Raw genomic sequence first — 72,089 nt, 5'->3', positions numbered from 1 at the left:
TCGGACCGACCATGAGTCCTTAAAGCATCTTAAGGCCCAAGGTAAGTTGAACAAAAGGCATGCCAAATGGGTTGAATTCCTTGAAACCTTCCCTTATGTAATCCAATACAAAAAGGGAAAGGAGAATGTAGTGGCGGATGCCCTATCAAGGAAACATGTTTTGATTAATACCTTGTCTTCCAAATTGATGGGTTTTGAAAGCTTGAAGACATTGTATCCCGAGGACCCCGTCTTTGCCAAAATCTTTCTAGATTGCGAAGAATGGGAAAGGGAGAGGTGGATTAGGGATAGGTCTTCTACTTCCTATTCCAAGTTTGATGGTTTCTTGTTCAAGAACAAGCGACTATGTGTGCCCATGAGCTCTTGGAGGGAGTTATTTGTGAGACAGGCACATAATGGGGGATTGATGGGACATTTTGGGATTGATAAGACTTTGGGGATTCTTGAGGAACAATTTTATTGGCCTCATATGCGGAGGGATGTGGCTAAGATTTGTGGCCAATGCATTGAATGTCGCGGCGCCAAGTCTAGACTCCTTCCCCATGGTTTGTATACCCCTCTCCCCACCCCTCAACAACCTTGGGTTGATATTTCAATGGATTTTGTGTTGGGTTTTCCTAGAACCAAAAGGGGTAAAGATAGCATCTTTGTTGTGGTTGATCGATTTTCTAAAATGGCTCATTTCATTGCTTGTCATAAAGTTGATGATGCTCCTCATGTTGCCTCTTTGTTTGTTGAACATGTGGTAAAGTTGCATGGTATTCCCAAAACCATTGTGAGCGATAGGGATCCAAAATTCCTTAGCCACTTTTGGAAAGAATTGTGGGGACGACTTGGTACTAAATTGTTGTTTTCTACCTCTTGTCACCCACAAACCGATGGCCAAACCGAAGTTGTCAATAGGACCTTGGGTTCTATGCTTAGGGCCATGGTTAAAGGAAAATTAACATCTTGGGAAGATCAATTGCCTTTGGTTGAATTTGCTTACAATAGAGTCATTCATAGCACTATTGGCATGTCACCTTTTGAAGTCGTTTATGGTTTTAACCCCCTAACCCCTTTAGATCTAACCCCTTTAGCTCAAGATGTTGTGTTGAGTTTAGATGGACACAAACGAGCCGAGGCCATGAAGAAGTTGCATGAGAAGGTGAGGCTTCACCTTGAGAAAAAGAATCAAGAAACGGCCAAGAGAGCAAACAAGGGCCGCAAACGAGTTGTGCTTGAACCGGGTGATTGGGTTTGGGTACATTTCCGAAAGGAGAGGTTTCCCAACAAAAGAAAGACCAAGTTGATGCCTAGAGGAGATGGTCCATTTGAAGTACTTGAACGACTCAATGATAATGCATACAAAATTGATCTTCCACCCGAATACCAAGTTCATAACACCTTCAATGTGTGTGATCTCTCTCCTATGGTGGTGCAAGATGTTGATCCCTTAAATTTGAGGACAAATTCTCTTCAAGAAGGGGAGAATGATACAACTCAAATGGCATCAAGACCTTTTACAAGGATCCAAGCGAGGGAACTTCAAGCTATGCAAGCATTGTTCATGAGGAGGGACATACTTGAATACACTCTAACACCTTTCCGGGGATTGCAAGTGTTCATGATAGCATGGGAGGATGGTTTGGAGAAGAGGTTGGAACATGGTCATACTTTCAATGTGACTATTACTTGAAGATTTGCAAATTCAAGTTTTGTTCCCAAAAGAAGACACCCAAACAAGGCCCTTACTTCATTAAGGGTAAAAGTGTAATAGTGTAGTTGTCTTCTTTTGAACCTTAGTATAAGTAGTAGTCTATTTCATTTGGAAGAGTTAGTCTATGTTGAATATTGATGTCTTGAAATTGTGAACTCTTTTGAGTGTTGAGAGCTTGCTAAGCTAGAGATTGTGAATCTTGTGAGAGGATTGGTTATTAGGGTATCAAATCCCTATTGGTCATCCTAAGAGTTTGGTGCTCTTTAGTTCCTAAATTAGAGGTCAAGTTAATTCAAGAACTTTGGTTGCTAATTTGGGTCTTTAGTTGTGTCAAATTATCTATCCTTTATGTTTCTTGTCCTTTTTTCTTCATTTTCGTATGGAATATTGTATCATAGGGGGTGTTGAGTCTACAACATAGTTGGCTATGTGATTAATTAATGGTCTCTATATATAAATTATCATACAATTTTCTATTTTATTAAAATCTCAGCGTACTAAATTTATTTTTGTTTCTCAGAGGACCTTCTAAAAAATAATTACTGGTAATTGTAGTTAAAGAAATAAATCAAATAAGGAACAGAGCCTAAGAAATCAATACAAATACTGCCAAAAATTATTAATACACTTTGCAAGAAAAGCATGAAGTAATTTAAAACATAGTTACTAAAGGGTAGTGCGTCGAGCAGTCGACAGTGGTATAAAGCGACCATATAGGTCGATGTGTTTTCAAGCTTTATTTTTTAAGGATTTTATAGTTACTAAAGGTTTTCTTGAATTAACGATAAGGGAGAAGTCCCTGATTTGACAAAAGAGTTTTATTGAAAAGTTTTTTTTTTACCTGACGGAAGCGTCATTTCGTAGATTAAAGATTCACAAGAAGTTGTGACTCATGGATGGAATGGTAGTATGACACTCAGCCGAGTAGGATCGTGGGTGTCAATCGCGGCCCTCCGGTTTGGGTCGTGACAAACATACCCAGCTGTAATAATCCGGTCGGTCGTTTTGAGAACCGATGCCTTGTTTTGCATGTCATCTATTCCAGAAGCTCTGTAATGATTATTTTGACTTGCTTGCTGTCATGTCCCAAGTAAGCGTGAGTGACATAACACGGACGTTGTCAAATATAGTAACCCAACAAGGTTGGGGTTGAATCACATAGAGAACAATATGTAGACGTTTAAGCAGATTAAGAATTATCACCAACAACAGCTAGACCGAACGCATCAATGGTGGTTTTTAAATATGGTTTTGATAAAATACAAAAATACAAAATCAAACCTAGAAAGCAAGTAAATTGATCAATGGCCACAAGAATGGAATAAAGGAAACTACTTCTCAAGTAACGATCCAATATATTTCACGAATTAAAGATAATGGTAATATTATGTTAATTAGCCTCGGATAATGACTCTAAATTTACTTCTCCCAAAGATTAACTAGACTACCTAATTGAATATCCCTAAAGCAATTAGGAGAATTAAGAACACCCGACTATGGCTACAAGTGGTATCGCCTATTCCTAGGCAATTTCCATGAGATAAGTGTTAACGCCCTAAATTCATGTTAATTATTATATCCCAACCCCGTTCTTCCTCTTTCGAGTTTCACACAAAGTAAATGGGCAAGTCCTAGGGTTAGCTACTCCCTTGAGAAACGTTGAAGAACAAGAATAATTAAAATAACAAAAACTTACTTGATTAAAAATAATGTCGATCAATAAATAAGCACAACAATAGTTTCAATCTCAATTGTCACCAAGAAATTCTCATAAACAAGGTTCAAATAAAAGAAAGAAAATATACATAGGAACCCTAGCCTCCAAACTTGTGTTTTCTGCCAAAGATGTCTAAGAATTGTGGCTTATGAAATATTTATAGGTGTAGGAAAAAGCCCAAACGAAATAACTGATTCCAAACAAAATAAGGAAAAGTTGGAGTCCGAAACTATTCCTCTCCGCGTCGGTTTGAATGGGCAGCACCAGGGACGATTCTTTAGCTTTCTTCACTTCTTATTTTCCTCCTTTATTTTTGTCTTTCACTTGGGGAGACAAAAACTTGGTAGCGTCTCCCCTTTGTCCCCTTTTATTTTAATATTTGTCTTCCTTCCTTTTTCTTCCATTCTTTATTTAATTTTGCTCCAAATCTCTTTATCTTCACATCGCATATTACTCCAAACCACTATAATTAATACTCAAAAGACGATTAAAAGTACTAGAACGTAAGGCAACAACGACTAAATATATGCAGTTTTGGCCGAACATCAGTGACACTCACACAAATCCCCTAGTGGGCGAACCATCCCCTTACCCAATTATCAAACCATTTTAAACAATTATAGATCGACAACCAAAATTAAATCATAAAACTGTCTAGTCATGCCATCAATAGATAAAAGGTGGAAATCTAACTATTACAACCCCAAAGATCTGAAAGTCATCGTACAAGGACTCTGAAACATAATTGTCTAAAGAATAGATAACTGTCTATAAGCGTAAACAATGTCTGGAATGAAGGTAGACATCAACAAAGAGAGATCTTCAGGCGGCATGGCATGGATAGGCGCTCACCCTTGGATCTAATTGGGAACTGGCCTTACATTAGAGATGAGGTCTGAAAGATGTCTCTGGAACATAATCTGCACTCAAATAAAAAGTGCAGCAAAGTAGTATCAGTACAAACACTACGTACCGATAGATATCATAGGTCGACTAAGATTAGTATCATGCATACATTCATAAAATCAATAAGATAGGCACAAAAACACACAACCAAATAATGTCATCAACAGAAATCAGCCAACACAGGAATAAGATAAGTTCAGCTATCAATCAATCATCGAGTTGATATAAGTTCAGTCATCAGCCAACAACATAAATAACATGAGTGCGATTGCAATGCAGTAAAATAATGAAGGTATCTCAACCGTGTACACACATCCTAAATGGTATTGTTTCCTTAAATAGTCATGACATGCAAGGGACCCATGGTGTCCATATACCACTCGCTCCGGAACTGACCTTGGATCACGAGCCCATAACTAGGACACATCCTCACCGCCTGTCAAAGTGCCTTTATATATATATATCTGATCACAATATGAATCTCAACGTATTTCCGGTCCAACATTCAAGATGGAACATGATCAATTAATAATATCAATGTCAAGTAATACAAGGCACCATGCCACAAGTCATAACAAGACTCAGATAATTCAATTCAACAACAACTAGAATATACAATTATCTCAATCAACAAGAAGAGTATATATTGACTCCTTCCTTCTCAAAACACAACAATTTCCTCTTACGTTTCAGTGTATGAAGAAATGGCAACAAACCCACATAATTAGAATTCGTACCAACCAATTCATACTTCCTCCTATCAACTTTACTACACATGCAATCAACTAACCAAAGTCTAACTCAAGTAAACTGTAACCTACCTCAAAGTCAAATTGGAACAATGCAATTATTCGACAACAACTTTCTCCTTTCGCAAAGCTTCGGAACGTTCAAAGTCTAGAAATCATAATGCTAAGTGAGTATTAGATTATCTACTCAACAAAATAACAATTGGAAAAACAGAGCTCAACTACTTCTACCCTTTTCAAATGGGTGAACTATCACTAAGTGGAATTCATCATAAGATCAACTCCAACCATCATACTATTCCAATTCATGGGTTTTCTAATCCATTCATCCTCTGTCAAACAGTTTTTAGGCTAAAGTTCCCATTTTTATTAGAACCCTAAGTCTCAATATGCAATTTCCTCCATAAGTAATCTATTCTCATCCTAGAAAGTGATACTCTACCCTTCTAGATGAATAAACAATAAATAAATCACCAACCCGTTCATTATCCAAGAGTTTACTATTTCTAGGGTTCCAATTCATTCACCATTAAAGGACCTTAAGCTAGTCATGGAACTTGAGGAAGAATAGGGAATGAACTACGTAGAGATTAGAAATTACCTCCAATGAAGAGTAACTCCCTAGCCTTAGAAAACCACCACTTACTATTCTTGGGAACTGTTTTGGTGTTATGTGGGGAATGGGTTCGAAATATGAAATATAAAACACAGTTTCAGCCTCCCACAGCGGTCGAAGTTTTGCTACGGCAGCCCTGCTATAGCAGTAAAGGTCCCGCTATGGCGGACCTAATTAAATTCCCCGACTTCCGCGGTGGCTTTTCCACCAGTCTTTCACCCAAAATCTCAACACCAATCCGAGGCCCTACAGACGCAAACCAAACATGCACATATACATAAAAACATGCTATGGACTCACCCATGGCCTCGGAATTTCCATCGGAGGTCTAATTTACTAAGTCAACCCCCAACAAAAATGAAGACAATTCCAGGCAATGCACAACACAACCAACACAAATTTCAGTTTTTTTAGTTTTCTAACTTTTTGAGCTCCCATTAAGTTCATTTCTATTCTCGGGAAGGTACTAGCAAGGATAAAATGGTCAAAGCCCTCATAACGACCTAGCGGGTCGTTACATCAGATACTAATTAAACAACTGTTCGTCCCCGAACGGACAAGGAAGAGAAACATGGGGAAAGGTACCTGACTTAATGAAAAGTTGGGGATAGTTATTGCGCAAATCAGATTCGGTCTCCCAAGTAGCTTCCTCAACAGGAAGATTCTTCCACTGAACCTTCACTGACGCTATCTATTTCACCTCAGCTTACGAACCTCTCTATCTAGAATAGCAATAGGCTTTTCCTCATAAGACAAATTCTCATCCAACAAGATAGAATCCCAATGAATGATAAATGAACCATCACCACGGTATCTCTTCAACATAGAGATATGAAACACCAGATGAATGCCTGATAAACTTGGAGGGAAAGCTAACTCATAGACTACATCCCCTACACGACTAAGAATCTCAAGCGGACCAATGAATCTAGGACTAAGCTTACCCTTCTTCCCAAACCTCATCACACCCTTCATGGGTGAGACTTTTAACAAAACTTATTCTTCAACCATGAACTCAAGATCTCGGACCTTTCGATCTGCATATTTCTTCTGTCTACTGTGTGCCGCCAAGAGCTTTTCTTGAATCACCTTAACCTTATCTAATGACTCTCTCAAAAGATCAGTAACCCATGGCCCTACCTCAAATGCATCAAACCACCCGATAGGAGACCTACATCTCATCCCATAAAGTGCCTCAAACGGGGCCATATCAATGCTTGAATGGTAACTATTATTATACGCAAACTCTGCCAACGGTAAGAACTATCCCAATGGCCACCGAAGTCAATCACACAAGCTCGGAGAATATCCTCTAGGACTTCAATAGTCCACTCAGACTGGCCATCTGTCTGATGACGGAAAGTTATACTAAGATCCAATCTAGTGCCCAAATTAGACTGCAACGCCTTCCAAAATCAACATGTAAATGTCGTGCCTCTATCGGATATAATGGAGATAGAAACCTCATGCAAACGAAAAATCTCACGGATATAAATCTGGGCCAACTTTTGAGCAATATGCATGATTTGAACCAGTATGAAATGGGCAGACTTGGTTAGTCTATCAACAATGACCCAAATCGAATCAAACTTACCCAAGGTCTTCGGAAGACCAACCACAAAATCCATCGCTATCCTCTCGCACTTCTACAATGGAATGGGCATCCTCCGAAGCATATCACCGAGTCTCTGGGGCTCATATTTAACCTGCTGACAGTTTAAGCACTGTAAAACAAACTCAATAATATCCCGCTTCATCTTAGCCCACCAATAATGTTACCTCAAATCCCGATACATTTTGGTAACACCAGGATGAATAGAATATCTAGATTTGTTAGCCTCCTCTAAAATCGTCCTAATCAAGTCATTATCAATCATGGCCTCCTTGGCCTCACCACTCAAAACTTTGTCATGAATCTTGCACAAGCTCACGTCCTCGAACTTTCTTGCCTTAATCTGCTCCAAAAAAGATGATCTCGCCTCAACACAAGCCAACACTCTACCTGAATCAGACACATCAAGCCTCATGAAACTGTTAGCCAGAGTCTGAACCTCCCTGGCCAACGGTCGCTTTGACGCAATCAGCCGAGCCAAACTACCCATGCTAGCTGACTTCCTGTTCAAGGCATCTGCCACCACATTTGCCTTACCACGATGATACAAGATAGTACTATCATAATCCTTAAGCAACTCCATCAATCTCCGCTGCCTAGAATTAAGATCCCTCTGAGTAAACATATGCTGAAGACTGCGATGATCAATAAATACCTCGCAACGTGCACCATAGAGATAGTGCCTTCAAATCTTCAATGCAAAAACCAAGCTGCCAACTCCAAGTAGTGAGTAGGATAGTTCTTTTTCAGCTATCTGGAAGCATAGGCAATCACCTTCTTTACCTGCATCAAAACAACACCTAACCAAAATGAGAAGCGTCACGATAAACCATAAAGTCCTTGCCCTCCACGGGGAAAGATAGAATAGGAATTGTAGTCAATAGAGTCTTGAGCTTTTGGAAGCTCTCCTCACACTCGTCGGACCACTGAAAAGGTACCTCTTTCTGAGTCAAACGGGTCAAATGCGAGGCAATAGAAGCAAACTCCTTCATGAACCGACGGTAGTAACTGGCCAACCTCACAAAGCTGCGAATCTCTATCATTGATGTAAGTGATGTGCCGTGAATTTCGACACATTTTATACCTTTGTAAATAAAAGTGTTGTTTGTTTTTAAGTGTTTTTATATTGTTTCTTATGTTATTTTTATGTTTTATAGGGTTAGTTGACTAAGGATCGGAAATGATAAAGAATGCTGAAAAACGGACAACTTGGAGCTAAAAGACGGTCCGTAACGTAATCCGTACTAGAGAGGATACGTGCCGCTACGAAGGATGGTCCGTAACCCATGTTACGGGCCGTAACGTGTACCGTAAGCTGAGGAAAATTTCCAGAAAGTTGCCAAGTAGTGTCACAGGTTACGCCCCAGAAGGACGGTCCGTAACTTAGGTTACGGGACGTAACGTCGTGGCGTAACGCATTGGCCACTGAAGACTGAGGCCATGATCCGCTGGGAGATACGGACCGTAACCTGTGTTACGGTCCATCGCATAGTGGCCGTGACATCATGCTGACAAAAGGGCGGACCGAAGGATGGACCGTAACCTGTGTTACGGTCCGTAACGATGCCGCGTAAGGGTGTTTTTGTCCAGAAACTTGGTGCGATTTTTGGCCCTATAAATACTTAAAGTAGGGTTTTAATTTCAGAATTCAGATTTCTCTTGGGAGCATTAACTTTAGAGCTTTAATATTAGAAGTGGTTGGAGCATTTAAAGCAACAACTTCACTTCCATTCCATATTGTATTCGCATCGTAAGTATATTATGTTAACTTGTAAGCTTTCTTTGTTAGCCAAAATTATGAGTAGCTAATTTTAACGCTAAGGTTGTGGTTCCCATGATGGATATTATGTGAATGGGTTTCTACTATTGATATATGCATAATGGTTGTTATTATTTATTCTATCTTTGTGCGTTAGCGTTGGGTAATGATTGCAAGCATTAGCCTAAGCCATTATATTAACTTTTCTTGGGAAAGAGAGTCAATATTGGTAAGATTGAATAACAATGACTCGAGGCGTTAACCCTCGTTTAATTGACTAACTTAGGAATAAGAACAAGCCTAAATTGGTATTATTGGTCGCTCTTCGATTGCAACTCTTTTATATTAGGAAGAATCATAAAGAGGAAATACGGCTTAACTATTGGGAAACATTAGGAAGTCCTTAAGAGATCAAGTGCATATTCATAGAACAACCATTAGAAATATATCACATTGAAACCTGAAGCATAATATCTAATCAAGTTGGGGAACACAACCTTAGTCTCTATCTCGCATTAAGTACAATTCAAGTCAAAGCATTCAATTACATTATTCAACAAATATTTCAAACTATTAGGAATAGAATTAAAGCCTTTAAAGAATAGTATCACATACGATTAATATCCTTTTCTCTCCATATTCCCTGTGGGATTTGACCCCAACCTTGTTTGGGTTACTATATTTGACAACGTCCGCTTTACGCCATTAATAGGTGTAATTTGAGCGTATCAAATTTTTGCGCCGTTGCCGGGGAATACGGTTTAGAAATTACTAATTGTGGTATACTCTTCTTTAAAACTTTTTCTATTCCATCACACCTTGTTTGCTGTTTTGGTGAACCAGGTAAACATGGCAGGAAGACCAAATCTGAATCAAGGAAACCAAGCTGCACTCCAAGTGAACCAACCTGCACCAGAAGAGGATGGAATGAAAATATATTTGCGGAATTCATCAATGAAGCTGCTTATGCTTCTGCTGTGGTTCCTCCTAGAACTGGAAATACTACTTTCAAAATTGATAGTTCTATCTATCAACTTCTGAAACTTGAAGGTTATTTCCGAAATTCTTCGGAGGATTGTCCACTTCGACATTTGAAGAACTTCCTGCACGTGTGTACTCAACAATCCCAAGGTGTTGTTTCTGCCGATGCACTGCGATTAAGGGTTTTCAAATATTCCTTGGCTGGCCAAGGAAGGGAATGGTATGAAAAGCTTCCTAAAAATTCTATCCATACCTAGAGCGAGCTGGCCAACACATTTCTGAAGAAGTGATTCCCACCGAGCAAAAAGGCTAAACTTGGGGATAAAATCTTTGAGTTCAAACTGCTCCCGGGGGAACAATTATACTCGGCATGGGAGCGGTTCAAGTATTATCTAGCTCAATCTCCAACTCACGATTTTCCGGATGCTATTCTCACAGAGAAATTCTACAAGGGCTTAGACACAATGAATCAGATTGCTATCAATACTGTCGCGGGAGGATGCTTCATGGACAAGTCATTTATCGCCATCACCCGCTTTCTTGATAAACTCACCACCCATAATCAAGCTTGTCATTCAACTGATAGTGAGAGCATCTCCTATGGTAGTCCATCACTAGCTGCCGTTGCAAAAGAAAACCATGAGAGAGATCATGCCTTTGATCAATTGCAAACCACGGTGGATCTATTATCAAAGAAGTTGGCAGAAAAGGATGCACAAGGAGTAAATGTTGTTGAGGAGTTACCACCTCTTCCACAGGGCATGTATCAAGTCCCTGAATGAATGTGCCAAGATGGGCAGCCACAATATGAAGATGCTAATTATGTCAACAACTCGCAAGGGGGTTATCAACGGCAAAATTATCAAGGTTCAGGCCATCACCCATGGAAAAAGCCTCAACAACAATTTCAAGGGAACAATTATAGCAGAAATGATCAGGGCAATCCAAATCAAGGGAATTACAACAACAATAATTGTGGCAACAAGAGCTCGAACCCTACATTCCACCTAGAGGGAAAGCATCAAATTCCCAACAATGGAGGGACAATTCAGCAAGCAACACTTCTAATGATTCTGCAGAACTGAAATGTATGATGTAGAAAATGCTAATGAATCAGGACAGAACCGAGAGCACAATCAAGGGAATGTTTCAGGTTCAACTATCTCATTCAGCTTCCATTTAGAAGGTTGAATCTCAATTCAGAGACCTTTCCAGAGAAGTGCATACTCCTCAACGTGGACAACTACCAAGTGATACAGTTCCAAATCCAAAAGGTAGTGGAGTAAACTCTGTGGAGCATGTAGATGCTATTAGCACCAGAAGTGGAAAAATACTTCAAGGTGCTAATAAAAAGGAGATTGATCTTGAGCCAATTGTTGAAGAAGAAGTGCAGCCTGATGTATCTGATGATATTGTGGAGGAAGAAACAGAGGAGGAAGTCCCTATTATAGCTGAAGAGGAGCAGAATCTTGATAATCTCAAGGCACAAGGAGAAAAACAGGAAAAAGGGAGGGCAAAACTTTCTGGCGCTCTTCGCCCTTTGAGCCAATTGTTCAAATCTTCGTTGCCTTTTCCTCAAAGGCTAGTGAGAAAAACAAAAGATGACAAGTGCTTGCGATTTTATGATCAACTCAAGCAGTTGACGATGAACATTCCTTTCATGGACGCTATCCAAGAAATGCCTGGCTTTGCTAAGTATTTGAAGGATCTCTTAACAAAGAAGAAGAAGCCATTGAAACACGACATTGTGGGTATCACTCATCGCGTTAGTCCTATTCTTTCCAAGATCACAGTGCAAAAAAGGGAAGATCCTGGAGCATTCACAATTCCATGCACCATAGGGCAGCAGGATTTTGCCAGGGCTTTGTGTGATAACGGGGCTAGCATAAATCCTATGCCCCTGGAAATTTTCAAGAGATCGGTATTAGGGATGCCAAGGCCAACTACCATGAGGTTGCAGATGGCTGACAGATCGATAAAAAGGACAGTGGGGGTAGTTGATGATGTGCTTGTTCAAATTGGGGAATTTCTACTGCCGGCAGATTTCGTGATTCTTGATTGTGCTATTGATCAAGAGATTCCTATTATTCTAGGAAGACCTTTCCTTGCAACGGGGAGGGCTCTTATGGATTCCGAGACGAACGAGATCAAGTTCCGGGTGAACGATGAGGAAGTGACTTTTCACGCCAGCAAAGGCATGAAATTACCTAGTCCTTATCAAAGTATTTCAGTCATTAATTCTGTTGATGAGGTAGATGAAGCGGTAGAATTCAAAATGGAGGAAGAATGCTTGGGTGAAGCATTATCTGCCATCTTGATGAATTTTGATGCAGAACAAATGGAGGGATATATTGAGATAGTGAATTCATTCACCGGTCTGGAGTCTTACTCTTATGAGCCCAAGAAACTGTCTCTTGATTTAGAGAAACGAATAACTCCTCCAGCAAAACCATAAATTATTGAGCCACCGAAGTTGGAACTCAAGAAACTTCCATCCCATCTTAAATATGTGTTTCTTGGAGAAAATGATACCCTCCCAGTTATTGTGTCATCACTTCTGAATGAGGGCCAAATTCAAAGACTCATCGCAGTCTTGAGGAAGCATTTGAGAGCTTTGGGGTGGACTATTGCAAACTTCCGGGGGGTTCCCTCCAGAATTTGTGAGCACCGAATACAGTTGGAGGATGAAAGTTCGCCCAGTGTTGAGCATCAGAGAAGATTAAATCCACCGATACAAGAGGTGGTGAAGAAGGAGATTATTAAGTGGCTAGATGCTGGGGTGGTTTACCCGATTGCCAACAGTCCATGGGTAAGTCCAGTCCAGTGTGTGCCAAAGAAAGGGGGCATCACTGTTATCCCTAACTCTAAAAATGAGTTGATTCCAACAAGAACTGTCACCGGTTGGAGAGTGTGTATGGACTACCGGAAGCTGAATACTGCATCTTTCAAGGATCACTTCCCTATGCCTTTTATTGATCAAATGCTTGATCGGCTAGCTGGAAGGTCCTATTATTTTTTCATGGATGGGTACTCTGGGTACAATCAAATCAACATTGCATTGGAAGACCAAGAAAAGACTACTTTCACTTGCCCCTATAGGACATTCGCTTTCAGCCGGATGCCATTTGGTCTTTGCAATACCCCAGCTACTTTACAACGATGCATGATGTCCATATTCTCTGACATGGTTGAAAATTTTCTTGAAGTCTTCATGGATGACTTCTCTGTGGTGGGAAATTCATTCGATGAATGTTTGGTCTATCTTGATAGGGTGCTACAAAGATGTGAGGAGACAAACCTCGTTCTTAACTAGGAAAAGTGTCATTTTATGGTAAAGGAGAGAATTGTCCTTGGCCATAAGATTTTCGAAAGAGGGATTGAGGTTGATCAAGCCAAAATCGATGAGATTTCACAACTCCCTCCACCCATTTCAGTAAAAGGAGTTCGGAGTTTCTTGGGACACGCCGGATGCTATAGAAGATTTATCAAAGACTTCTCTAAAATTGCAAACCCAATGTGCAAACTCTTGGAAAAAGAGTCCAAATTCAATTTTGATGAGAAGTTCATCAAGGCTTTCGACGAGTTGAAGCTGAAGTTAACCTCCGCACCTATTGTTGTGTCCCCGGATTGGTCACTGCCCTTTGAATTAATGTGTGACGCCAGTGGTCTTGCAATTGGCGCTGTGCTTGGTCAGTGGCTCAACAAAGTCTTGCACCCAATTTATTATGTCAGCAAAACACTGAATGGAGCTCAATTGAACTATACAGTAACGGAGCAGGAATTACTTGCTATTGTTTATGCCTTTGAAAAGTTTCGGGCTTATTTGTTGGGTGCCAAGGTAGTGGTTCACACTGACCACGCTACTTGATGGCTAAGAAGGATGCTAAGCGTCGGTTAATAAGATGGGTGTTATTGCTACAGGAATTTGACTTTGAAGTCAAAGATCGAAAAGGGTCAGAAAATCAAGTAGCTGACCATCTATCCAGACTGGAAGCACTGGGGAGACCGATTGATGTGCTGGATATTGATGACACTTTTCCGGATGAAAGAGTCTTGGTAATCTCCAATGATGTCGCACCATGGTATGCCGATATTGCCAATTATTTGGTAACTGACATTATTCCTGAAGATTTGAAGACATATCAAAAGAAGAAATTCTTGAGAGATTGCCGACAATATTATTGGGATGAGCCTTACTTATTCAGGAATTGTGCTGACAATATGATCAGAAGATGTGTGGCTGCATCCGAGGTGATGGAGATTTTGAAGGCGTGTCATGATTCTCCTGTTGGTGGGCATCACAGTGGAAATAGAACTGCAGCCAAGGTGCTAGAGTGTGGCTACTACTGGCCAGCCATTTATCGTGATGCAAATATGTTGGCACGTTCTTGTGATAAATGCCAACGCCAGGGCACAATAGGTCGGAGGCATGAAACTCCGATGAATTTTGTTCTTGAGGTGGAGCTCTTTGATGTATGGGGGCTTGATTTTATGAGGCCCTTCGTGAGCTCCTACGGACTGAAATACATTCTTGTTGCGGTGGATTATGTCTCCAAATGGGTGGAAGCGGTGGCCTTGCCTAACAATGATGGTAGGAGAGTCAATGCCTTTCTAAAAAAGAACATCTTTACTAGATTTGGCACTCCTAGAGCTATTATTAGTGATGGTGGCTCTCATTTCTGCAACAAACCATTTGCTGATCTTCTTGAAAAATATAGCGTGCATCACAGGGTTGCCACTCCATATCATCCTTAGACGAGTGGTCAGGTTGAGGTCTCAAACAGAGAGATAAAAAGCATCTTGGCGAAGACGGTCAATGTGAATCGCACTGACTGGTCCAAAAAGTTGGATGATGCTTTATGGGTATATCGCACGGCGTTCAAAACGCCTATTGGGACTTCACCGTATAAGTTGATATTTGGGAAGGCATGTCATTTTCCTATTGAGCTTGAGCATAAAGCCCTTTGGGCATTGAAAAAGCTGAATATGGATTGGCATGAAGCAACAAAGCTGAGGTTGTTTCCAATTAACGAGATGGATGAATTTAGGTACAATGTCTATGAAAGTGCAACACTGTACAAGGAAAAGATGAAATACTATTATGACTCGAAGATCCTAAAAAGGGATTTTCAGCCAAAGGACTTGGTCTTGTTGTACAATTCACGCCTAAAGTTCTTTCTGGGCAAGTTAAAGTCTCGGTGGTCTGGTCCTTTTGAAATCGCAAATGTTTCCCCAAATGGAAGCGTCATTGTGGTGAAATCCGAGGATGGCACTCGGACTTTTAAGGTGAATGCACAAAGAGTGAAGCATTACCATTGGTGTATTAATGATGGTAAGGTCGTTGATAGGTATCGTTTGAAATACGGTTCCTGAACTCAAAAATGAGGTATCACATCGAGCTGTGACGTTAAACCAAGCGCTGTGTGGGAGGCAACCCACATTTTCCGCTTTGTAAGTAGTTTAAATTTTTTATTTCCTTTGTTTTCTTTTGTGTTTTTGATGTGCTAATGTGGTAGGATTTTGAGAACTGAAGAGGCCAAATAACTGCTGAGTTTTCCCAGACGAGACGGTCCACGTTACGGCCCGTAACTCTGGTTACGGTTCATTTCATGGAGCGTAACAAGAGAAAAGGAAAACCCAAATATCACTGAAGGATGAGGAAAAGTGTTACGGTTTGAGTTACGGACCGTAACACATGATCGTAACTTTGACAAAAATCTGGGCACTCACTGGAAATTTTGCACCCGTTACGCCAGGTAATACGGACCGTAACACAAGTTACGGTCCGTCGACTGTACTGCCAGGTCATTAATGAAAAGGGAAAACAGTGTCGTTTGGTTGACCGTAACACGAGATACGTCTCGTATCTCATGTTACGGTCCGTAACATGGAACGTAACGGTTGGGCATGTTTAAATACATTACCTGACGGTTACAAATTTTAAAAATCAACCGGTGCTTTCAAACGTTTTAACTCCCCCTCCCTCATAACTTCCCTCTTCTTTTCTTTATCTCCCCCTCTCTTCAACTCCCACTCTCCCTCATATTTCTTACACCATAGTTGATGTTGTCTTGTTCAAAATCCCTGCTTTACATTTCGAGTTTCATCAAATCATCTCCAACGATCAGGTATCACCATGTCTTGACTCTCTTTCTTCTTTTATCGACACGATTTCTATGATCTTTCATGAGTAAATTCGTATACTATGCTTTGAAATTAGTGTGTTGATTGTGTTGAATGAGTTTAAATCCCCATTGAATAATTGCGCGGGATTTAACAATGGTTGGGGGGTTGGGATTGGTATGTTTGCTGTTTGAGAGACTCGTGGGCACAATCATATTGTTTCCCACTGAGTCGGAGGGCATTCCGATTGAAGGTTTCATTCGTGAAATTTCTAAATTGGTTTGCCCACCAACTGTTCGATAAAAGGTTCCAATGAAAACTTTGATAAAATCGGGTGAAGTCTGAATAACCCGAGGTATATGAGGGGATAAAATGATGTTTTACACCATACCCATGGAGTATAAAGTCAAAAATCTTAGCCTCGTGCTAAGATGAGAAAATTTGGTCGAGTATTGCATCTGTTGAATGATTGCCCGTCATGCAATGTTCCGGGCCGTAACGTGTGTTACGGACCGTAACATCCATCGTAACACCGATGATTTCTATGAAAACTTTCTGAAAATTTGGGTGATGTTACGGTGAGGTGTTACGGACCGTAACACCACATCGTAACATCGAGGATTTTCATGAAAACTTTCTGGAAATTTAAGTGACGTTACTGTGAGGTGTTACGGACCGTAACACGTGTGACGGTCCGTAACCTCGTACCGTAACTCCTATGATTTCCAGAAAACTTTCTGTAAATTGTGGTTACGTTACGGTTCAATGTTACGGACCGTAACGAGTTTGACGGCCCGTCGAATGTGTTACGTTTCCTGTGTTAGAAATAATAAAACTGAGTTACGGTTGGAGATACGGCCCGTAACACCATCGACGGTCCGTCGACTGTGTTACGAAGCCTGAGCTAATTGAAGTCCTTAACTTGAACCAATAAAGTGTATAATTGAACAGCTTCTCGTATATCATATCTAACTTTGCCTTCTACAGGTATGGGTAACCCAAGGCAAGAAAAAAAGGTTTCACCCAAGGTTGCAGGCAAAGGAAAGGGTCGTGCTACAAGCAAAGTCACCTCCTGGTTGCGCGATGAAGATCAAAGCAAGGCCACAAGAGCTACAAAGAAGCCTGCTGTATCTACCAGGACAACCATACCATCCGAAAGTTCCTTCTAGTCTGATGCAGATAGTTCATCTAGTTCGTCAAGCCATAGTGAACCCAGGCGGGCTGTCACACCAACTCACCGACCTCAACCACCCATTAGACAGCCTACTGCGGAGGAGCGCGAACAAGAGCGTGAGCAGGAAAGGGGAGAAACTGACATTCGGATGAGGTCTATGTATGAGCAGGACCTCCGGTTTTCTATGGAAGGATCTGAAGACTTGTACAACAAAGGGTGTGAGCTGGCAAAGAATGAGGGGCAGGACCCAAAGCGGAGTATTTTCGAGGATAGGAACGTTAGCTTCGATGGTCTCGATGGATATCCAGGCATTCGTGACACTATCCGTTTCCATAAGTTAGAGTTTTTGAAGAACTCTGTGGGGTCCTACATCCCGGCTCTTGTTCGGGAATTCTACGCTTCTTATGGAGCTGCTATATTCAAAGCACAGAAAAAGGGGCAGCGAGCAACTCAAGTGCCGGCCATGAATGAGGTCGTCGTGCGGAAGAAGAAGATTGATGTTTCTCCGACGGCCACCAATAAAATACTATTTTGGGAGGATTATATTGAACCTACAGCGGTGGAAGAAGGTTGTCTACAAAATTTAAATGAAAGATACAATCTCCGTTAGAAAATGGGTGACCTCAGTGATTGCACGGTCGGCAGATCCCGAATGGGCAATAGTGCCAAAGTTGACAGCCGCTACACGGATTTAGAAAAACACCCTCACCCCAGAGGCAAAGTTTTGGTGGCAGATTGTTCTGTTTCGCATCCGTCCTACCCAGGTAGATAATTATTTGACTCCGGACAGAGTTGTTCTTGTGGCTGCCCTTATGTCGAGGTATAAGATCAACTTTGGAAGACTGGTAGCAGCAGATCTCCGGGAGAGAGCTACCCAACCAGCCACTTCCCTCATTCATCCATGTCTGCTGACTCTCTTATGCTTGCGCGAGGCACCAGAACCCCTCCCCCTTATCGATTATAGTGTGATTTCCAGGAGTATCTACGACATCACAAAGGGGAGAGATGATATGTTGAGCCAGGGTTCAATGCCATCTGCCTCGTCTTCTGATGTGCCGGAGGGGCCAACGGGATCAGATGTTTTACCCTTGGCTATCATGGGTGCTGAGGAAACTGTCGTGGGTCAGCCCACAGATTCTGAGGCTTCACCTGCTGATGATGCTACACAGCCCATGCCAGCTCCAGCCGCACCTACTTCGGGTGGTCCTACCTCTTCCACTGGAGCGAGCCCAGCACTAGCTCAGCCCATACCGGGAGTCCCACCCGAGCTTGCAAGAAAAATGATGTTTAACCGGGATAATTTTGGGGCAGTGGTCCTGCAACCAGATCGAATAGATAGGCAGGTCAAGCAGCTCATGACTGAGCTGAAATTGTACACTAAAAGAGCTATAGATTAGAAGAGGATACACACTCTTTGGCCAAAGGGAAGCGCAGGAGAGCCACGTCAGGTGATGAAAACCTCGAGCCCATTCTCCAGAGTCTTGATCCATTTGCTGCTTTGCGCCCATAGAATGAGGAGGAGGAGCGGCGAACTTTGAAGAAGCTCCGACATGAGTCTCGACTGGGTTCTGACACCACTTGAGCTACTTCTAGCTCAGCCCATCCCATTGAGCCGGCTCACCATATTTCTCTGCCACCCATTGCGACGGGGACTTCTAGTGTTGGCCAGCCTGACACCACCATTGATCCACCTCATGATGCTGCTGCAGATCCGAGCGCCTAGTGCGCTCCAGGGAGGCCCTCCGTTCTTTTGATAAATTATATAGATGCCTCGAGGGCAATGCATGTTTCTAAGTTGGGGGTGTGGGTAAATTGCGATTTTTATTGGTAATTGTTGGTATTGCTTTGGTATACTGGATATTATTTGTTATGGTTTTTGTTTTTGTGGGTATTTTATCCCAAATTGTGATAGTAAGTATGTGTTTAGGACAATTGTTATTGTTTTTGTTTTTGTTGGTATTGTTTTTATTATTAAGTATGTGTTAGGACCCTCTTCGGCTGTTCTTTGCCATGTGTTCTTTTCCCGAAAAATGTTATTTTTATATTGAACCTGGCATGTTTAGGATGTTTAGTTAAGAATAAAGTAATGATGACTTAAGTGGTGGTAGTTCGTGTTCTAGCATATATAAAAGTGGTATTTACAAGTCAATGATATCCCTCCGAAAAATAATTTGTGGTGTACATCAAGAATGAGTTGTTGATATTGACATGTATGGTTCTTTTAATGACATTGCAAATAAAGGGTGTCCATGTATGTGAAATCTTCAAGCGGAAGTGAAGTCAGAGTATTTAAACAATCCTTATGCCATTGTGTTGTGATTTCTTAGTTTCTATTTGTGTATGATGCATGTAATCTAGAACTTGCCCGGTTGGTCGTGCGTGAATTCTAAGGAAAGTTTGATTGTGAAGTGATCTTAGGCTTTCTTTGTATTGACTCCAAAGCCTGTTTATCTTAAATGAGCCTAGCCCATACAGAAAATGATCCCTAGTCTCCCATTTTGAGCCTATAGACTTTTTCTTTGATTAGCCGTGAACTAACCTCCTTCCCTTCTGTGAATAAACCCATTTGGCACCAAGTCCCTCCTTGACACTGAAGAATGACAAATGAGGCTAAAAGCCTAAGTTGGGGGTGATAAGTAAAAAATACAGAAAATGAGGCTAAAAGCCTAAGTTGGGGGTGATAAGTGAAAGATGCGGAAAATAAGGCCAAAGGCCTGTTTGGGGTGATCATGAGTAATGCGGGGCATGATTCAGTGTGGATATATATATATATATATATGAAAAAAAAAATAGATATATAGATATATAAGTTCTAAATAAATCCACGCTGAAGCTGTAGGGTCAGAAATAATAGGAAGAATGGTGAATGAAGTCAAAAAGAAGTGTCAAGAAGGGTGAGTCACCACTATCCAAATATTCATCCTACCCGTCCCTAAGCCAATGTTACAAGCCTAAAAAGTCTTAATGTGATCACAATCAAACTGTTCAAAGTTGAAGGTATGGAAAATAAAGGCAAGCCTATGGTATGTGCACGCATGGTATGCAAATTTCTTTGTGAGTGTGAGTGTTCTTCTGTCTCTTTAGTCTTCTGTCCCTTTTATGTTTTAAATGTGTGTTGGGACATTCTTTGGTCTATGTGAGGGCGTAAGGATTGTAGATTGCAAAGTAACTAGCTTTCCGGAAGTTAAAATTCATGTGCATAGAGACTCTCATACTATGATTGTGTCATTAATTGAGGTTGCATAGTGAATTGCAATTTTTTCTGAAATGTGCATCTTGTGTCACAAATAGGAGATGGATAAGAGCCAAAATATTTTTCTTGTATTGAAGAGTCTGTGCTAGAAACACATGCCAAAACCACCGTAGTCATTCTTATTTTGCTAGATGTCGTGTGTTAGTAGTGGGTCTTATTATAGTTCCTTGAGGACAAGCAAAAGCTTAAGTTGGGGTGTTGATGTGCCGTGAATTTCGACACATTTTATACCTTTGTAACTAAAAGTGTTTCTTGTTTTTAAGTGTTTTTATATTGTTTCTTATGTTATTTTTGTGTTTTATAGGGTTAGTTGACTAAGGATCGGAAATGATAAAGAATGCTGAAAAACGGATAACTTGGAGCTAAAAGATGGTCCGTAACTCATGTTACGGGCCGTAACATGATCCGTACCAGAGAGGATATATTCCGCTACGAAGGACGGTCCGTAACTCATGTTACGGGCCATAACGTGTACCGTAAGCTGAGGAAAATTTCCAGAAAGTTGCCAAGTAGTGCCACAGGTTACGCCCCAGAAGGACGGTCCGTAACTTAGGTTACGGGGCGTAACGTCATGGTGTAACGCATTGACCACTGAAGACTGAGGCCATGATCCGCTGGGAGATACGGACCGTAACCTGTGTTACGGTCCGTCGCATAGTGGTCGTGATATCATGCTAACAAAAAGGCGGACCGAAGGACGGACCGTAACCTGTCTTACGGTCCGTAACGATGCCGCGTAAGGGTGTTTTTGTCCAGAAACTTGGCGCGATTTTTGGCCCTATAAATACTTAAAGTAGGGTTTTAATTTCAGAATTCAGATTTCTCTTGGGAGCATTAACTTTAGGGCTTTAATATTAGAAGTGGTTGGAGCATTTAAAGCAACAACTTCACTTCCATTCCATATTGTATTCGCATCGTAAGTATATTATGTTAACTTGTAAGCTTTCTTTGTTAGCCAAAATTATGAGTAGCTAATTTTAAAGCTAAGGTTGTGGGTCCCGTGATGGATATTATGTGAATGAGTTTCTACTATTGATATATGCATAATGGTTGTTATTATTTATTCTATCTTTGTGCGTTAGCATTGGGTAATGATTGCAAGCATTAGCCTAAGCCATTATATTAACTTTTCTTGGGAAAGAGAGTCAATATTGGTAAGATTGAATAACAATGACTCGAGGCGTTAACCCTCGTTTAATAGACTAAATTAGGAATAAGAACAAATCTAAATTGGCATTATTGGTCGCTCTTCGACTGCAACTCTTTTATATTCGGAAGAATCATAAAGAGGAAATATGACTTAACTGTTGGGAAACATTAGGAAGTCCTTAAGAGATCAAGTGCATATTCATAGAACAACCATTAGAAATATATCACATTGAAACCTGAAGCATAATATTTAATCAAGTTGGGGAACACAACCTTAGTCTCTATCTCGCATTAAGTACAATTCAAGTCAAAGCATTCAATTACATTATTCAACAAATATTTCAAACTATCAGGAATAGGATTAAAGCCTTTAAAGAATAGCATCGCATACGATTAGTATCCTTTTCTCTCCATATTCCCTATGGGATTCGACCCCAACCTTGTTTGGGTTACTATATTTGACAACGTCCGCTTTACACCATTAATAGGTGTAATTTGAGCGTATCAATAAGCCTAGCCCAATCTCTCACTGCTTCAATAATTTTAGGATCAACAATAATCCCTTCCTTCGAATCCACATGTCCCAAGAAGCACACAGACTCAAGCCAAAACTTACACTTAGAGAACTTTGCATACAACTCATTGTCTCTCAGCAACCCAAGAACAACCCTCAAGTGTTTTTCATGATCTTTTTTACTCTTCGAATAAAAAAGAAAGTCATCAATAAACATTATCACAAAGGATTTTAAGTATGGCTTAAAAATGTCATTCATCAAATCCATAAAAGCAGCTGGGGCATTAATAAGCCCGAAAGACATAACAAGAAATTCATATTGCCCATATCTAGTCCGGAAAGCTGCCTTAGAGATATTCTCTGCCCAAATTTTCAACTGATGATAACCCGATCTCAAATTAATTTTTGAAACACACAGAAGCCCTCTAAAGCTGATCAAACAAATCATCAATACGAGGGATGGGGTATTTATTTCGAATGGTGACTTTATTTAACTGGCGGTAATCAATGCACATCTGCATGGTCCCATCTTTTTTTTTCACGAACAGTACAGGAGCGCCCCACGGGGAGACACTCGGACGAATGAAACCCTTACTAAGAAAATCCTAAAGTTGTTCTTTTCATTCCCTGAACTCTGCTGGTGCCATCCGATATGGCGGAATAGAAATAGGGTGGGTCTCTGGCTCTAAGTAAATGCAGAAATCAATATCACGATCTGGTGGCATGCCTAGCAAGTTCAGCGGGAAACACCTCCGCAAAATTACGTACCACAGGAACTAGCTCAATAGATGGACCGTCAACACTGGTATCACGAATATGTGCCAAATAAGCCAAGCACCCACTATCCACTAGTTTCTTTGCACGAATAAAGGAAATAATTTTCTTTGGAGAGGGACTAAGGTTACCCTTCCACTCAAGTCTAGGTACCCGGACATAGCTAACCTGACTGTCTTGGCATGACAATCTAGAATTACATGATAAGGAGCTAACCAACTCATACTCAAGATGACATCAAAATCTACTATGTCTAGAATCACTAAATCAACCCAGGTGGCATACCCTATAAGTGTGACAGTACAAGATTGAAAAACTCTTTCTACAACCACAGAGTCTCTAACTGGAGTAGATACATGTATAGGGGCAGCAAGCAAATCACAGACCATATCAAAACCCATAGAGAAATACATAGACATATAAGAAAATGTAGAACCCGGGTCAAACAATACATAAACTATTTGGTGATAGACTAAGATGTTACCTGTGATGACCGAAGCCCTCTTCCTTCGATCTGCCAGGAAAAGCATAACAGTAAACTCATTCTCCAGTAGCCTGCGAACCATAGCGATCAACCTACCCTGTCAGAGCTCCACTTTGTCGGGCTGATATCTACCTCTACTAGACCGAAACTCGCCTCTGTTAGGCTGGGTACCACCTCTACCAGTTGTGTGACCGCCACGCCCAGACTGAGAACGGTTACTACCATAAGATCCTCCCTCTCGACTTGATGCTGGAGCTCTAGGAGTCTGAAACTGAGTACCCTGGCCACCTTGCCTAAGTCTGGGATAATTTCTCTTGAAATGCCCCGTTTTACCACACTCAAAGCATTCGAGATCTAGCGTCGGACGCTTAACAAAAGCTGAGAAAGTCGAATAACCACCATAATATGGAGCTCTGTCCTGCGAACCACCAGGCTGACCGGAATAGTATAGACTAGCCCTTGATAGGCCTCTAACAGAATCCTGCATGGCTAACTAAACAGGGCGTCCCGAATAGACCTGGGAACTCTGGCCCTTAGAGAAAGAGCCACTAAAACTGCCACCCATTCGGGCCTTCTTCTCTGTGTACTTGTCATAACCATCCTGCCTAACATCCTCGACGGTCCTAACCTGATCCATCACTTCTTGAAAGGAAGCACCTGAGGCCACAAGCTGAAGAGTTGACAACTGAAGAGTTGACAACTGAAGAGCAGTGTCAACCCTTTCACAAATCTCCTAACTCTCTCCTCCTCGGTAGGCATAAGCTGGAGGGCATAGGGAGACAACGAATGGAATCGAGCCTCATAAGTAGCTACAGACAGATCACCCTGCTCAATATTACTGAACTCATTACACCTTTAGCCTCTCAAGGTACGAGGAACATATTTGTGTAAGAACACCTGGTAAAACTGAGTCCATGTCAATGGGGGTGACCTCTCTGGCCTGCATTCCACAAAAGCCCTCCACCATAACTTGACATCACCTAAAAGATGGAAGGTCACAAACTCAACACCATACTTCTCCACTTCCCCCATCTTATGGAGCCTTTCATGAAAGTCCATGATGAACTCATAAGTATCCTCAACCTCAGTGCCAAAGAACTCTGGAGGCTTCATCTTAGTGAACCTCCAGAACAAATCATACTCATCCCCGGTCAACACCGGACCTCTTACTGGCCTAGGAAATACCTCCAGTCTTGGAGCCTCATCAAAACGAGGAGCCACAGCTGCAGCATGCTGTAACCCTGGAGCACGAACTTCGCCAGAAACTGGATCACCCACTAGGGCACCCTGAGCACCTGGAACAGCTGGTAATACACCTGCCTCTGTTAACCTGGTGTAAATGCATTAAAAGGGACAAATTTTAGCGGATGGTGCTGAGCAGGTTCAACACTCAAAACATAACATCTGAAAACACTGGAGGAGCTATAATATCTGGCTGAGCCGGTGCTGCTGTAAACTCTGCCGCCTCATCTGGAACTACCTGAGGCTCAGGGGAATCAGTGCGAGCCTGACCAGCTGTAGGAGTCCCGCCCCTGGCTGGTGCTGCTGCTCCCCTGCCTCTGCCACGGCCCCTGGTCTGGCCTCCACCACGAATTGCATCCCCAGCGGCCGGCGCGGGTACCTCATTTACTGTTGTTGCCGCACGAGTCCTCACTATCTGTAAGAGAATAGAAGAAAAAGTCAGATACCAATTTGAATCATCAAGATACCAATTGGAATCAAGTAGCACGAAAGAAAGAAAAAATTTGAATTTTTCTAATGTGCCGTAGTCTCTCGAAGATAAGTACAGACGTCTCCGTACCAATTCATAGAACTCTACTTGATATGTCCTTGTATGACGAGATCGATGAACCTAGGGCTCTGGTACCAACTTTTTCACGACCTAAGTAGTCGTGAGTGGCACCCACACAAATCCCCTAGTGGGCGAACCATCCCCTTACTCAATTATCAAACCATTTTAAACAATTATAAATCGATAACCAGAGTTAAATCATAAAACTGTCTGGTCATGCCATCAATGAGCAAGGTGATCCAATGCATGCAATATGGCAGAAGCTTAAGCATTTGAAAGTTGAATTGAAGGATCTGCATACTCAGATGACTTCCTATGCTGTTAGATTAACACAGGCAAGACAACAATTGGAATGTGTGCAAGTAGCTATTGTTATACAACTATTGTGTCAAAGTCTGTTTGATCAAGAAAAGGAGTTCCTTTGAACAATTGAAAAATGGCGTTTGGTTGGGGAAAAGGTGTTGAGACAAAAGTCTAGAGCTTGTTGGATTGACAATGATGATGCTAACACCAAATACTTCCATGCCCAATTAAAGATCAGATCCAGAAAAAATGCCATAACAACAATTTATAATGACACTGGTCTTAAGCTAACAGATCCACATGAGGTAGAAGCTGAATTTGTGAAGTTCTTTACAGAGCTTATGCGATCAAGAAGTGAGAGTTTCCCTTGCCCAAACTCAGCAGTGATTCAAGAAGGACCTTGTTTAACAATGACTCAGAAGCAGCTATTGGTACAACCAGTAACAAGAGAGGGATTTCAAATGCTATTAAAGATATGTCAAATGACAAAGCACCAGGGGTAGATGGATTCCCTATTGAATTCTTTACAAGACAATGGTCAGCGGTGAGAGAGGATGTCTATCAGGCTGTGTTACACTTCTTCAAAACTGGGAAAATGAATCTTGCTTGGAACTCCACAGCAATTACTCTTATTCCTAAGGTATCATCACATACTCAGTGAAAGACTATAGGACAATTGCATGTTGCTCTACATTGTACAAAATTGTTGCAAAAGTGTTGACTGCTAGGATAAAAGGTGGGATCTAGGATCTTGTTAGTTGTTCACAATCAACATTTATTGAAGGAAGGAGTATCATAGACAATATCTTGTTTAGCCATGAACTGTTTAAAGGCAACATAAGAAAGGGAATGTCAGCCAGGTGTGTGCTCAAAGTGGATCTAAAGAAGGCATATGATACTTTGGACTGGTACTTCTTGAAGAATGTTTTGGTTGATCTTGGATTTCCACATAAATTTATACATTGGGTTATGGAGTATATTGAAACTGTTTTCTATTCCCTTATCATAAATGTTGGCTTAGCACAACCATTTAGAGGTAAAAGGGCATCAGGTAAGGTGATCCAATGTCACCTTACCTGTTTGTTCTTAGTATGGAATATTTGCAAAGGGAAATGAACCAGCTGGCTAACAATCCAAAGTTCAAGTTTCACCCAAGATGCAAGAGAATGAGAGTGATCCACATTTGCTTTATTGATGACTTGCTTATGTTTTGCAGGGCTAATTTACTATATGTTTTATTGCTCAAATAGAAATTTCAGTTGTTCTCAAATGCTTTTGGTCTACAAGCAAATTTAGACAAAAGTTCTTTGTATATAACTGGAGTGTCTTCACGGGTGAAGGATAATATTCTGCAAGCCCTTGGATATGTGCAAAGGTCTCTTTCTTTCAAATATCTAGGAGTACCATTATCACCCAAAAAGATATCTGTCAGCCAGGGCTTACCATTGATAGAGAAGATCACCTCAAGGATAAGTTGTTGGTCATCAAGGATGTTATCATATGCTGGTAGATTGCAGCTTATTAAGGCAGTGTTGTTTGGCATCCAAACTTATTGGGCACAGATTTTTTTGCTTCCAAAGGAATTCATGGAACTTATTGATGTTGTCTGTAGATCCTTTCTATGGATAGGGATGGTGCAAACATCAAAGAAGGCTTTGGTTTCCTGGGAAATAATATGCCAACCACAAGCAGCTGAAGGTCTGAATGTTATACATCTGGGATTGTAGAACAAGGTTGCAATACTGAAACAATTATGGGCTATTTCACAGAAAAAGGACTCTCTATGGATCAAATGGGTGCATTACTATTATATCAAATATAGGGACCTAGCTACAATAGACACACCCAAGAATGCTGCTTGGGTGGTTAGGAAAATCAATGACAGCAGGAAGATGGGCCAAATGCAATCACAAGGCAAATTCCAAATCAAAAAAGCTTACTGCTTGCTACTTCCACAACTACCAAGAGTTTCCTGGAAGACAATTGTGTTTCATAAACAAATACATCCCATATTTGAATTCAATCTTTGGTTGGCTTCTCAGAAAAGACTCTCCACTGTCGATAGATTGCAAAAGATAGGTATTCAAGTGCCCAAGGAGTGTGTGTTCTGTAACAGCAGTGTAGGAATATTTGACACTTGTTAGAAATATTTGACACTTGTTCTTTGATTGTTCTGTTACTATAAGACTATGGGGCGGAGTACTACAATGTCTAAGACATCACAAAGCTGTTGGTACATGGCAAGAGGAAATACATTAGATATGTAACATGGCACAGAAGAGGAATGGTGTTGTGTCTATCGCTTGTAGTGTCTTTGGTATGATGGTGTATTGCATAGGGAAAGAGAGGAACTCCATGAGGTTTCAACATAGCCAATACAATGTTGTAAGGATCAGTGGGGATATTGCTTTGCATATGCACATTCAAGGAAGACACAAGGCTCAATGGCAACCAGTGTAGAGTACTTTGAACTATTTTCCTTAATAGTGGTAGAGATGATTCAAGAATTGTAATGCTAGTCCGAGAAGTACTATTTTTGCTTGTATAGGATGTTAGATAGCTTCTTGTTCTAGCTTAGTTGTTTTTTTATTTTTGGAGGCTAGGGGTCTACCCAGGCCTAGTTATGTAATGATCACTTTTTGATTAATAAAATGCACTATTAATAAAAAATAAAAAAATAAAAACTTATCCTGACAAGCACGTCAGATACCAATTGTTCCCTTCTTAATAGCGGAGATTGATCAATCCAAATCCTTTTCCTTACTCCTCCGCCTATATCACAAGAAGTACTCTTATCAATCACGTTACTACAAAACCACCCTTCATGTCTTTATTCTCAACTTCTCTTCTTCATTACACGTGGTCACTATCCTTTTGCCAAATCTGATGATCCTTACCAAACTTACACTCGTCCCCAGAAATCGACACCTAATACACTGCCACTGCTGAATCATTGACCTGTCATTGGTACACCCGTGCCACGCAACCCATTTTAATACTTTGACGATGCTGAAACTTTCCCAAACAAATCATACCTCGCGCAAATCATTCATATTAATCCATAAATGCACTTCTGTGACTTCCGAGCAACCCAACACTTAAAACAAGGAGATCATGTGGTCCTCCGCACTATCTCTCCCATTTCTCAAGAAAACCCTCACAATAAACGAGTCTTAACCACAATCCCACACTACCGAATCCCCAAGAAATAGCTGAAAACTGAACTTGGTAACGCGTTTGAATCAGGATGACACATCTCATACCATACCATGTGTCACGACCCAACCCTCCATGACTGGCACCCACACTAACTCCTAGTGGGTGAACCAACACATAAGTCATCTATTCATTCAAGTCTGTTTTTATGTTAACCAATTCAATCAGTTATTAACCATTCAGGCACAAGATAAATCAAAATTAAGTCATGCCATAAAATAATGAAGAAAATGCGGAAGTCCTAACTATTACAAATCCCAAAATTCGAAAGTCACCGTACAAGGACTTTAATCTAAAACATGTCTAAGGAATGTAATTTTTCTAAATAAATAACCAACAATGTCCGGAATAAAATAAACATCATAAAAGAATATCTTGGGGCGGCCTGGCATGGATAGAAGCACACCCTAAATCTGTCAGCAACGGCCTCAACGCTAGATATGAGGTCGGGTAACAGTCTCTGGATCACAATCTGCACTCAAAAGAATGCAGCAAGGTAGTATCAGTACAAACACTATGTACTGGTAGATATCATAGGCCGACTAAGATTAGTATCATGCATACATCATAAATCAATAAAATAGACAAGCCAGCCATTAACACAAAATCAATAAGTCAACCACAGATATTACGAATCAAGTCACCCAAAGATATGAAGAAGCAAATCAACAGAAACAATAAACGGGAACAAGTCTACCAACAATAACCATATACTCGTTGTACACACATTCTAACTGATGTCATTGCTCAGTAGTTATGACCTGCAGGGGACCCGTGGTGTCCATGTACCACTCGTTCCGGAAACTCATCGGACCCGAGCCATAATTCCTCCACTCCAGAAAGAACCTCGGACGCGGTCCACATCATGTACCACTCGTTTCCAGAACGAACCTCGGACCACGAGCTCATAATCTAGGTCACATCCTCACCCCGGTCAAATATGCCTTTTCATAAATATATACCTTAGTATTTCTTATCCTCTTGTTTTCAATACTCAAATCATCATTTTGTATCACAATTTCATCGAGAAGATCGTATTAACCTCTCACCACAACAACATCAAACTGTAGGTCCAACACAATGAATAGTGGCATGAGGCCCACGTTGTCACTCAATCAATTGCATATAGGAGTTCAACCACACATACACATCATGTTTGAAGACTATACATACTTTCTCCTATCGATTTCATAACACATACAATCAACTAATCAAAGTCTAACTCAAGTAGAGTTGGAACAATGCGAATCACTCCGCTACAGATTTTCCCTTCCGTAAATCCTCGGAACGCTCAAAGTCTAGAAATTAGAATGCTCAATGAGTCATAACTACTCTAGTCATAAAATCATTTTAAGAACACCCTTCCGTTTAGCCCCATTCCTATGGATGGATGATTTCTAGGTGTAAAACAACCTAACAATGGCCTTAGTAACCACCAATCATCAATTTATAAAGTTACTAAATCAAAACAACAACTACAAGCAGTTTCCATGGTCAAGCTACCATTTTTATGAAACCCCAAGTCTCAATTCACATTGTTCATGGCTCTAATGGATCAATTCTTGATTAAAAGGAGTCAACCCAAGCCATTAGATGATAAACAAATGATAACAATCATAACCCATCAATTATAGAAGGTCTATTAGGTTTTAGGGCTACTATTACTAATTCACCATTGGAGACCCATAAAATGGATGATAATCATGAAGATGATAACGTAATGATTGAAAGGGATGGTTGAGACTTACCTCTCAAGAATATTCTTGCCCAAGCTTGGAAATTCTCCTTAGGTGCTTGTGGAGAACTGTTTCGGAGTTTTATGAATAAAAAATTCGAAACTAAGTGTTTAAAAATTGAGATTCTACCCCTGTCGACCGCAACGGCGGTCAAATCACCGCTGCAGCGGTCTTGCTATAGCGGCCAAGTGCCCACTATAGCGGACCATAAAGAACCTGACCTCCGCCATGGCTGGCCATATCCCGCTATAGCGACATCGCCATAGCGGTCCATTGCCCGCCATAGAGGACCCAACAAATATCGACTGACCGTTTGCGGCGAGAAGCTCACCGTTGTAGCGGTTCCGCCGAAGCGGTACCACTGAGACATTAGGCTCGCAATATTTCTCAGTTTTTCACTCTACCATCCAATATTTCATCCGAGACCTCACAAACAGAGACAACCATGCACATAGACATAAAAACACCATACGAACTCACCCATGGCCCCGGAATTCCCAACGGAGTTCTAATTTACTACGTCACCCCCCGATGGACTCAATACAATCAAACAATAATCACAAATAAGTCAAGTTTTCAGTTCTTAGACTTATAGAATCGAATTTCTATTAGCTCGTTTTACCCTTGGAAAGGTTCTATTTGGTGAGGTGATCTTATATTTTCCATAATGACCGGGAGGGTCATTACACCATGCCACGTCATATCACCCACTCTTTTATGAATTCGAGAACATGTTCTCGCCATCAGTGAGAGAATAGAAGGTGGTGCAGATACCAATTTGGACCAACCAGATACCAATTTGAATAAAGTAGCACGAAAGGAGTGTAGAAGATAAAAGTTTCCTAAAGTACAGAGCTCTTCGTACCGATCCGCAAGACTCTACTAGACATGCTCTTCTACTAGACATGCTCTTGTAAGACCGGGCAACCTAAGGCTCTGATACCAACTTGTCATGATCCAACTCGTGGGTCGAGCGGGCACCCATGCTAACCCTTCTAGTGGGCAAACCCTTCCCTTATTCAACATTCAAGATAAGCATACCAAAAGAAATAGAATTTTCTAAGTTCTCCATATCATATAAAGTATATAAGTGCGAAATTACGACAACTATCTAAGGAATCTGGTTAAGTCGCAGTACAAGAGCTACTAAGTAAGTGCATAAGTCTGAATAGTAGAAATACATCAAGTATGAACAATTTTGTCTCGAATACAAGGTACATATATAGTGATAGAAGAATTTTTCGGGTAGCGGATCGGAACACGGCTCACCTTAGAAACTCCAACCAACTGCCTCAGGAAACTCACACGCGAGGGCCTGATGTGGAATCTGTAACAAATTCTGCACTCAGAAAAGAATGCAGCAAGGTAGCATTAGTACAAACAACAAGTACTGGTAAGCATCATAGGCCGACAAAGAATATTTTACGCATATAAGGCACAGAATCAACAAGATAAACTGATAGGCACATAATATCACATAATCGAATCATCGCCTAAGATGACGTACCAAAACACAAGTTTCCAATATCGCCTCATAGTAACCACATTCACAAATACAACCAACAAATCCAGTCACTCGATGTAAAATGTGATGATGATGTATGCAATGCAATGAAATGGATGTCATGTAATGCAATGGCCAGTATCTCAAACTGTGCACACATGCTCCGGATAGAATATCACCAAATAAACCCATATTCATAGCTTAAGATTCAAACATCAACATTAGGGTTTGTAAACCCATCTTCCCCAACTAATCTCATTAATTTCATCGTAGATTCTATCTCATTAAGTTCATCTTGGATTCTAACTTAAAAAGTAAATAAACAAAAATTAAGGTCAAGGGAACTTAATCAAAGAAGATTCAACTCTAAAGCTCCTCAAATCTCCTACAAAACTCTTTAGGGTTTCAACTTTGTGAATACGGAAGAAATGGTTCGAAAAGAGAATTAAAAAGCTTTCTGGTTCAGCGATCTGCGCTCCCACGAACACAGTTTCTCTTACGCGATCCCGCCTCAGCATACCTCATTAAATGACACAACACTCGCGTCTGCGGTCCAAGTCCCACTCGGGCACACCCGCAGAGGCAAAAACACACTCGTGAAGGCCAGACATCAGAACCAGATAAATTTAGTTTTCACCAAGTTTCAACCCTAAATCCCGACATCCATCCGAGACCTTCCAGATACAAATTGGAGATGCAACCATATGTAAAAATATGATATGAACTCACTCGCGCACACAGAATTTCCAAAAGAGGTCATCCCCGAACCCCGAAAATAAGGTCCAATAGCCCAAAACACCCCCCGAGTGCCTCAGAAACTGAACCAACCACGCTAACAAGTCATATCAATCATCCGGACCTAATAGGACCAACGAAACTCATAAAAGAACACAAATACCCAAAAGTCAACTATTGGTCAACACTTTTTAGCTTATTCAACTTAAGGGCTTCTAAACTCCTCAAACCAATCCCGATCACCTCGGGAACCGTGCTACCCATCCCCACGAGTCAAACACATTCTAACGAGGCTAGGGGAAAAGTCAACAGGGGTAAAAGGGTCAAAAACACAATAACGACTAAACGGGTCATTACAGAGACCGTTGTTAGTTGTTCCTACCGAAACTATAACGGTTAAGAATGGCCTGACCTATGAGGAGATCCCTGTAGCTATTCTTGATCGCCAGGTTCGCAAGCTGAGGACTAAGGAAGTGGCCTCAGTAAAAGTGTTATGGAGAAGTCAGAAAGTTAAAGAGGCTATATGGGAAGCCGAAGAGGACATTAAATGATGATATCTGCACTTGGTGAAGGAGCAAGAAAAAAGAAACTAAGATAAATGCCTTTCGTATCCATCTCATGGCTCCATGTGTGTTCACGCCTCATGTTTCACATTCAAGTATCCATTACTCATGTCTCATGTCTCATGTCCCAACGTTCATGTTTCCATGTAATCATGTCATTTTATTCCTCGTGTTCCATGTCATGTTTCCTCACGTTCATGTACTCAAGCCATGTCCAGCCGTGTTCTTAACCATGAACCATCATTCGGGGAAGAATGATCCCAAATAGGAGATAATGTAACACTTCGTAAATTCAGGTTAGGAGTAAATATGTAAATGGGTATTAATGTGACATTTAAGACATATGAAGTCCCATCGAGATGAACTTTGATGGAAATAGTGGTTTTGAAATCAAGGCAAACAGTGAGGCGCATAAGATTCGATATAATCGATTAAGTTACGATAGGTCTGCCTTCAAGCTCGATTTTGTGCCAATCCATTGGGAATTTGAGAAAACTCAAGACATGAAAGTTGTAGCTCTTTGAAAAATATTTCCATCCATATAAGGTGAAGGCGAATTAGAGCTCTGTGCTGGGAGTTATGACCATTTTACTGAGTGTTGTCGACAAAGTCAAAAAACATAAAATTTTGGCTAAGTATGAAATGGACAGGGGACCTCACCCAAAGTGAAACAAGAGCTCGCCATAGCCCTCGATCAGTGAGGTAGTGGGTGCAAAAGTGAAAAAAAATTTGACTAAGTCCATTTTGGCCAGGTGATCTCGATGAGCGAAGCTCAAAGCGAGGTAGGAACTTGCTATAGAGCTCGCTGAGTAAGGCTCATAGTTAGGTCACCCCTCGCTTTGGAGCTCGCTCAGTGAGCCAGGTGATCCAAATTCCCCGTGCTATAAATTCAAGACTTAACTCAATATTTCATTCATCAGACATTCCAACTTCATAGAAAACCCTTAAAGGACGATTTTTCTCTCCTCTCAACCTCCCACATCAAGGTAAGAACATATCTATGATTTCCAAACAATCCTAGTGCTAAATACATAATTCCTAACATGATTCTTAAACAAAAACTTTCCTAACACGATTCTTAAACAAAAACTTAGGATTAACAAAAAATCCTTCTCTAACCATACATAATTCTTAACATGATTCTTAAACAAAAAACATAGGATTAATAAGTAATCCTTCTCCAACAATTCAAAGATAGGGTTTGGGTGTTCTTCATCAGAGTAGCAAGATAATTCATTGTATTGAAGCATTTACAGGTATGTAGGGCTTCTATCTACGTGTGAGAACATTGTTGTTCTTCCCCACGCCACGATAATTCATGAAATCCTATTTCTCCTCAGAGTTAAAGCATCATGCTTCAGTTCATGAAATACCTCAGATACAAGTTAATTAAATATATATATTGTCATTCTCAATCATGTTTCAAGTAGTTTTATTCATGTATATCCTTACGATTGTCATGAACCTGTCTGTAATCCATGTATGCTTGCGTTATCTTTTTCATGAGCTCTCAGATATCAGTTATGAACTCATATTGTTCTATTCTATGAATTTTTACATGTTTTTATGTAAAATTATATACATATATTTATACAGATTTTCATGTAAAGCTATTTATTTAATTTACAAACCATGTTTATTACATATTCAGTATTTTTTGGAGTAACATAGATTTACCGAGAAGGTGCAGACCACCTGAAACTATGTATGCCAACGTAAGGATCGCTCCGCCCAGTTAGGATGATACCTTCAACTATTGATTGGATCCTTTCATGTCATGTTTATATCTCATACCTCGGCAAGGTATGGGAATGCTCTGCTGGTCGGGCCAGGTACCAGACTCTACGTACTCACGTGGTGATTTCATGTTGTCGATTATACTAAGGCGCTCCCTCTTAAAATGATTTACTCATGTTATATCTTTATCATGCCAGATCATGATCATGTCCATGTTTCAGTTTAAGCTTACAATTATAGTTTCAGCTACAGCTTGCAGTTACAATTTTAGTTTCGTATTACTTCATGTATCCATGTTATAAATTTGGGTTGCCCATTCCCCAAGCACCCTACTTACTATTCTTTCATTCAGTACATTACATACAAGTACAATTCCAGTGTACTTATGTCTCTTTTACTGGGGCCTGCATTTTATAATGCAGGCATTGATTTACAAGACGACGGATCGACTCACTAGGATTCTCTCATATTAGCGATTGGTGAGCCCCACTTCATTCGGGGTGTTATTGTTATTTTATTTTCATGTCATATTAGGTAGTAGAGGTATACCGGGGGCCTTTTCCTGGTAAAACAATTTAGTATTCAGATTCATGTTCAGATGTTTCATAGACTAGTCAGTATGTCATGTTCAGTATTCAGTCATGTTTAGCCTTGTGGGCTACACAATCATGTTTCAGATAATTTTTTGCACTTATGTTTTAAATAGTATTTTCAGTATCATTATGACGTCATATGTTCTATTTGGACTATTTATATCTTAACTTATATTCCACATCAATACATGTACCATGTTGATTCAACAAGCCATGTGGTTCGCTAGGTCATATGCAGTCAGGCACCGAGTGTCGCGTTACGTCTAGGCCCAGGTTCGGGGCGTGACACCTTTCTTTCCATTTCCTTTCACCATTTCATGACTTAGTAGTATATTTTCCATTATAACTCTTGCTAAGACAAATGTTGCCTGACTTGCATCAATTAAACTACCAATTGCTCTGTGCATTCTACTAGTTAAGATCTTTGATATGATCTTATTTAATATGGTACAATAGGATATTGGTCTGTACTTTCTCACTAAAGATGGATTTTAAACTTTTGGGATAAAGGTGATGAGCAATTTAAAGCCTTACTCATAGTGCCAGTTGCAAGAGACTCTATTACTACCTTAGTGATTTCATTTCCTACAATGGGATATGTCTTTTTGTAGAATAATGCGTTAAAACCATCACATCTCGGGGCCTTATGGTCATTTTCCCCATTAGAGCCTCATAAACCTCTGCAGTTGTAATCTCCTTTATCAAATGCAGTTGTTGTTCTCTATTCAAAACAGGTCCATTTTTTATAATATGGGATTGAACAAATGGTAGTTGCCTAGCTGCTGACCCTAATAATGTTTTATAAAATTATATAATATCCTTCTTTATGCCTTGCTCATCCTGTATTAATACTTCTAAATCAAATATTAGGCTTGCTATATGATTCTGGGCTTGTTTGTTCTTTAAACAGGTCCCTTTTTTAAGCTAATGCACTCTCACTTTCTGTTTGGTAATACTCTTTTTAACGAGCCAACTTCTCCAATTATGCTTTTAATGTTTTCTCCTCATTAAACTGATCAATATTAGGTTCTATATGGCTCCCCTTTATTTGCTCATGAAGGTCTTGAAGTTGGCCTCAAATGAGTTGAACCCTTGTATGAACACCTTGGAATTCCTGAGTTCTTGACTTCCTCATGGCATTCTTTAGTGTTTTAATCTTTTGTCAGACCTCTAACATTGAATTTTCCTTCCTACCAGGTGTCAAACTTCTCTCAATAGTCTTCAAGATATAAAGATGCTCAGCCATGTAGTTGAAGAATCTAAATGGTTTTGGACCAGTGTGTTTCAATCTTGATTCCCAATGGGCGATAATCAGAGAATCCAAGATTCATTATTTTGCATTCCAAATGTGTCCACTTTAAAAGGCAGATAACATTCACTAGAGCTTTGTAAATTCTACTAAATGTATGCTCATTTGTCCATGTGAATTCTCTGCCCACTGTCTTCAACTCACTGATATCGGTGTCAAGGAAACATTTGTTAAAGTCTCTTATTTCTACCTCTTGTACTGGTGACCTCACTAATCTACCCTCTAGTTATATGAGAATATTGAAATCACCCATCACCAGCGAAGTACAGTGCAACCATCAGTAAATCTCTTCAACTTATACCACATACCCTGCCTATCAGGCATTGTATGTAGGCCATACACTATATTGATATTGAATTCCATATTGCTCTGTTGAATTTTGACAGATCCATGCACAACTTGTTTATGTGTGCCAAGGAGATGGAAGTCTACTCTAGATGCGTTCTACATGATCCATATCCTTCCTCGAGGGTCATCAACATAGTTATTGCGCCAATGCCATCTTCCTGATACTTTCTTAACAATATGAGTTGTTTTCCCCTATCTGACTTTCGTTTCAGTTACTGCTATTAATCCTACTTTATTCTCCAGTATAAACAATCTAAGTTCATTGTGTTTATACACTTTATTCAAACCCCTAACATTCCAAGCTATTATATTCATCATGGAGTTGGAAGTGTAGGCTGAATACCCCCTATGCTCCTTGAGTCACTACACTGACCCTCCTCATAGCCACCTATATGTCCAGTCTGACTAGGATCAAGGCTATTGAAACCATTTTTTGTTCTGAGTTGTGTCGGGCCATTTGGATCAGCTTGTGTATTCTTTGTAGCAGACTTGCCTTTAGCTATCTTCCATCCCTTGTGTTGGTGGCACTAAACATCCAGTGTTTAGAGGATCCCGTTGAACATCAAGTTCAACCCTATGTTATTGACTACTGCATCATCTTCAGCAATGTTAGAGTTTGGCTTCCACTCCTGTGTGGCTCTGGCTTACGCTTTCCTTTGTTCCTCCCTTGTTGTTTTTCCTGGACTCTGTGTTCATGCATCTCCTTCAACCTTTGCTCCTTTTTTTGTTGAGCAGGGCAATTGTGTCCTACCATACAATAAGTAGGGCAATATACAGGTTCCCAATCATACATCATTGTTTGTTTCAAAGTACCCCCAGGATCCTGGATCACTATCTGCTTTGATAGTGGTTCAGTGATATCCATTTCAATAAGTAGTCTAACATATGAGATTCTTCCAAGGGAGGAGGTACACTCATCTGCAATAGCTATTTTATCAATTGAAAAATAATTGCTTGAAAAAATCAATTATAAAAAAAATACTAGTATCTCAGAAATTTAAGAAGTAGACTTTAAATAAATGTTGACACCTAAGTTTTGACATCCCGTAATTTACTTTAATTACTCAGAGTCCTTGGAAAGTAAATAAAATGAGTTATGCACCTTAAAGGGCTTAAATAATTTTTATAGGTTGTTCAGATCAATATTTTACTCCATTAAATTGGTGAAAGGTTTTCATGACATCACAAATTTATTTAGGAATTAATTGGCACTTTTATGACATTTATGAGATGCTTGTTAGATTTAATCAAAGAAAAAAGGGCATTTTAAAAAAAATCATTATTTAATTGTTACATTGTCAAAAATCAAAATTAGCAAATACTTTAATCCATGGAGTTTGAGTAATTTAAATAGTTAACCATTTTACCCTTTAATCTTTAATTTTGCATAATTGTGTAATTTGTCAAAACATTATTTATAATTTATCTATAAATGTTTTAATCAGTCAATTAAGTGGTCCTTATTGCAAATTGATGTTTAAATTATTTAATTATTTTTGTTATGACCACAATCAATTTGACCAATTTATGGTTTAAGGAAATTCAGGTCATTTTTGTAAAATTAGCCTCTTAATGGCCTTAATTGAAATAACCAAATTTATTGGCTTAAATTATTAAGTTCATTAATGCAATTTAATTTTTAAAACCTGCTAATTAGGCCAAATATGGCCATAATTGAAATAACAAGCTAGATTAAAATCAATTAAGGCTAAATTTGGCCATAATTGAAATAATTAGTTGGATCAGAATCAATTAATGTCATATTCGCAATTTTAAGCCCATTAACACAGTTAGTCACTTTTAAATTATTTATATGGGTTAGTTATGTCCTAATTTGCTTGTAATTGAATTATTATGACTAATAATTAATATTTTAGTTTTTGTCCATTTATTTAATTTACCTACTTTGCTCTATATGGGCGTATATCTATTAGGTATATACGTATGTATACACTTTATACATGAAAAGAAAAGAAAAAGGCCAGCCTATTGTTTTAAAGAATTGGACCAAGTCCGGTCCAAAAATGGACCGAGACCCAGCCCAAAATATAAGCCCAGATGACTAAAGGGAATAATACCCCTTTAATCGTCTCATTTCATACCAAACGCCCCCTTCCCCTTTCTCTCTCTTCCTCTTCCACGTAAACACCCTAGCCGCCGCCTGCAAATTCCTTCTCTCTCATCCTAAAAATGGAAAAATGACAGTGCATGTGTAAGATGCGCAGCTTTGCAGCGTTATTTTCGTGTAAGAAATTAATGTTGAGGTTGTTTTTACCCAAATCTTGCCAAAATCAGTAATGAAACCTTTTTCCTTTTTGCTTTTCTTTAAATTTACTTAATCAAAATTGATTGTTTTGTCTGATTTTTTTGGTATTGTGTTCATTTGCTTGATTTCCATTGGTTGAGGGTTGAAGGGTTTGGATCGATTAAGTGACAATATGTTGTTTAAGTGATGGTCAAGGTTTATTAGATTATGTGTAAATAGAGATTACTTTTTTTTAGTACTTGCTTAATCATCATAACTAGTTGCTAGTATGGACTGAATGTATGAGACTAAAATATGTAGTGATGTAGTTTCTATAGATATTGGTGAAGAGATGGTTGCATACTTTATTGGATGTTGAAGTTTCGTGTTTTGGTTGCAAACCTTAAACATGGCAAGAACAGGATTACATGAGTCATAATAGTAATTTAGTGAACCTTTAAATCGGTATTGATCATATTTCAATGTACGAGAATGCTAAAATACTGTGATGATCTGTTTTGAATCATTTAAGGCAGTTGCTCTTTCTTGGATGAGAATATGTCAAATTTGATGCTTCAATTTGCTTTCATTGGTCTGTATGCATTGTCTCTGTCAATTAGATAACATGAGTTATGATAGGGATAAAATAAGGGATCATGATTAGACTGAAATAAGGCTTAAGGAATCTGGGCATACTTATAGGACCCTTTGATATGTTTAAGGCATTAGAGTAAGGTCAAAAAGGGGTTTGTTTGCATTTGTATGGGTCTAAGCCTACCCAAGTCTGCTTGAATATGTTTGGATTAGTCAAAAATAACCTTGAGTAGTTGTATGCTATACATTAAAGGTAATTTGAAATAACAACACCGTAGAATATGATATAGAAGGCTTAAAATGAAGGTTGGGATTAAGGTCCAATTATTGGGTAACAGGCTCCTCAATGGTTCATTAGAAGCTAATGTAGGTCCATGAAGTTGTAAAAATCATAAAAAATGAATCAGAATACCTGGATATCACTAGGATGATTGTGTGTCATGTTTGTTCATTTGAACAGAGTTCGGTCCTAACATTCATGTTATCAGACCCTTCCCTTTTCATGTCTAATTCATGTTTGAGTTTTCAAAAGAGATCTAGTGGAGTTTTAAAAGGATAATTGTGTCCTGATGTGCTCTCAACTATTGAAAATGATTAGTCAATTGGTGAAACGGAGTTGTTTGAGTCTAAAGGTTAGTGTTCAGTCTGAACTTAAGCTTAAAGTGATCAAATGTTTAAACCTTCTCAAAGTGTTAATGTCTAAAAAGGAATTCAAAATAGTTTTGCATGGTTGGGACCCTAGACTGAGTTGATTAAAAGTTGTTAACTTATGTGGTCAACTAAGTGTTTAAATTAAATTCAGTTTAAGGGCAGTGTCAAACTAGTCTTGACCATAAGTTCTTGGTGATTGTCATTAGGTATGAGGATAAGGTAAGGGAGTTGGGGTTGCCTTGGTAGAGTAAAAGGTGAGCTTAAGTATGAACAGGAGGTAGTGACCAGTGGAGCCTTTGATCCTTTTTTACTGAAAGTAAGACTCAGGAGAGGGATGGGGAGGTGATGACCTCACCCTATCATGTTTCTCTTTCAGGACCCTGAGGCTTTCTTGTCTCTTAAACCTTGTTCTCATGACTGTGGGATTCACAGAGATCTTAGGATTGGTCAAGGATAGTTTGTCATGCCTTTGGGGGATCCTTGAGATTTCATGCTGTTTAAAGCTAAGTTAAAACAGAGGGTAAGAGTCTGTCACATTTTTGTCATAATTAAAGGGATTAAAAACTGCCATCAACCAGGTTTTAGGGGGTAAGTTATTCACCTGGGCCAAGATCCATGTTCTCAGAGTCAGGCCTGCTTGCTTCTCTGTTTACTTTATGATGAATATGTTTAAAAACCTGTGTGATACATTTATGTGTGGACCTGTCTGTGTTTTGCACTAGACATAGATTGAATTTGGGAAAAAGACATTTAGTTAACTTAAGGTTGGTGAGAGCCTTTATTCTTGAACCTGAACTGTTGCACTTAGACTTTAGTGTGCATTGTAGTGTAAATTTGGATTGAAAAGGTAAAATTGTACTCTGTCTAGTAAGGTGTGAAATTACACTGTTGGTGGGCTTAAAGTCCTACCTTCTTAGGTACTATGGAATGAAATAGCTGAATATTGAGTCTGTGTTTTGAATACATGAATAGTGATAAGCAGAAATTGGTTTGATGTTGTTGTTTGAGGATATTGTGGGTACTTTTGAAAACAGTTTGAATCACTTGGCATAGGGCGGCCTTTTCAAGACACTTCAAAGAAGGGACAGGGAAGAGTCAAGCTAAGCTTGACTTGTAGTACCTACCCTCCAAATGAGGGGTGTCATGACTAGCCTATGGACCATGGGGGGCATTCCTGTCATGAGGGTACATTAGCCTTCCTTAAATCTCACCATTTTATCAAAGGGTTGGAAAAAATTGGCTTGTTTAAAGGTCTAAAGGTAACTTAGGAAGTCAAGAAAAATGAATTAGTTATTTCAAGAGGATGGTCTTTGCTTTCTTTTAAAGAGAAGTGAACTAGTTTAAGACTATTGACATCAGGTGTCCTGTTAGAGTCTAATAATCCTGAGTTTGCAAAGAATTGTTTTTAACTTTATGCTATTCTTTTTTTTTAATGAGATTTGTTGGCATACATAGCTGGTTCTTTCTTTCTTTATTTCAAGTAGCAACTTACATGAAATCTTGTTATGAATGTGCTCTTACTACTGTTTGACCAAAACAAAGGTTCATTTCTATGTTTCTTTCCTGGGAATATAAAGTTGTACAGTCTCAGTCCATTTAATGTTGTTTAGTCCAGACCTCTTGGTTCTCCAATCCTGTTAATCATAAGCTATAGAATTTCTTCTCTTTGTCTACATCCTTCTCCTGTGCTTCTGTAATTACATTAAACAGTTCTCATTTCCTGCTATGAGGTCTGTTAACATATGAAGTTGATGAATCACTTATTTGATGTGTATGAGAGTTAAAGTTACACTTTGATTAGCTTTGGTTTTGTCCTTGAACATTGTTCTAAGGGACAAGGTTTAGTTAAGTGAATGGAATAATCTTGAGGCCTAAAGTTGAACACATAGAGTGTGGATATACACAAAATCTGTATAGATTAATGAAAAGGAAAAGGAATATACACATGGTATACACAACACATGTGTATATCATAAGTATACTATGTATATATAGGAGAATGGGCCAGTTATAGGTAGCATGTATATATGAGAAAAAGAAGATAGTTTGTTTGTATCACCTATTTGACTATGTATCTTGAAGTTGTTATGTTATTTTTTTTTTTTTATACATCATTGCATCATCACATCTGCCTCAGTCTCTCTATTTGAAGTTTACTTTTAATGTTGTTTGAATTTAAACTACTCCCTATGTGGTGATGCTTGTGCATAACTTTGGGGCTTTGATTGTATATTATGGCAACACTGGGTTTTGAGAGTTTGAGGAGGTTTGGGGGGTAGGTCTAGCCACTCCCCGATATCCAGTCATGCCTGGGGTTCGTGAAACCCCTTGGAACTTGTGCGGTGCCGGGAATAAGGGTGGTGACAACCTTTTCCCTTTGGTATGGTATGATTTGGAGTTTTCAGTAATGCCAATAGTGTATGATCAAGCCCTTTAGTTGTGCACTTATAATCAAATTGGATATATACGTATATATGCGTGTAATTATGCTAGTAATAGGCTTAGTAAACATAGACTAAATTGATTCCTTTTTCTTTTTCCCCCTTTTTCTACTGCATGTCCATTTGGGCCAGAGTCCAACCAACTTGTTGGGCCAAAGGCCCAATAGGAAATTTTCTTTCAAAACCGGTTAAGTCCAAGAAGAGGAAAGGGAAGTTAATATTAATGAAGGCAGTCATGGGTAAGAATGGCATGAAGGCCCAACCATGGGTAAAAATGGTCCATTAGGGGTTTGGTATACCCCTAACTCATTCCTCTTTTCTTTAAATTTCATTATGATGTTTCTTTTATTTAAAGTGTTGTATTTGTATGTTGTATGTTGTAAAACAAAACTCACATTATTAGTGGAATCATTTATGGTTTGGACTAGGCATCTTAGGTAAACAGTACATATGCCGTTTAGTTCGACCTTAGGCTCCCCAACGTGATTTTCAAAACTCGGATTAATATAGACGTTTTCTAAAAGAATAAAAAGTGGCATAAAATCAGTAAAGGAATGAAAAAAATTAAGTTTCATTTTACTAAATATATACAGGACGTTGTCATTTTTCCTAAGTAAAGAAAATCAAGCTTGACGTTTTAAACCAGAAAGGACGTTTTTTCTAGTTGTGAAATTCAGTTTTTTAAAGCTCTTTTTTTTTCAATCCAGGCAGAAAAGTGGGTTTCAAAAAAGACGTGTAAATGATAGGCTTTTTATACCAGAAATATGTTCTTTTAGGACTAAAAATCAGGCAGAAAACTATTTCTAGATTTATGCATATGTAGTATATTTATGCACCAAAACACACATGTTTTCTGGGTTCAATTTAGACGAAAAATTAAGGTTTTTTTTAGGGCTAAGGCCCAACTTAACCAGATTTTTTCAGAAAAAGGATAAGAGAAAAATATGTTTTGGGCTGAGCCCAATAATTAAAAAGAAATAAAACTTGGGCCAAAAACCCAACAAACCCTAACCATTTTTCAGAAAAAGAAAAAAAAAAAAGGAACGTAAGTTTGGGCCAAAGCCCGTGTCAAAAACGTTATTTCTTAGGTTTTAAACAATTTGGTTTTAAGGATAGGTTTTAAACAATTTGGTTTTAAGGATAAAATTCAAAGACCAAAAGTTAGTTGGTTATGTAATCAAACTCTTGTAAATTAAATCTGTATAAACTATTTGTAACTATAAAGTTTTAGATAAGGACGTTCTAAAAAACGTATTAAACGGATTAATTCGGACCATGTATGAGTCAAGCATGAACAAATTTAATCATTCCACACTTTTAAAAGACTTTTTATCTTTATAAAAAACTACCACTATCGTTATATATGAAAGGAACTAATTTTACTCGGATATTATAAATCCGAGCCTAAATACCCTATATCTAAAGGGAATATATTCAATTCTTTTTAAAAAAAAAAGATAATATGCAAAAATGACAAACTTTTTTTCGGAAAATAAACACCAAATAAACAGTTCATGCAAATACTCGCACATTAGAATTCGAAGGTCAACCGTATAGTACGAATCCTTAATACTAGGGTATCTAACATCTTCCCTAGGGGATCACCAGAACCCTTACTGAGAACTTTGGATTAAGATAGATTTTTCACGATGTATGAATAAACCCTTCAAAAACTGGTTTTTCTAGTTTCCTAAAAATTAGGTGCGACTCTTTTAAAACAAAGTCCGAAAGAGCACCAACGATTTCGAAGTAGCTTTTCCGAACGCTAATCCCGCCCGCGAAAATGCGAACCGTCACAATAAAAATACATACAAAGTTTAAAAATCTTAAGGGTCTCGTTAATGTTTAGTTTTAGGCCTTCAAGTTTGCTGAATCACCCCTGTTCTTGCGTTAACTGGTTTAGAATTAGGTGTAGGTACAACTCAAGCTTATCCTTCTACGATCTTAATATGTATTTAATTGAATGATAGTAAAAATCTTCATCAAAATGCTAAAAAAAAATTATAATTAACAGAAGCAAAATCTCAATTATGTCGCTCAATTTTTTTTACCTCCATCTTATATCGTTCGCGTTCCAAATGTCAGCTTTGATATGTGGAGGGTGTTGAGTCTCCCACGTTAGTTGGTGATGTGATTAATTAATTTATCTCTTTACACAAATTATAATGAAATTTTCTACTTTATTAAAGCTCTGGGTACTGAATTTTTCTTCTCGTTTCTCATAGGGTCTTATCATACAAGATAGATATGTATTTGCAGTTTAATAGATGTATATAGTCAAATAAAGAAGAGAACCTAAAAATTAAATACAAATCCAGCCAAAAGATTTTATTAAACGTTGCAAGAAAGGCCTGAAGCAATTTGAAAAATAAAGAAAAAGACGAGTGTTGAGGTGAGGTTTGATGGATCATTAAGAGACTCAGTAGTTTAGAAGATACAACTGCTAAAAATCTTAAGTATACATTGCTACAATATATGCTACAACAGATGCTGGGATTAAAATCTCAATCCCATATCTAATCCCCGTCCTCCCTTAAAACCACTGCTTATGATTATGATCTATTCTAACCAATTTTTGCCTCATGCATTCCGCTATAACTGAGAAAACCAACCATCTCACTAGCTCCAATATATAAAGCCATGCAACAACGTAACTCATTTACATTCAATAATTTCCTAGTGTTACATTGTAAGCAGCTAATTGAGAAGGAACAAAACTTGGTCTGAGGTTGCTTAAAAGGCTCCTCCTCGAACCCATCGGGCTGAACCTCCCTTTGATGCACTAGAATGATAGTCACCAACGTTAGCTACGAATAAAGGATCCCTCTCCTCAAATGCTATTTCATCAACACTATTCCCAGACGAATTCTTCTGATCTGTATGTTCCAGTTCTTTCGTCAAATCCTCCATTGTCTTCTTCAAAGTGGCTTTGCTCACCTGCCCTGCCTCACCCATTGAGATGCCAACCATAGTAATCTTTGGAAGCAAAGGTGATGGACTTAGTTCTCTGCATTCCCTGAGAGTAGTAATCATAAAAAACTTAGTTTATTTTCCACAAACAGAATTAATCTTAAGATGGAACACGTTATTTTCATGAAAAATTAACTGAATGGGACCTTTTATCTTGTATTATCTGCTGCTTCTGTCCTTTACTCCATGCAGGACTCAACCAGCCCCCAAAAGGGAGCCGGAGATCCAGTCCTAGTCGTTTCTTATTAGAGACATTATCTGCTCCTTCGACAGCTGAGGTGCCGATGCATTGTAGTTGGTTATTATTAGCCTCCAACTCAGAATTATTAACACAACGGGAAATCCTACACGCTCTCTGGAAAGAAGCTGCGCTCCTGCAAAATCAAACAATTTTGGTATTGAGATATTGCAATCAAATGTTTTACCGTCCAAATCTTTGCTCAGAGTTTGGAAATTTCTGAGACACCCGGATCTAGCTACTGAAATTGCGACATAAAATGATGAAATACCATCATCAGTGTTAGGCATGAAATTTCTCCCTGCAACGGAACTCTTGAAAATGGATGACTTACCTCTTTTCGAATGAGTCAACCAAGTAAGGAAACTTAGGTTGAATTCCTGTCGCTTTCCGCAACCACCTGTTCCCTAGAAGAACTTTATCAACACCATGTAGAAGTTGAATTTCAGCAGCCTTTGATATTACACTCAAAGGTATTGCTGGTTGACCCACTTCATCCAGCGCATCTTGCACCTGTCAATCATTAAACCAATAATGGGCTAGTGATATTTCGTATTTTCCACAGCACAACAAAATAAATGAACTGCTAAAACCAATAAAAGATTAAATAAAAAATAGGAAAAAGAGAAGAAACCCAAGAGGCTAATGGCATATGGTTTAGACTTTGATCAAGGCTATAACCATTCATAAGATGACCACATTTGTGGTTGGCGGCTTTCCCTACCCTTCAAATCCATGTAAAAAAATAAAAAAATCAATAGATCCTATTGTCCATCTCTCTCCATCCCACCCCCAACCCAACGGAAAACCACCTTAGAATTTTATTTTATTTTATTTTTTAGAAGGTAACGCATAAAACCACCTCAGAAAATTTATCACTATCCTCCTTTTCGTACCTCAGGAGGCTCCCACATACTATCTCCCATCTCTTCAATTACTTCGGCAGCCATGTTGTCATCAAAAACATCCCTTCGGCGTTGCATGTGTCTTGTTTGAATCAGTGAATGGAAATGTTGGTCAACAGATTCTTCAAGAATGCTATCTAACATGTTTTTGTCAAAGAAGTAAGGAGTATACCTGATAAGAAGATGAACAAATACATTTAAGATAACAAAGGAGAAAAAGAAAGAAAACTAAAGATTGAAAAGCTGCCAAAGAAAACAGTTAAATTGGGAATCACTATTTAGTACTCTCTTAATAAAGAGACTCTCAGAATAGTTAGTTGATTAGGCAGTTTTGACAAAAGGTGAACTGGACACTTCCATAAAATTACAAAAACAAATCAAATAAATAAGATAAGTGGGCTGGACAGTCTAAAATTCCGTTCACAAATTCTGCCGTATACTTCAAAAGTGCTTATAGTCATGAGAGCTTTTGCACCAAAAGATCAGTCAATCACCCCATCCTTGAAAGTGATTCAAATAGATACTCTGTCCACTATTGTTTATACAAATAAAACGTGGTAACAGGAGGATATAGTCATGATTAGCTTAATCATTCAATGTTCTGGGTTATAAGTTAATAACTCATGATCCTCTGTTTCTCAACATTCATTCCAACTGGACGAAGGGCTATACATTCAGATACCCTGTTTGATTGTACCCGGACTTTTGTCTTCCATTTGCAACCTTTCTTCACAGAAGGGATAAGGAAAGCACCGACAAAATGAACATATTTAAAAACTTGTTAGGAGTTTTATGATGCACAAATTACGAACTACGAGATTGAATTCTTAGCTATCAATAGCTACCCTAAGAAATTATAATACCTCTTCTTCTCGTTTCCTTTAGGAAGCAGAGAGGTATGCAAGCTTTTGCTGAATATAATCATATTAAATGGTTCTTTCAGTAGGAACTTTCAATCAAAGCAACTTGTGATGCTTTTATCTGCAGAAGTGGGACTCCTGAAAATGAAAATTGATCCTAAAAAGTGAACACTATGCAAATATCGTGTTTAATTGTAAAGTTGGCCCATTTTTAGGAGCCTGTTTGGCTGGGCTTAAAAAAAGCAGCTTATAAGCTGAAAACAAGCCCAAAAAGAAAAATTTGGGGTAGCCCAACTTATTTTATTTTTTTTGCTTATAAGTTGTTTTCAGCTTATAAGCTGCTTTAAATAAGCTAAGCCAAACGGGCCCAATTATTTTTTTGGGCTTATTTTAAGCACAAAATAACTTTAAGCTGGCCAGCCAAACACTCAAAAAAGCTGAAAACAGCTTATAAGGTGTTTTCAGCAATTATAAGCCAATCCAAACAGGCTCTAGGTTTCCTTTTACTGGTGATTTCACTGTCACATACTAATAAATTACTTCTCATATTTAGATTTCTCCCAAAATAAACACAAGCATCCCTAAAAGGAAAACTTTAAAGTTTTGTACAATAAAGAATACATATAGAATCCACTTTATTCTGTTCATTTTTCTTTACAAATCGAACTCACCATATGACTCTGCATCTTCCATAAACAAATATTAAATAATTCATAAAGATCCAATAGTACTGCTCACTAATAGATAGCGTCATACTTCTACGTGAACCTCCGCTATGAATATCGAATATCATAGCCATAAATAGGATTAAAATGGATCTAGCTCATAGATGAACTACCAGCAAGATTGTAGCGAAGAAGTTGAAACCTACCCCTGCCCTCCATTCCTTTCCGTAACCATGAAAATCAAATTGAACATTCAATTTGGGCCAGAAGAGTATATAATATTGAAGTTTTCAGAAAGCAAACATGGGAGTTTTGAGCCTCTTCACTTTTAGACTAGAAACTGCAAGATCAGCCACTCATTACATAACTCAAAACAGTGTAGCCAAAGGCTCATATGAGGCTCTCTTAAGCCCTGAAGCTCAATCAATGCCAGGTTGTACGGTTTGCAATGAGGCACTTTTGTGTAATGTGTAGGAGCCAAGATACCAAGGCGTGTGCCTCATTGCCCATGAGCTGTTGTAGACACTAGATATTGTTTAGGAGGGCAATAGTAGACACTAGATGTTGATGGTTAAAAAATAAAAATAAAAAAGAAGACATTAATTATTAAAAAGCATTATGAAGAAACTGCTAGTGGTTAGGACCGAAATTAAAAATTTAATAGAAGAAACTAGCTCAAAAAAATATAAAACTAAGAATTTTCAACTAAATCAAGAAATTTAAAAAGGTTTTTAAAGCTACTTCACATGATTTTACTTCATATAATCAATTAAATATAAATATTTCAATTCTTTTTTTTTTATGACATGGGAACCCGCAGATGCTACCCTTCGGGTGCGCACATAAATATTTCAATTCTTTTGACCAAATACTTATTGTTTGTCTTTGCAGTAATTTACCTGAACTATATTTTTTTTATTTTTCTACATTAGCGCCTTTTTGATTAAAGTGTTGGCACTTAAAGCCCCAGCAGACCATGGCGCTTTTCTGAGTTTTTTGCATCTTCAACTTCTGTGGACTATAATTTTTCTCACGTGCATCATTCTAAAAAGCCATCGGTGAAATAGCCTACCTAACAGTTACTTGCTGTGATAATTAGTGCTGGCAAAATGGTTTTAGAAAAAAAAAGAAAAAAAAAGTAACCATCCAATCCGACCTATTAAATATGGGTTGGATAACCGTCTTTTTTAAAAATGGATCAAATATGGATATTACCCATAATATCCACTAAAAAATGGAAATCCAGATGGATAATATATAACCATATGGATATCCATATTATCAATACCCATTTGTCTGCTTGTTATTTTTCATGAGTTCTTTCCGGGAGTCTAAGATTTTTTTTTCCTATTTTATTTGTTTTTTTTTATTATTATTATTATTTTCATTTTATTTTTTCCAAGATCTAAGCTTATTTTGGCTTTTAGCTTGTGTTCTCACCTGACCATTCCTGAAGTCTGTTAATCTATTTTTTATCCATGTCAAATATGGTGAATCTATTTTTTATCCATGTCAAATATGGGCGGGTAGGATGAGGTGGAGCAGTGGACGAATAGGGAACTTTATAAGATGGCGAGGAAGGAGGCGAAGTTGGCGGTTTCGACGGCAAAAACGGCAGCTTTTGAACGCCTTTATGCTGAACTAGAAGAGAAAGGAGGGGATCAAAAATTGTTCAAGCTAGCCAAGGCGAGGGAGAGAAAGGCACGTGATGTGGTTCAAGTGAAGTGCATCAAGGACGAGCATGGCAAAGTATTGGTAGAGGAGACTCTCATTAGACGGAGATGGCAGTCATACTTCTCCAAACTCTTAAATGAAGAAGGGGACAGAGACATTGTGTTGGGAGATCTAGAACATACTGGAAGGCGTCAAGATTTTGGGTATTGCAGGAGTATTAAGGTTGAGGAGGTTAAGGGTGCTGTTCGTCGGATGCGCAGGGGAAGAGCGACCGGACCTGACGAGATTCCTGGGGAATTTTGGAAGAGTGCGGGCCCGACAGGTTTGGAGTGGCTGACTAGGTTGTTTAATGTCATCTTTAAGACGGCAATGATGCCTGAAGAATGGAGGTCGAGTGTAATGGTCCCTCTATACAAGAACAAGGGAGATATCCAGAGTTGCAACAACTATAGAGGTATCAAGCTACTAAGCCATACTATGAAAGTGTGGGAAAGGGTGGTGGAGATGAGGGTGAGGAAAGGCGTGTCTATTTCAGAGAATCAGTTCGGATTCATGCCGGGATGCTCAACTACAGAAGCCATCCATCTTGTGAGGAGACTGGTGGAGCAGTATAGGGAGAGGAAAAGGGACTTACACATGGTATTCATTGACCTAGAAAAGGCTTACGACAAAGTCCCAAGAGAAATCCTATGGAGATGCTTGGAGGCTAAAGGTGTACCTGTGGCGTACATTAGGGTGATCAAGGACATGTATGAGGGAGCCAAAACCAGGGTAAGGACAGTAGGAGGAGACTCAGAGCACTTTCCAGTTGTGATGGGGTTGCATCAAGGATCAGCTCTTAGTCCGTTCTTATTTGCCTTGGTGATGGATGGATTGACGCGGCAAATTCAAGGTGAGGTGCCATGGTGTATGCTTTTCGCGGATGACATAGTCCTGATCGATGAGACTCGTAGCGGAGTTAACGCTAAGCTGGAGGATTGGAGACAAACTCTGGAGTCTAAAGGGTTTAAGCTGAGTAGGACCAAGACAGAGTACTTAGAGTGTAAGTTTAGTGAAGCACCTCAGGAGGCCGACTTGGAAGTGAGGCTTGGTACCCAAGTCATCCAGAAGAAAAGTAGTTTCAAGTATCTTGGGTCTATTATGCAAGGCAGCGGGGAGATTGACGATGATGTCACACATCGTATTGGGGCAGGGTGGATGAAATGGAGGCTTGCTTCCGGAGTGTTATGTGACAAGAAGGTGCCACCACAACTTAAGGGAAAGTTCTACAAAGTGGTGGTTAGACCGACTATGTTGTATGGGGCGGAGTGTTGGCCAGTTAAGGTTTCTCACGTTCAAAAGATGAAAGTTGCTGAGATGAGAATGTTGAGATGGATGTGTGGCCACACCAGGAGTGACAGGATTAGGAATGAGGATATTCGGGACAAGGTGGGAGTGGCCTCGGTGGAAGACAAGATGCGAGAAGCGAGATTGAGATGGTTTGGGCATGTGAAGAGGAGAGACACGGATGCCCCAGTGCGGAGGTGTGAGAGGTTGGCCATGGATGGTTTCAGACGAGGTAGGGGTAGGCCAAAGAAGTATTGGGGAGAGGTAATTAGACACGACATGGCGCAGTTACAGCTTACCGAGGACATGACCTTAGATAGGAGGGTTTGGAGGACCCATATTAGGGTAGAAGGCTAGTAGATAGTCTCATTACCCTGCCTTATTAATAGTCGCATTATCGTAGTATAATTTCTTGTGCTCTAATTTATGCTATTATGCTATTATCTGTTATTTCCTGTGCTTTGATTATTCTATGTTATCTGTGTCGCTTGCGTTACTTCATTTCCATATCGCTTTGAATCTCTTAGCCGTATCTGACCTCTTTTTATGTTTTTATTGAGTCGAGGGTCTCTCGGAAACAGCCATCCTACCTTGGTAGGAGTAAGGTCTGCGTACACTCTACCCTCCCCAGACCCCACGTTGTGGGATTTCACTGGGTTGTTGTTGTTGTTGTTGTTGTTGTTGTCAAATATGGGCGGGTAGGATATTTTATCCATTTTTGTTTAACCCGTTTTTCGACCCGCCCATATCCAATCCGACGTGTTCGTTTGCCACTCCTAGTGATAATTAACACATCCTAGATTGATTACGTGGAAAAACCAAATATACTTTTTTTTTTTTTGATGAAAAAGAAAACCAAAAATACTTTAAAACCTCTTAGCGATTGAACTCCCTGCTAATTGGTTTCCCATTGAATGGTTGTAGATTTTCTACTTTTCGGGATACTGCTGGTATTCGGGAGGCTTTCCCATTATTAATAACATTATTTATCTCATTATGAAGTTGGTTTCCTGGTTATATACTTAAATCAGTGTTCCTAAAAGTGAAAAGCACATAAAACAACAAGGTCCATAGAGCTCGAAGTGAAAAGATTCTAAGAAGCACATGCTTCTTTGAAGTGAAGCGTTCAATTTATGAAAAATTAAAAAGTGCCGGACATATAGAGTTTAGTACTAGAATAATTATTTCAATTAAGTAACTAATTTCAACATCCAATATGATAAAATAATACAAATAGTAATCCAACCCCTCAAAAGTCGAGATTGAAAGAACTGTCACTGATGGCTTTTAATAATACTGGGCTCTATAAGTTTAGCTAACCAACAACAACATACCCAGTGTAATCCCACCAAGTGGGATCTAGGGAGGGTAGAGTGTACGAATGTAAGCGGACCTTACCCCTCCCTTACAGGTAGAGAGGTTGTTTCCGATAGACCCTCGGCTAAAGGAAAAACAGTTCAAAGCAGTTCGGAAAAGGAAGTAACGAAAATGAAGAAGCCATGACAAAATACTAAAGAAAGCATGACATAACATTATGATATATTCAGCTAACCAGTCATGGAAAAAAATGGATTTTGAACCTAACTCAACCCTAGAAGCTAGCTCATGAGGTGGATTGTCCAAGACCATATGAGGAGGCAAACAACACACCGATGTGGGACTCTAACATATGCTTGACTTATATTTCTTTCTATTCATTGACGTCAAGTTTCATCGTAGATCCTAAGCTCTATGGTCAGTCTCACTCATGTAAGTGATACACTCCTTGAAGTGTCACCGTCTGACTGATGTTACATTGCACTCTGTCGAGTCAGTCAGCGTTAGGAGGCAATTCAAAATTTATTCATTGACGTCAAGTTTCATCGTAGATCCTAAGCTCTATGGTTCAGTCTCACTCATGTAAGTGATACACTCCTTGAAGTGTCACTGTCTGAGTGATGTTACATTGCACTCTGTCGAGTCAGTCAGCGTTAGGAGGCAATTCAAAATTTATTCTAAAATCCTATATCGATTAATAGACAAACCAGATACGACAATTCAAAGGTACTTCACCTTCCTTGATGTTTTGATTGAATGTTGCAGAATCTTTTACAGCTCTGAATTAAATTAGCAAAAATAACTCTCATCTCCTTATAATCGTAATTCTCACTATCACAACTAATTTCATCTGGTTGACAATTTATTTCAATTTTTAGAAACAAAAAAAAAAATGAGTGGGTTCATTCTAAGTTGCTCGGACTCAGGTGCGGGTGTCGGGTGCGGATCTGGAGGTCGGATCCTTCGTGATCTAAATTTTAAGATTAGGGGGTAGGGATCCAGGTACGGATATGGGTGCGGGATTTGGCTAAAAATAAATCAGATATCTAAAAATAGAGTTACATGTCTAAATTATGAGACATTTATGTGGAAAACTTACAAGGTATTCCAAGGAGAATTCTTTTTTTTTTTTTTTTTGGGTTTTGATCCAAGGAGAAAATATTGATCAAGAGGAGAATCCCAGAAGGAGATATAAGGAAAGGACTGACATAGAAATTTTTATATACAAAGTATTCCATTTTCTTCGATTTAAACTTAGCTTTTGCTTTGATTATAGAAATCATTGTATCTGCCCCGAATTTCTACGTCGATTTTGGTCAAAGTACCGAAAATCGGTTGACCATATCCGGTATGGATCCCACACCCACACCCATGTCATGTTGACATGGGTGCGGCACTGAAGCGAAGACTCCAAACAACTTAGGGTTCATTTGGCTGATAAATTATAGGGATGAAGGGGCCACTCAGCTATCTTACCATGACCATGAATCTAAAGACACTGTTATATATCAACCCAAAGTGGGCTTTGGTTAACAAGGCTAGTATGAAATAGTATGATAATATAAGTGAAGCAACATATGTTGCAAATCAGAAACACAAGTGACTGCATATAGAAGATAAATATACCATTTTATACCATCTGTAGTTGCTATAGCAATATCTAAGTTCTGAGCACTGAAAACAGGAACACCGTCCACCCTTTTTCTTCCATCATACGGCTGCATCGTCTTAAGCAGTTTGTTGGCTTCCTTGACCTGAATGTGCAGCAAAAATTTGCAGAGATTTTAAGATGATAAATAAATGGCTTTAATAGTTGTTTCCAGAATCAAATCAAGATCTCAAAACAGCATCAAACCTGTTTCTCATTCGGAACAAACTGGAACAAGTGTGGTTTTTCCTGCACAAAAAATTCATATGGTGGTAAAATTGTTTACGAAAGATGATAACATCAAGAAGTTTCCACTAAGGAGGAGCAACACCAGAACCTGGTAAATCTACTATCAATAGCTTTCAGGTGGAAGGGAATCCTTAAACTCTAACAGGTATCATTTTCCTGAAAGTCTTAACCATTCAGAACTAGCAAATTCACATCTCTTACTACTAGTGATTATTGTCTGCTTTGAGCCTAGGCTGCAAAGCTTTAAAACGCGTCACTAGAGTCCGAGGCTTGTTTACTTATATACCCAACATCTCTCTCGTGATTTAACGATGTGGAATTTGCCTAGGGTGTTACAGTTTCCTAATCCTAATTCGGAAGATGCAATTCTACATCTTTAGGAATCAAATTTGATCAAGAAATGGATAAATCTGGAAACCAATCCATATATATTTTGCTCCTAAAATGTATACTATACGTATCTGGTGGACAGTATGTTGAAAGAAAGAACAGAAATTTTTTAAGGCAAACATACTTAGCCTTGAAATGTAGATATATCTCTATATTTGCTTTTTGTGCAACCTTACAATTTTACACATGATGTACAAGCAATGACTGATCTGATAAGGGAATTGCATGCTCTCTGATTAGGTTTTGTCGCTTATAAAGCTATTCTCCTCAGGGTTGTCAAAACAATTTAGCTTTTGTAGCATAGGCTCAGTGCAAGTTTACCATTTATAAAAGAACTCTCATTACTTTTAAGAAAAAAAAAAATTCTCCTAAATATTGCTCCTTCAAAACATAGTTGATGTCTTTTTTTAATAACTAGTGTACGAGCTAGCTTGCATGCACCTCAATCAATTCCATGGGGCACCTGCTACCTCCCACCAATGCAGGTACCAGGTCAAGCATAGTTGATATCCTATAGCTTAAAATAGGGGTGGGCGTTCGGTTTTTCGGTTCGGTTTTATCAAACTTTGGTTTGGCTATTTCGGGTTCGGTTTTTTGAAGGTGGACACCGAACACCGAACCCAACTAGTTCGGTTCGGTTCGGTTCGGTTTCGGTTTTTTCAATTCGGTTTTTTTGATATAATATTAGAAGCGATTCCATTGACACTAATTCATATTCTCAAAAGCAATAAAACATAAAATTGATAAATTGAAATCAAAATCAAACAAACAGGATACACAAGAACAGAAAACTATAATCATGATATAGGATTACTAGGTGTTATATACATACCATAAGAATAATTAAGAAAACACATAAAGGACATACATTAATCCTAAAGACACATCCTAGTTACCTTTCTTTGTTAAGAATATTTGATTTTCTCAATTGAAGTGAAAAATTAGGGATACAAATGCAAAAGAGGACTTATTACAATTGAGTTTTTTTTTGCTTTAAACTTAATGGACCTGGACTATTTTAATTTTATTTTGGGTAATGTATTAAATTTCGGTGCGCGTTCGGTTTTTCGGTTCGGTTTTATCAAACTTCGGTTCGGCTATTTCGGTTTCGGTTTTTTGACGGTGGACACCAAACACCGAACCAAACTAGTTCGGTTCGGTTCGGTTTGTTGAAATTTCGGTTCGGTTCGGTTTTTCGATTTTCGGTATTTATGCCCAACCCTAGCTTAAAATGCATGTTTATACTAAATAAATTCAAATTCCTTGTATTTAACCTCTTAAATTTTTAAATGATGTAGTTCACATAGCTCAACTTGGTATTAGAGTGACAAACATCCAACGTTTTTTATTCATTGCCGCGTATCAACCAAATACTGCTACGTGCTTGGCCCAAGAAGAATCATTCACACGCGAGACGTGTTATATACCTATAATAATTAAATTGTTCTTTCTTAATAGGTTAAGCTATTATTCAGTAATAGAAGAAAAAAAGAATTTGAGGTAAATCCAAAATATAAATGTTTACCTACACACATCACTACAATTTATTTGATATTGTACGCCCTATATAATATGTTATCATGCAAATTTCGAGGAAAAAAAATTAGTCCAAAGAGATAATAAGTCCTAAATAACATTCAATTAGTTTCATTAAACGCAAAGTAGGTAAACTAACACTAGATCAGTCTCAAACTAGACCATAAAGCAGTACTAGATCCAATATGATTCTAATCCCAGATCTCCCAAACAAATTTGATGCTTCTCTCCAACTCCTTGTAGTTGAAGATTAGTTTGTGTCTTCTACAAGTTCTCATTGTGGGATTTTAACCTCTTTTACCTAACTATAAACTCGTCGAAAAGACTCTATCATCCTTAATTCCTACATGCAACACCCCCCCTCCCGCCTCCCGACCACCACCCGTTCTTCTTTTTCTTTTTCATATAAATGCAATGTGGTGATAAATATCTGCTTTCTTCGTTTGACATTTGCTTGACTTTACTGTACATATTTCACCATCAGATATTGATGGAAATATGATCAGAAACATAAAATGATAAAAGTTGAAATATTCCTATTAGAATACGATAGTCAAGTAGCCCACCATCCATTTAACCAATCAGTGCCCCTTTTACTACAAATAGGGGGCGATTAAGCTGTAAAACTAACTACTCCAATTTCAAAACAAAATACACGCCATATTCACAATTTTGACCAAGAAAGTACCTTAAAATGTTCATATGCTAAATCAAGACGGCATGCACCCACCACTCCACTAGGAATATTCAGCTTTTTAACATAAGAAACTGGAAAAGCAAAAAAGTCAGCATGCGAGAGATCTCAACAGATAAAACACTATCAATCAAGATATGAGGGACTTCCCCATCAAGGAATTTTTCAGTTTGAGGGAAAATATAACGGAAGGATTCTAGTTACATGGACTTATTCAGTTTTTCTTTTCCTTTTTTCTATAAGCAAAGGAAAGAGTTCGAGTTACATGATTTTTACGGATCAAAAAAGATAAAAAGAATTTGAATTACATGACCCAAGGTTTAAAAGGATATTTTCCATGTGAACATGAGTCATTCATGCATTGTCATCTCAGCAGTCTAACCAGCAACCACAAAAGGAAAAAAGAGAAGAGAGAGGGAAGGTGTGAGCTAAGGACCTAAAGATTTCAACGATTATAATAGCAACAGGCCTCTTATTACTTTATCAAAAAACATAGTAATGCGTATTCATCCTGGGAGAGTGGCGGCACCATACAATAAATAGAAATAAATATCTAACTCATTCAAATAAGACCTGCATCACCGAGATCCATGAAAAAACGAAATACTGGACCATTCCTTTCGCTCTTGGTAACTGTTGCAAACATTCTCTTCAGCCATTCTGGTGTCCTGGATATCACAAAATTAATCTTATGAATGACAAAAAACACTCAACATACAACTTTTCAAACTACTGACTAGTATGAGATGATACAATGAAGATAAGATAGTGATTTTAAAATTTTAAAAAATCACTATACTTTGTGCAAATATTATCTATACACTGGCCAGCTATGGAATTTGCTTGTCAATGACAACCAATTCCATCAAAACTTCAGCACATACCAAATAAAAGATGATGTCCAGCTGCACGTCAGGCCATAGGATCATAATGAGCACAAGTAGTTTGCTCAACCCAAAAATGAAAGATCTAAAACAAAGATAAGACACCTCTAGGCTCTAGCTTCATGGGAACAGCATATTAGAGAACAAAAAACCGTGTTGGTTTTTTACACGCAGCTGCAGACCGCATACAAGATAATCAACGAAATGTCTGTAGTTAATACTAAAGACTCTATCTATGACTAGACTCATATTTTTATGCAAGATGCTTGCAGAAGTGAAAGAGACAACTACTTAACATGTTTTTTACAAGGTTATTTAGCATGTGATTTAACGGGGAAAAAAAACTACTACATGAAATTTTGAATTTCACCAAAAGTTGTATTTATTGCTATATTTGTCCACTAAACGGGTCTTGAAATGAGATGGTAAATATGTTTCCTCTCTTGATGGTGAATCTTGATAAGCTGATACTAGGAACCTTTTTGGAGAAAAGCTAGTCACAAGATGGGTATAAGAGATAATTTTAAGCCTAAAGCAACAACCAACCATGGCTTTTCAGCAATATCAGTTCTTAACAGTAATCAACAATAACTTTCCAGCAGTAGTGATTCTTACTTGTAACTTTTTTTTAATCAAGTAAGGATCTAAACTCTTCACGATCTCTATGAAATGCGATATCATGTTGCCTTTCGGTGCTGTGAGAGATACTCCATTTGTTCCTTTACACTCGATTATGTTATGAGTAATTTAAAGTTTACTGAGTGCAACAAAACTAAACTTTGTCCCAAGCACAAAATATGACTAGCTTTGTTTACTTACAAGTTCCAAAAAAAAAAAAATATGACTAGCTTTGTTAAACCTTTAGGAGGCTTAGATGTCTATATGACTAGTAATACCCCCATTATCCAGTCATCTCCTCAATAAAGTTAGAAAAGTCTAGACTTATTTATGCAATCCTCCAAGCCATTGAAGAACTCAGCCTTGTGGCCGCCGCTATCCTTCAGGTGCGCACAAGTAAACCACGCTCCTGTGCAATAGCCGGCAAACCACACAGGAGAGATAACCCGCACTAGGCAAGCAACGAGGACCCAGAAGGCAAATCCTCTAGGCAGGGGTTTTGAACCTGAAACCTTCACTATGGAAGTCCCATGCTCAACCAACAGACCCACCCATGTATTCGTACCCCCGTGGATTTAGACAACTAATAATCACACCACCGATACTAATACTTCCCCAGTTCCTACTTATGCCAAAACATTGCAAAAGAACAACAATTTGTCTGTACCCATATCAATTCTCATAGCTAAAACATAACCTGCCATGCCAATACAAGGGAAGCTCAAATGAAACATGAAAAGAGATAATAAAGATTACCTTTTGGAGAGAAAGGGTATGTCAAAATGGGTAGAAACAGCCATAAGACCGGTCCCAGAAAGGTCACACATACTAAAAACCTGACCAACGAAAGCTGGCCCACCTTTTCCGGTGGTGTTGAGGCCAGAGATTCTCACCGTTGATGGAAAACCCGACCCGGAATCGGAAGGCATATTCTTGACAACAATAGACGATGTGGGTACCCTTTGTTTTCTTGAATACAATGATGAAAATGGAGAGGAATTGAGCGGTAAGAAGGATTTGGGTGAAGAATATTAGAAGGGCAAAGGGAAGAATTCTTGCAGTGGGGGCAATGCGAGGTGATTATTATTGCGATGAGGTTCACTCTCACTTGCACAGGCCGTGGACAAGTGGATGTACGGTTTATTTATGTGGGAAGATTTTTGTCAAAATTTCAACTATGGGAGGGTCAGAGGACAAATTAGACTTTTATCTCAATGAAGAGACAACAGAGCAAACGAGAAAAAGAATTAATCTTAGTATATTTTAATCGGACAAAGGGTCAAAAAAAAAAAAATATGCGAACTGAATAAAAATATTCTTTATTCATAGTTTGATCCAAAAATATCCTTAAACTATATAAAATTAAACTAAAATGCCTCTATTATTATTTAATTGGGTCAAAAATATCTTTTTCCTAATAAACATATTTTTTTTCTTTTTAAACATATTTTTGTAATGAAACTATTATTTTTAAAGAAATCTTTTCTTGTTTCTTTTCTTTTAAAATGTCTTTAACTGATAAAAAAGTGGGATGTAATTTTTTTTTTCATCTTAATCTCATTTTATCAATCAAAATAAAATTACTACATGTACCTTTTTAACTAATAATATATGTCATATATATAAGATCATAGTAACCTTATCATTAATTTTCATTTAGATAACAGTAAATCTCTTTTTCTTAATAAAATATGAAATATTTTTATTTTTTAATCTTTTCCCAACTGAAATAGGATAAGCATTTGCTAATATAATCTTTGATTTTAAAGTTAAGATACAACAATCATAATGTCATAAAATAAGAAAATTAATTACATTACTTCAAATCACAAAATATCTTTATGATATCATCGATGGAGTTATTGTTGACCATTTTTTCATTTCAAATCACATGGGATCCTCACTTTCTTTCTCTCTTTTTTCACACAGTGACTCAAATTGTTGGATACTTGACTCTGGCGCTTCTGAGCACATGACTTATGATTTTTCTACTTAATAGAAGAGTGGGTTAAAAGCAAGGATCGACGTCCTTGCTTCCTTATATTTTAAGGGCAATTATGACAATTCATATGTCTCTCCACTCTTCTATTAAGTAGAAAAATCTATCAGCAAATCCTTTTATATTCTACGTTCTTCTACTTTTTGCTTCTCATCTTCTACATTCTTCATTCAATCACACTCTCACTCACTTACATCCACCATCTTCTCTATTGTGATTCTCAATTTTTTTTTTCTCCATGTTCTTCTCTGTTGCTCTGCAAGCTTCTCTCTTCTCTTCTTCTGGATTTACATCAGTGTCTATTTGGGCATTTGATGGATTTAGTTCTGTGGTTTCATAAAGTTTTGATTTTTAGCAAGATATGAGTCAAAAAGGGATTGCAAGAAATTGATTTTTGATATCATTCTCTGGACGTGTAGTGGATTTTGATCTTTACAAAGATCTAGATGTGTAATGGGTTTTGATAAGACTCGTTATCTATAAGGTAGAAGTAGCTTAATTTTATAAAAATTACAACTTTGGATTTTCCAAAAAAACAAATACCAATTGAGATTTTGATGAGAAATGGGGTTTTGCTTAAAGATTAAGTTAATAAGAATCGACTAGCCAATTCATGATATATCGATTTCCATGCTTTTAAATTCTAGCATCTATTTCAATCTCGAAATTCTTTGTAATAGATACGGGTTCTCATGTTTTTATTCCGCTAATGAGGAGTTCAAAGAATGATAACTTCTGCTATTACTTGAATTAATATGGAGTTCAAGGAATAATAATTGTGTTAAAGAAAAAAAAATAAAGATACTGGTGATGAGGGAAGCTACAAAATGTTGGATTGGAAAAAAAAAAAGAATAATGAAGAAGATGGTGTTTTGGAGATTTTGGCAAACAAACATCCTTGAAGTATGTAACAAATTAGAGGCTAATGACCTTAATCAACTTACACCAATGAATTTGGCTATTTCAATTAAGATCATAATTGAACTAACAATTACTTATTGCTTAATCATTGATAAGTTTTCCGAGATAATGACTCATCGAGGTAGTACATAGTTAAACATTATTAAAGCCAAAAAGGAAAATCCGATGGTGGACTAATTTCTCATTGTTGATGTTTCATGTACTATTCCACTAAGATATCAATTCTTCTGAAGTAATGGCTCTGTTGGATAAATATGAATATGGTAATATTGGTTGATAATTTGATCTAGAGTTTGGTTCCTATAGTTGTATATTTCTTTGTATTGATAATGTGATGCCTTTTGTTTGTTGAGCTGCATGTTACTCTATGACATTTGTTATACCCTATTTTAACCAGAGTCGAAATGGTTTACAACATTTCGGTAATTCCGGGGTTAATTAAAGTTAAGGAGTCGCCACCTAATTATTTATGGTGAATTAGGACACCTAAGGTTAATTAAAGTAATTAAAGTTAACTCCGTTTTAATGTCTACGAAATCGAAAGATCTGAGTAAGGGTTCAACTAATCTAAAGCGAAGGTATTAGGCACCCTTTAGAATCCATTAACAATGGTTAACCGACCGGACTTATATTAATTAATTAAGGCTAAAAAATGTAGATGTAACATTTTACAACATTTAAGAAAATATTTTTGTAAGTATTGCTAAAGTTATAAATAGACATATAAGAATGCTATTTAAAATAGGACTTGTAAAAATAATAATTTGCATAAAAGAGTTTAGTTATAAATAAACTGGAAAAAAAAAAGCGCGGGATGTGTAACGTTTTATAAATATTTGAAGAGAATAAATTATACTGACTAACAAATTAGAAGAATCATTATGAGATTAATCTCGGTAAAGTTTTAAGGCTTTATGATATTAAAATATGACGAAATCGTCGGAAGTCGGAGAGGGTTTTGATGTCTAAAAATATGAATGAAACCAACACGATTTGCTTGGGAAAGTGTTGTTACTATTTAGCCTTCGGCGTCTTTTGGAAAGTCATTTTGTTTAGCCAAAACATTTCAACGATTAATCAAACATTTAATTTCATTCTAGGTCTTAAACAAACACACTTAATCTTTTAAACTACGACTCCCGCGAGCCCCGCTAAGATTCATCTAGGCTAAGAAGAACACAATAAGGTAAAATGTTAGACAATCCACACACAAGTTAAATACACGAAAGGAACAGAGTAGAGGAGGCAAATGTAACTAAATGGGCTTAGCCCATTTAACGTTGCTGCAATCGGTTCTTTTGCCATATGGGCTTTGGCCCAAGAATCTTTTATGTGCTGCGGATTGGGATGACTCGAGAAGAAAAATTTCGTTGGGCTTTGGCCCAACACCGAATGCGGAAGATGACGAGTCCCTTGGACTCGTATGCGATGGTCATGCATAAGAACGAAAGAAAAGGATTAGTATGTAATCAATAAATAAGACTAAACATTTATAATGTAAATTCAAAAACAGACCAGTGGATTATGTATATATTATGTATATTTAAGTATATCTCGTGTATACACATTCATAAGGATATTTAGAAGGTAAATATTGGAAAGCTTTTACCCTCGTCTTCCCGATGTTGCACAAGTTCCAAGGGATTTCATGAATCCCAGGCATGGCTAACACCGGGGAGGGTTCAAGCTTAATCCATAATGACCAACTAATCTCCCCACAAATGTATTAACTAAGGTATACTAGTCATATACATACATAAACATAATTAAACACAATACATTTGTAATGTAAGGGCATAAAAAATCGAACAGGCAGAAACACGAGATGTCTCACAGATCTGACCCTTTATTTCACTACTACATTTTATGAGACAGTTCAGAAATAAGGGAAACGGTAATCTTTCTACATATTTCCTTATTCATATCAGATCCTTTTAACAGTTATGCCAAATGAGGTGTAACAGGCAGTATTCTTGCTAACAGCCGCAAACAATTTTGAGCATAAGACAGTCAGCATTCGATCAAATAAAACAAGACTGTGACACTTCCTTTAGATATAGACAATTGATCAGAGAAAAGGGAAACAAACAAAAATATTCTCTCCACTTAGTTCAAGTTAATGAAGGACCAACAAAACATAGCTTATACAGTCTGGAGACTTGGAAAAGATATGATCATGCCAAGATTTTATTTCAAAAGAAAACATCTCTTCATTTTCCCTTAAACAGGGCCAGATCCACACTAAAAAGTTCCCTCTTTTTGAGGACAGTAACTGAAAACAGCTGGGGTTTTGCCACTTTGATTGCATACACACATGAACATAGAGTTTACTTATCAAATGCACAACAAGGTCCTATTCCATTATACTACCCCAAATCCAAGTTTACCTTACATTGATCATTACCAGCTTAAGGCAACATGATATGAAGGATACAAAAAAAGATAGACAGGGCAGGTTAAGAGGAAGCACATTTGCTGAGATAAGCATATTCAGATTTTTTACCAGTTAAGATTGCTAAGTTATAGTTTCACATGGTTTATTAGTCACTACTCCAATCTTTAGCAAATAACTAAACGACCACAGAAGAAGCAGAAAGAAAAGAAGAATATTAAACAAAATCAATGCTTAAGCACCTCAACATATCATGTGCTAGTTAAAAAAAACAGAGAGCATCAACTCTGTCCTTAACTATTCAGCCCTGAATTTCAGAAGAAACCAACATCTCAAGTGAAGAATGAAAACCTTAAACAACCACGCTAAAATCTTTTCACTTCTTTAAACAAGTCAGAAAAGTGAGACTGAAAAGAAATAATGTTGAACTCAAAGAAACTGATTCAATCAGTAGCAAAAATTTCACAGAAAATCATATAGAACTCAACATGGGCTTGTTAACACAGCTTAGAAACAATACTTTAAATAAATAAAAGGATAGGCTAATGCTAAAGATAGTGTTCTGTCAAAAGAAAGGATAGTGCAGGCATGCTTGAAGGCATTCACAACTATTTTGGAAAGAGAAAGTGTGAATTAGTTTTAGCTCAAACCAGATCAAAATTTCTCCTTTAACATTCAGACTTAAGCTTTCTAAAAGAAATATTTAGGCATACATGATCTTCAGACAGTCAAACATGCATGCATACTAATCTCCTATGACTGATAAGCTAACAATGTATTAATGATACATCAAAGAGCAGTTGAATACAACTAACCTAGCCTAAACTAAAATATGAGTTTGACAGCTAACTAAACATGCTCAAACGAACATGAACACATGCCAATCAACCACTATACTAAGCATAACATATATCTTGACTACACAGGCATCTCAGGAGCACAAACTAAACCAAACAAAGCAATAGTATCTAGTACTGCCTAAACTAAGCTAAAACGCAATAAAGACTAAACTAATAACTAAACAGCAAACCAAGACTAAACAAGAAAACTAAAAAAATGTAAACATACATACGAAAAAAATAGCAAGAACTGCAAAAGAAAAATAAAAGACAAGAAATAGGTTTACCGACCTTCTTCGGGTGCAGCGAACTAGGACGTCGAGGCCTTGAATCTACTCACCCGTATTGACAGATCCGAACCTTGAGCCAAATGGGTTCGAGTGAACGTGTTGAGGGCTCTAACGAACTAAAGTTTTTTCGTATTTCTTGTAGGATAAATCGAGTGAAAAAACTGTAAAGAAAAACAGAGAGCAAGGATCTATCTCTCCTCCCCCAAAATGAAGAATAGCATTCTCTATATATAACCCCGAATGCTAGGTTTTTATTTTAAAAACAATGTCGGACTGCAAATTTTGATTTGAAAAACTTTTGAATTTCGTTTTGAGATCCGGATTTGAAATTCAAAAATCTGTACTTGAATCCCAATGAAAAAATGAAAATCAAAAATAGAAAGAGACTTACGAAGAAGAAGACAAAGGTAACGTTAATTACTTGCCCGAAATGGGCAAACCAAAATTGAATTCGACTAGGAAGATTAGGATTTTTATGTGGAATTGGAAAGGAGGAAGAAGACAAGCAGAGGCGTCTGGAAGGCTATTTGAAAATGGAAAAACAAAAGCTCCATTTCGGGTCAAGGTTTTGGCAAGTTTTCTGAAAAAGGAAATGGGGGAAGGGAGATGAAGAACTGTGCGGCGCGGTTGAAGTGATCAGGTTTTGGGAGAAAGAGGCTGAGATGTATTATTTTGTTGGGCCGGGTCGGGTAAATGGAGTAATGGGCTGGTCAGTTCGGGTAGAAGGGGTAATGGGCTGATCCACTTAACGGATAGTGGGCTTGATTATTTGGGCCATTTATTTGGCTGAAATTCCTCTTCCATATAAATTCATTGGGTTTCTAATTTAATGGCAAGTGCAACATATTATTATGTGCTGGCAATCGACGATCAATCCGTAAAAAATAAAGTACTAATATTATAACCCCACCATGTATGTAGATACTAATAAAATATGGATTTATAATTAATTTAACAAGTCGAATCTTGATATGAAATAACCACAATCTATTAAAACGGTGATAAAATAATACTATTGTCGTTGATAATAAAATAGTCAAGATGACAGTAAAAAGAATAATAGTATTAATAGTAGTAGCGTTAAAATAGTGATGAAAATAAAGTATTTAGCTCGTTAATAAATTTGAAAACCCAAGGGAATAAATAGGAATAAAGGAGGGACGAAATTGGATGTCAACAACATTCATAATGTAAAATATGAAATTTGAGTTGAAAAGAGTCATAAAATCCAAGAAGTTGAAAACTGTCAATAAGATAGTGTCGTGCGGTGTGTTAACCTGTAATAGATATCATAATATGTTTGTACCAAATAAATACATTCCTAATGCAGAATAAGAACAGATTGCTGTAAAGAGTAGAAAATACCATAAGTTTTATATTACTAATAGTTGGATTGCTATGTTATGTTTGATCTTATTTGTTGCAAGTTTGAGTCTGTGTTGCAGTAATTGTGTTCATATGCGTGTTCAGCCTCTTTGATTTAAGTAAGTGTCACTCTTCTGCATTGTTTGATTATCGTTGCTTTGTTTCTTCAATTTATTTTGTTGTTGTGGGATTTGCCTGTCTCTTTATTTGTTGTTTATTTACTTTGAGTATAGAAAATATGTACTCTACATTTGTTTGAGTTGTTTTCTTAAAGTTATACAGTCAGACTGAATATATGGCACTCATTAAAGTCTTTTTACAAAAAATATTACAAAAGTTGCAGCAATGTCAGACGATAAATGTAGAAAAGATCAAACCTCCGAAACCATAAATGTTAAGAAAGGAGCTAGGCGACGGGAGTTATATAAGCTAATGGCACCTGAAAAAAAGGAGGCATGTTTAGCTCAACGACGGGAGTTATATAAGCTAATGGCACTTGAAAAAAGGAGGCATGCTTAACTCGACAATGAGCAAACAAAGCTAAAATAAAAAGGCGTTGTCTGCACGACAATTCAGTTAATCCATCATTCCTTGAAGTTAGCACTTCTTTCGCGGAGCAGGCTTCCTCCGTTGTAAGACGGTCACTACTTCTTGGTGAAATAGGTTAGGCAGTTTTCCTACAACTTACAAATTTATCTAAAAAATAACTTAAGCTAAAAAGTTTTGTTTATTCAATAAACAGGATCCTCGTTAGGCACAAAGCCTGCACATCATGGTAAAAAGTCAGCGGTGACTACAAATCAAGGTTGGTTCCAACCGTTTCACTAAAAACAAGAATCACCACACATTTCCTAGGTTGCCTATTACTTCGTCCTTATGTTAAAGTTTAATATGCAGAAAGATTTCATACAAGTTGGTACCTTAGGTAGTGTAGAAGCAAAAATCAGTTATATTAGCTTGAAAGATGTTCTGAATTGTGAATTTTGTGAAGCCAAAAAGTTTGAATATGAACCGCCTGCATTTTATTGTAGTAATGGTTCGATTCACTTAATTTCACATCAAATGCCACAAGAGTTAAGAAATTTGTATTTGGAAAACACCGAGGAATCAAAGGAATTTTGAACTTACATTAGAACATACAATAATATATTCGCCTTCACATTACTCGGAGTAACTTATGATAAAAATTTGGCAAAATGAAGTAATGGAGTTTATACCTTTCAAGTCCAAGGACAAATGTACCATTTTATAAATGATTTGGTACCAACTAATCAAAAAGCTAAGAAATTATAATTGTATTTCTTTGACAGTGAAAACGAATTGCGGAATCGAATGGCATGCTCAAACAAGCTTAATGAAAAAATAGTGCAATCTTTGATGGACATCTTAAAATCTTACAATCCCTACTCTAAGTTTTTGAAGTCTTTAATAAAAAATTCCCAACTTTCTGATTTCTACATTGCCCTTAGATGTGTTGGTCTAGATCAACGAATCTGCAAATTACCAACAGTTTCAGAAGTTGCTGGGATATGGGTAGAAGATGATAATAATAATTGTGTGTCCGCGCCGCATATTCGCATATACACGGAAAGTAATAGAATTCAAATAGTAAATTACTATTACGGTTGTTGTGATTTATTAAAATATCCATTACTATTCCCTTATGGTCAAAATGGATGGCACTGCGGTATTAAAAAAAAAAAAACCTTCAACTGTCAGACCCAACAACTTAATGTATTGTGAACACGAAGAATTACCCAGTGTAAGGAATATGTGTTCAATAGATGGTTTTCTTGATATGGAAGCTAAAGACATGCAAAAAGGAAAACGCAAAAGAAATATTGTTTCTTGTTGTGAGTATTATTGTTACAAACTGCAAATAAGAGATGATGAAAATATAATTTTGCATTCTGGAAGATCATTTCAATAATACACAATGGATGAATGGATTAAAATTGAAAGCCAACGTTTAGATTTTGCTTCGTTTAATCAAGATTTATTTAGAATAGATATGTTAGGAGGACTCTTAGATATGTTACGTCATGGAGAAAGAGAAGCTTCACAAATAGGTAGAAATAGATATCTTCCTCATAGCTTTACGGGAGGTCCAAGAGACATGCGCCGCCGATATATGGATGCTATTGCATTGGTGCAACGTTTTGGAAAACCTGATATATTTTTTACTATGACATGTAATCCTACATGGCCTGAAATAAAAGCTAATATCCTACGAACAGATGAAGTACAGAATAGACCGGATTTAGTTAGCCAAATATTTCATGCAAAATTAGAAGAGTTAAAAAAAGACATCTTAAGGAGAAATATATTTGGTAAAGTTGCATCATTTATGTATACTATAGAATTCCAAAAAAGGGGACTTCGGTGTGCTCATTTTCTCATTATATTAGAGGAGAAATACAAGTTATTGACTCCTGAAGCATATGAAAAATATGTTTGTGCTGAATTACCAGATCCTGATACCAACCCTGAATTATATGCACTTGTTACAAAACATATGATTCATGGTCCTTGTGGTGTGTTAAATCCAACAAGTATGTGTACTAGAAAGAAAGGATACTACAAGTTTAAATATCCAAGAGAGTTTGCTGAACAAACAAGCAAGGGAAAAAATTCATATCCAATTTATAGAAGACGAAACACCAGAAAAAGTGTAAAAATTAGAGTACATCTAATTGATAATTCATGGGTTGTTCCTTATAATCCATCTTTACTTTGTAAATTTAGCTGTCATATAAATGTAGAGATTTGTTCTGATATAAAAGTTATTAAATACATTTATAAGTATATTTGCAAAGGACATGATAAAACCCCCTGAGATAGAAAAAGAAGCTAGAGATGTTCATTTCGAAAGAAGTATTACAGTTAATGAACAAGATTTTGTTGTTAGAAAAAAAAATTAAATATCGAACAAAAAAGAGCTTACCATATCATAATTGAAAGAATATTTTCAAACAGATCAGGCGCTTTCTTTATTGACGGCCCCAGTGAAACTGGAAAAAGCTTCTTATACCGTTCCTTATTAGCTACTGTAGACATAGCGGGTTCATAGCTTTAGCTACAGCAAGCTCAGGTGTTGCGGCTTCACTACTTCCCGGAGGTCGAACCGCTCATTCACGCTTTAAAATACCTATTGACATTGAAGAAAATTTTAGTTGTAATATAAGCAAACAAAGTTCATTAGCTTCTTTGATTCGAGAGGCTAAGTTAATTGTATGGGACGAAATCTCAATGGCGAAAAAGAAAATGGTTGAGGCTTTAGATTTACTTTTAAAAGATTTAATGGAGACCAATATACTATTTGGTGGAAAAGTAGTTATTTTCAGTGGTGATTTTAGATAGACCCTTCTCGTTGTACATAGTGGAAAAAAACAAGATTTTATTCGTGAGATCGAAAAATACTCATCCTTTGAAGAAGTACTGAAAGATGTTTGGATTTTTTTGCTTCATTTTTAGAAAGTACACTTGCGCTACCCTTAACTACACATCTGTGCGATTAAATTGTTCAACTCAACTACTGAAACTGCTATGACACTAATGTATTCTTAATCAATGCATACTTTCTCTGAATTCAACAACTTTTCTTGCATCTTAATTAACTTCTAGATAGCTCATTTATGTTTACACCATGCCTCACCTATTAAACTTCAAAATGTCTTTTTACTACTTTATAACATAATCCAATTTGAAGTTATGGTCACCGATCACACTGGTAGCACAATAGCCTCCATCTCGGACCAATCAGCAGCGAAGATGTTGAACCTCACAGTACAAGAGATTTATGATGTCTGCAGTGCAAAGGTGTTACATATGATCGAATTTATAAACTTAAGACAATCATCATGACTAACTAACTTTCTCACTGTAGAGATCAAGGACTTTCAGAATCCAAATGAAAAGATTATTTTCCAAAAATCAGGACAAGCTAGCTGTTCTGAATTATGAGGAAAAAGAACTTGCCAACCAGCCATTACCAACTGTACCAATAATGGGCACCACTGAAGCAAGCAAGCGCAAGGCTATGGAGATTGGCTCAGAACCAAGGAGCCAGCAAAACCTACCCACCAAAGATAGACCTTCCAGCACTAGACAAAAAACAGAAACCAAGGCTCCTATCAAAAGGGACTGAAAGCTACTCGAAATGTAAGTCTCACAATTTCACACATAACTGAATCTTCTATTACTTCTAAATCGATTAGCTGCTATGTTATGTTTACCAATTTTAATACGTATGAATTTCACACCTCTAGATGGTATAGTAGTTTATTTCTATTGACTCAAAACAATATATCTTGGATAATAAAACTAAGGGAAAAGAAGTCTGTTGGCCATTATATTGGAGTTCCATATTCAGATGTTTCATTGAGTTGATGATGTAACAAAGACCAAATTATATGCATTTTCTCGAAATGCTTGCCGTTTACCTTCCCCTTCTTTCCATTGAGTGTAGCACTGCAGTAATGTTCTCACTATATGAAGTTCTCATTGTGACGAACAACATATGTCCTTAGATAAGAGGTATAGGTTTCCAGACCTTTTTGTTTGTATTTGAATGAATGCATAGGACCCTCTTTCCATTGGACCATTTAAACTTGCGGTTTATGTATGAAGATGTGATTTTATATTAAGGCATAGTTGGGGCCTTCATATAATAGGTTCTATTCGTGAAAAGTTCATGCTCTTAAACCAGTATATGATGTATAGTTGGCAGAGGTTGCTTTCATAGAAAAATGCAGATTTTAGCTGAAGAGGTATTAGCTTATTTCCACATTCACATGGATTTGGTGAAAACTAATGCAAAAGGAAATGCCTTCTAGAAGAGTAAGCTATTTCAAGAAACCAATATCAACTATGCACTGTCTCTAAATTTGTTTCATGTATTCATGTCGTGTTGTATTTTTTCTTCTCATAGTTCATATTTCCCCTGACTAACAGATTTGTTTCTTAAGGGAGCATAATGTGCTTCAATAAAATGGGTGGCTCATTTTTATGCAAGAAGCTTGCTGATTTTCAG

At 38.0% G+C, this 72,089-nt stretch overlaps 2 protein-coding genes and 1 non-coding gene across 3 annotated transcripts; all 3 read right to left on the bottom strand.

Moving 5' to 3' along the window:
• Nucleotides 1-10,350: 10,350 nt before the first annotated feature.
• LOC132634495 (small nucleolar RNA R71) lies at nt 10,351-10,457 on the bottom strand. Its single transcript, XR_009580214.1, has one exon. It is a non-coding gene; the product is annotated as a small nucleolar RNA R71 (small nucleolar RNA).
• A 13,153-nt stretch (nt 10,458-23,610) lies between these two features.
• Nucleotides 23,611-23,997, bottom strand: LOC132631178 (serine/arginine-rich splicing factor RSZ23-like). The gene has a single exon (XM_060346777.1). The coding sequence runs from the start codon at nt 23,995-23,997 to the stop codon at nt 23,611-23,613; it is 387 nt and encodes a 128-aa protein (XP_060202760.1).
• A 21,667-nt stretch (nt 23,998-45,664) lies between these two features.
• Nucleotides 45,665-60,413, bottom strand: LOC132631979 (uncharacterized). The gene is made up of 9 exons (XM_060347761.1): nt 60,008-60,413; nt 58,323-58,417; nt 57,744-57,823; nt 55,088-55,129; nt 54,859-54,986; nt 47,382-47,562; nt 46,820-46,998; nt 46,394-46,621; nt 45,665-46,293 (listed from the first exon to the last, which is right to left on the bottom strand). Exons 1-9 carry the CDS (start codon nt 60,178-60,180, stop codon nt 46,011-46,013), a joined length of 1,389 nt encoding a protein of 462 aa, XP_060203744.1. The 5' UTR covers nt 60,181-60,413; the 3' UTR covers nt 45,665-46,010.
• Between the last annotated feature and the right edge of the window lie 11,676 nt (nt 60,414-72,089).

The sequence above is a fragment of the Lycium barbarum genome, chromosome 3, assembly GCF_019175385.1.
Source record: "Lycium barbarum isolate Lr01 chromosome 3, ASM1917538v2, whole genome shotgun sequence".
Taxonomy (NCBI): domain Eukaryota; kingdom Viridiplantae; phylum Streptophyta; class Magnoliopsida; order Solanales; family Solanaceae; genus Lycium; species Lycium barbarum.
The sequence above is the reverse complement of the archived record's forward strand: the minus strand, read 5'-3'. Positions and strand labels throughout refer to the sequence as shown.

Bases quoted from the DNA above. Each gene is read 5' to 3' on its own strand.
- LOC132631178 (XM_060346777.1), bottom strand. From the start codon at position 23,997: ATGCAGGATTCTGTTAGAGGCCTATCAAGGGCTAGTCTATACTATTCC.
- LOC132631979 (XM_060347761.1), bottom strand. From the start codon at position 60,180: ATGCCTTCCGATTCCGGGTCGGGTTTTCCATCAACGGTGAGAATCTCT. The intron at 57,824-58,322 runs GTCTTATTTGAA...TTGCTTTTCCAG, and splicing joins CATGGATCTCGGTGATGCAG to TTTCTTATGTTAAAAAGCTG. The intron at 46,999-47,381 runs GTACGAAAAGGA...AATGATTGACAG, and splicing joins GTATGTGGGAGCCTCCTGAG to GTGCAAGATGCGCTGGATGA.